The sequence below is a fragment of the Lathyrus oleraceus genome, chromosome 4 (genome assembly GCF_024323335.1).
Source record: "Lathyrus oleraceus cultivar Zhongwan6 chromosome 4, CAAS_Psat_ZW6_1.0, whole genome shotgun sequence".
NCBI lineage: Eukaryota > Viridiplantae > Streptophyta > Magnoliopsida > Fabales > Fabaceae > Lathyrus > Lathyrus oleraceus.
Genome location: NC_066582.1, coordinates 50,006,935 through 50,079,023, shown reverse-complemented (window position 1 = coordinate 50,079,023; position 72,089 = coordinate 50,006,935). Strand labels below are relative to the sequence as shown.

The 72,089-nt window shown below is 35.4% G+C and overlaps 1 protein-coding gene and 1 pseudogene across 1 annotated transcript; both read right to left on the bottom strand.

Annotated features, from left to right (window-relative positions):
• Positions 1 to 33,224: 33,224 nt before the first annotated feature.
• Positions 33,225 to 33,815, bottom strand: LOC127135965 (secreted RxLR effector protein 161-like). Its single transcript, XM_051062582.1, has one exon. It carries the CDS (start codon positions 33,813 to 33,815, stop codon positions 33,225 to 33,227), a length of 591 nt encoding a protein of 196 aa, XP_050918539.1.
• A 4,437-nt stretch (positions 33,816 to 38,252) lies between these two features.
• LOC127077161 (uncharacterized) lies at positions 38,253 to 38,352 on the bottom strand (annotated as a pseudogene).
• Positions 38,353 to 72,089: the final 33,737 nt, after the last annotated feature.

The following is a 72,089-nucleotide window of genomic DNA, read 5'->3' as shown; positions in this document are numbered from 1 at the left end:
TATACCAATTCAACCCAATTTTGCCTTAAATGTATCAAAATATATACAAATTTATGTACACATTTACAAGTCATTACATATACTACAAATGTACACATTAATTACACAAATTTATAAAAAACTTTGAGCTCTATCATGAATTGACACCACTCCTCTTTGATTTCGTCCACTTGATCCTTTGTATAAAATGCACACTTGAATTCCTCAAAGTACTACATAATAATATAACATATTTTGAATTAATTCCAACTATTTAATTAAATGAGATATGTGTAAATATAAAATAACTCATAAGTTAGAAATACATACATCGGTGGGAATCACTAATCGGCCCAAAGCAAGAGTATCCCGCATAAACCTCAACACGAAATACCCGCAATCTATTTGATTACGTTGTTGAGGACACTACATGAAAAAAAAATATGGATTATAAATCCTAAGTTTTATCAAGTGTCATCACTAATATAATAAAAAATGTGGTAATTAAAATATACCGCCACTTTAATCCATGTAATGCGGTTGGCGCCCCTCCTTGAGGTTTGGATATCTCGTTGGGCCCGAAAAGCTTGTAGGATGCTAATAAAATAAAAATGAAGCAATTAGAACAATTCACATAAACTAAGAAAAATTTTGAACATTCTCACTTACGTGTCAATTAGGAACTTCATATCCGGGTATGTTGCCCAATCATTTCCTAACGAGTCAAGATAATACACAATTTCTCGGATAGGATTGATTGCGAGCAACAACCAATGTCCACTGTAATGATTAGGCAAATGTTAGATGGTAACTTGGAAAATAATTATAATAGATGAATTTAGAATGAAATGCTAACCCGGTATTAAACGGTATAAAAAACAACTTCTCCGCATCTTTATTGTCATTGAGGATCCGAAGAACGTACTCCGTCACGGTATCCGGTCTATTTAAGATTAAACCTAAGTTGATGCTCGCGGGTGCTAAGAATCCGAATGACTCGTCCAAATCATTGGGGCGCATCATTTTGTCATACAAAAACCTAATATAAAAACATCATTAACACCTCTTTTGAAACATAAAGTAAACCGGATTAACATAAAGTAAACATCATTAACATAAGTTGTTTAATTAATAAAACAAAGTAGACCGGATTTACCTAATATATGTATTGACAACGTTGACGCCGATTTCTTCATGACCAAAAACTTGCATGAAGTCTTCATTACCAATCATTTGGTCGTGAGCAAAGCCGAAAATCCCTTCCTCCATATGTATAGTCCGAACACCTCCGGTCGGTATATCGGTCATCTCTATAAATGTCCTGAGGCACGACCTATACTTGGTGGTAGTTTTTTCCTAGCTACGGTCTTCTTAGCACCAGAACTTTTTACCCGTGCGGAGGCGTTCCTAACCTCCTTTATTTGTTGTGCGGAGGCATTGCTAACCTCATTTTCTTGAACCTACATGTCATATAAATAGTTAGATCAAATTAAGAATGTAACAACTTCCATGAATATATGTCATATAATTGTATATTACCTCTTTTCTTGATTTGGATTTTGTGGGAGTCTATTTAACATAATCAAGGAAAATATGTAAGTAAAATTTTAAGCATAAATTTTAAACTTTGAATATACACATTAAAGTTAACATAAGTTTTAAGCATACCTCATATCCTACACATATGAGGTTTGTCGGCCATGCAACAAACGAACCTACTGCTTCGTGCACCGTTGTTGCATCCGAATCATTGCTAGGATATGGTAATGCTGCATTCGGGTCAACTGCAATATCAACTGATACCTTCAAACATCCAGCAGGGAGCTCTCTAGTGTGGAGTAATACTCCGCTAACGTTATGCACTTTTCCCTTGCCAACCATCCGATAGTATGGTGACGACAAATACAGCTGACAATGGGAAATGCCCTAAAACCAATAATAACAAGAAATCGTTAATGTGTATATATGTCAAATACATAATTTAAGCAAATAGTTCAATTTAAGACAATTATATGTAATTACCTCTGGAATGTTCGGTTGAAAGGTACAGTTGATACTGTTTTTGTCCGAAGCATCTCTGTATACCGTTGAGGCGCTAGCATCTCTTTCTCTCCTCAATGCATCAAGCTCAGCTTGCATGGCTTCCAATCTTGCATGAAGCTCCCGATTACTAGGAGCCTTTCCTTTTTTAACACTGAGGGAGGTCGGAGTGACTCCAAATCCCTTACCCCTCACCCGACCAGAATACTCAGGGACATCTAATGCCCGACTAAGTACGTTCTTAGTATCATCGGGAGGTAGAGTCTGAGATAGCTCCTCCTGAAAAATCAGATGAATACCGTATACTTGTCAAATATTTGTGTATAAAAATGTTATTCAATTAATGAAAAAATGTTATACTTACACATTTCTGGTATACGTTTAAAACGTCTTCTTGAGGAACTCCAGATTTGCCCACACGGGCTTCCTTCCACAAAACATGTGCAGGAAGAGATGTTTCTGAACTTTCCTCCTTCTGCAGCTACACATTAAGTCATACAATTTGATCAGATAAAACTAATATATGATGAACAAATTTGTTTTCGCAATTTATAAATACTTACCATGGATTGTTCTAAGCGTCCATATCCGACACGTCCTTTTCGGTACGGATATGCGGGACTTGATGCTCTTTCCTGATTTGTAGCACTTATTCTTTGAAAAGTCGGGTCTTGTCTTTTGGATTTGAAAGCTTCCCATTCTTCAGCCGATATCAAACTTTCATATTTTCTAGGAAGCTCCGCATCCACAAAATTACCATCCGCATCCTTAAGGAACTTGGATGATAAAAATGTCCGAAACCCTCTAAGAAGCTTTCCGGCCAATTTCGTACAAAACCCTCTTCTTTCTTCTTCGATGTTAAAACATCGCTAAGAAAAACATACAGATTGATAGTTAGTATCGGTAATTGAAAAAACATAATTGATACCGTATACTTAAGGGCCAAATGATTGTACCTTTATCTCACTCCAAATTTTTTCTTTGGACTCTTTCAACTCTTTATTTCTCCAATCATCACATGTAATGGGAATTTCATTCCTTACTAGTGCACCGATGAAACTAGTTAAGGTATGCCCATTAGGTTCTATAAGTTGTTCCTGGTTGTTCCAAGAGACATCTAGTATGATGCCTCGAGATCTTCCTTGGACCACCCTTCGCATTACTGTGATGCCTCTTCGAATTTCTTCTTCCGCGGATACTTTACTAACTTCCTCATGTTGGTCATCAGCCATGTCTAACCTGTAATAAACCAAGGAAACCATCAAATATCAAATATAACTTATAATCAAAACAATTGAAAACAAAAAAATAAAGAAATCATGCATTATCATATATAACTTATAATCAAAGCAATTGAATACAAAAATATAATGAAATCATGCATTACCACATATAACTTATAATCAAAACAAATGAAAACAAAAAATAAAGAAACCATGGATAATTTACCTAAGTCACTAACATCTCTTTCTTTTCTTTGTTGGAATATTAATCACTTGTTTCTTAGCAATGCGTACGGATGAATTGATCCAAATTCCCTCATTATGATCGTTTCTTATATATGACTCATCCGGTATAAGATCCTCAACTTCATCATTTCTATTCAACTCATTCCGTCTAATGCGTGACTCATTCTCAACATCAATATCACATTGATCGACACCGCTATCATCAGTCACTTTGTTAGAGAAAAGCACTATAGACCATTTTGTACTCTTCGGGTCATTCACATAGAACATTTGTTTAGCTTGAGATGCTAGAATAAAAGGTTCATCTTTGTACCCCACCCTAGTAAGATCAACTTGCAAAAATCCAGACTTATCCATTCGTATGCCACTACTATTCACCCACTTGCAACCAAAGATGGGAATCTGAAACTTCTCGTAATCAAACACCCAAATGTGCTCAATAACTCCAAAATATGACAAATTTGCATATTTGAGGTTTAAGTCCTTCATACTTGATATATGCATTGCTTCAGCTAGCACGGTGACACCACTATTTTGCATAGTACTCTTATCATCTTGTTCTTTGGTATAAAATGTGTATCCATTAATTGAATATGCGCTATGAGAAAACACATGCAAACTTGGACCATATGCCAAACATCTCAACCTTTCTATTACCGAAGAAGGATCTGAAGAGCGCTTCAAATAAATATGATCCTTCAACCATTGTATGAAACTTTGATTGTGCTCTATAACTATCCAATTTTCATTTCTGTTCGGATTTAACCTTCGGAGTACATCCTTGTGCATTTCAACATATGGCTCAACCTCATTATTATTGTGCAGAACATACAAATGAACTTGATCCCGTTCATCCCTTGATATTGTCACAATTTTATTCCCAATTAATTTTTTACCTTCCATTTTGTCGAAAATCTGAGCTCTGGGGAGTCCAATCGATTGAACGTTAGACAAATATTCAGTACAAAACTCAACAGCTTCTTCAACAATGTATCGTTCAACAATACAACCCTCTGGTCGACTTCGGGATTTCACGTACCCTTTTAATATTTTCATATACCGTTCAGCAGGGTACATCCATCTCATATAAGCTGGTCCACACAACTGTGTCTCTTTCACAAGATGAACAACTAAATGAACCATTATGTCAAAAAAAGACGGAGGAAAATACATTTCAAGCTCACACAAGGTAATTACAATCTCTTTTTGTAGTGTTGGTAAGATCTCGGGATCGATCACCTTACTACAAATTGACCTAAAGAAAAAACACAATTTAGTTATGGCACTTCTTACTTTTTCTGGCAAAATAGAACGTATAGCTATCGGTCGAAAATGTTCCATTATAACATGGCAATCATGTGTCTTCAAATTCTTCAACTTGAGGTCTTTCATAGAAACAAGTCTTCTGATATCAGATGAGTATCCTTCTGGAACCTTAACTTCACTCAGAGACTTACACAATTTTTTTTTCTCCTTTCTAGATAAAGTAAAAGCAGCAGGTGGTAGATATGTTCGTCTTCCTTTCTTCACGGGTGCTAATTCAGTTCTCATTCCCATTTTTAACATGTCCTCCCTTGCTTTAAGGCCATCCTTAGACTTGCCTTTTATATTGAGTAATGTACCGATAACACTTTCAAATACGTTTTTTTCAATATGCATAACATCGAGAAAATGTCTCACGTACAAAGACTTCCAATATGGCAATTCAAAAAATATCGACCTTTTCTTCCACCCACCTTTCACAATCTTATGTGCAAAAGGCTTGCCAAACTCAATACGCACTTCTTTCACCTTTTCTAAAACTTGTTCACCTGACAATGCGGGTGGAGCTCTACGATGTTCGGTGTCTCCATTGAATGCTTTTCTCCACCCACGGTAGTGATGTTTAGAATGTAAGAATCTACGATGACCGAGAAACACATTCTTCTGGCAAAGTTCCAATCGAATCGTATCGGTTCCGTCTTCACAAACAGGACACGCACGTTGACCTTTAATGCTATACCCAGATAGATTCCCGTATGCTGGAAAATCATTAATTGTGCCAAACAACATCGCCCTCAAATTGAAACTTTCTTTCCTATATCCATCATAAACCTCCACACCGTTCTCCCACAAAATCTTTAAATCTTCGATCAGAGGTGTCAAGTATACGTCTATGTCATTCCCTGGTTGTTTAGGCCCAGAGATTAACATAGATAACATCATGTACTTACGCTTCATACATAGCCACGGAGGTAGGTTATAAATCATAAGAATCACAGGCCATGTGGTATGTGAGATACTTTGAAGACCATGTGGGTTCATTCCATCAGTAGATAATGCCAATCGAAGGTTTCTTGCTTCTGATCCAAACTCAGGATAATCATTATCAATCTTCGACCACTGTGGTGAATCAGCCGGATGCCGATACATTCCATCAATAATTCTTTCATCTGCATGCCAAGTAAGATGTCTTGCATCGGTTTCACTACGAAACATGCGCCTAAATCTCGGAATTATCGGAAAATACCATAAGACTTTTGCGGGAGATAATCTTTTCTTATATCGAGACAAACCGCATTTAGGGCACTCAGTTAACATTGCATATTCGTTACGAAACAAAATGCAATCGTTAGGACAAGCATGTATCTTATCATAGCTCATCCCAATAGAGCACAACATTTTTTTTGCCTCATAGGTTCGATTAGGAAGAACATTATCATCCGGTAGCATTTCTCTCATAAGGGCCAACAACTCTGTGAAACTTTTATCCGACCATCCATTGCCCGCCTTTAAGTTGTACAACTTTAATACCGCAGAAAGTCTTGAGAATTTAGTGCAACCTTTGTACAACGGTTTCTCAGCATCGCTTACCATCCTCTCAAACATTTCAGGACAATCATGAAGATCTTCTTCCAGTGCTTCTACAATCTCTTCAACTCGATCACAATCGTATGTTTCCGTGTCTTTGTCGTATGAAGCATAGGTCGTACTACTTTTTCCACTCGATTCAACATTCTCGTTAATTTTCTCACCATGAAATATCCAACACTGATAACTTTGATCAATTCCATGCCTCAGCAAATGCGATTTCAATCCATGTGCGTCAACCTTACCAATATAACAACAACGCAAGCAAGGACAATGCATTTGTCTGGGGTTTTCAGCGTGTTGAACAGCATACTTAACGAATTCCAAAACCCCACTCTCGTACTCTTTGGTCATTCGATCGGCACAGATCCATGTTTTATCCATGGTTTTCCTACTTATTAAAGTAAACAATTAATCCATACAATTATAAGCTAAGGTAGTATCTTTGAATATCCTAACAATTATAAGCTTTAATTCATTTTAAACTTCAAAAACCTATACATAACCAATGTTAATATAAACTTCAATAACGTATCCGATACGCCAATATACCAACTTTAATACTTAATACATAATTCAAAAGTAGAGATTTTATCTAAATTGAATAATTATTATTTTTGACTGTTATATTTTGTTTTGTTAACTGCAGTCAATCAAGGTCCATTCAATAATAAGCAACTTACTTATAAAAATATTTTATTGTAAAATAAAATACTAATTGATCTTCTTTACTCTTAACTAAATTTCCATATATTTTCAATCTTTATAAATAAATCATTTAATATTTGACACATGGAGTACTACTTCTACCCAGAACAATCCCTAGTTAGTCCCTGCCCCCACATGAGCAACAACAAACAACCATTATATTTTGGAGTGTATTACCGACAAATCATGATTTACAAGCAAAAACCTAAGACTATAACTATTAATTTGTCCGTTTTAGTTGAATTTTTTGGTGCTATTATTACTCTCTCAAACTCTTCTAATAATGCATGAACATAGGTACAAATCCCCTAAGTTTTGAACGGGTGCAAGAGTTACTAGTATGATGCAACAATTCTGAGCAAACAGTAACATATTCTTACAAATTCATGTGTTTTTGAGTCATTTTTTCCTGTAAAGAGTAATCATACGTGTTGTAGTAGGCATTGGTGAGTATATAAATATATATAGTACAGACAAAGAAAAACATCTTATATGCCACCTGAGTACATGCATTTTATATGCTCAGAAAAAACACACAAACACAAGAAAAACAATAAAAAATAAAAAGAAGTATCTTGAAACATACCAGTTCTGTTCGCTTGGAATTTCTGCCCGGTTTTATATGTGCTTCAACAGTTTCGTCAAACTTTGCCTTGGCGTTGGCCTGAACAATATATAATGATATTAAAACATACAGTAAACAATGGAACATTGCAGGTAAAACAGGAACAGTGTAAAACAATGGAATACAGTACACACAAAATAGGGTTTAGATTGTTGAGATTGTTGAGATTGTTGAGATGAGGAGTGCGGTGGCGGAAACGGTGGCGGAAACGGTGGCGGTGACGGCGGAGGTGAATAGGGTTTTCGAACGTTGCGCTGGAAAAATGTGTTTTGGGTGTCTGAGAGGTGAGTGAAGAAGAGGGAAAACAAAAATACGTACTGAGAACGAAAATACAATCCTGAAATTTTATTTTAATTAGACCTTAGACAGCGCTTTTGTGGAAAGCGCTTTCTAAGGTATGCCTTAGACAGCGCTTTCCAAAAGCGCTTTCTAAACCCCCCCTTAGACAGCGCTTTTGGTTTTAATTTTTTTTTAAAATTTAAAGACTTTAGACAGCGCTTTATCAAAAGCGCTGTCTAAGGTCTATATTTAAAAGCGCTTTCTAAAAGCGCTGTCTAAGACCCCCCCTTAGACAGCGCTTTCATTATTTTCTTGGAACATTTTCAGCGCTTTATTTTAATTTTAACCTTAGACAGCGCTTTCTTTTAAAAGCGCTGTCTAAGATGCGCTGTTAAAAGTCATTTTTGGCGTAGTGTAATAGGCATTTCGAGATCAATGACATGTAGTCCATTGCTCATTTGTGCAGTAGCATAGAATAAATCATTCAAATAAATTGAGCAACAATTGTTCTTTATTATAAATGAAAAACCAAACTTGTCCAAACAAGAAATGGAAATAATATTCCTGCTAATTGCAGGTACATAATAACAGTTCTCTAACTGAATTATAAAATCACTAGGTAAAGTCAATACATAAGATCCTACGGCTAAAGTAGCAACCTTTGCTCCATTGCCAACTTGTAGGTCAACTTCACCTTTTGCCAAATCTCTACTCCTTTTCAGCCCCTGCACATTTGTACAAATGTGAGAACCACATCCAGTATCTCATACCCATGATGCAGAAGTAGATAAATTTATTTAATAACAAAAATACCTGAAGTTGAAGTCTCTACTCCATTCTTCTTATCTTCCAGGTACTTTGGGCAGTTCCTCTTCCAGTGTCCGGTCTTATCGCAATGGAAGCAGGTGCCTTCTTTTGCTATGCCTCCACTAGGCTTTAAAGCAGCAACAGTGGGTCTGGGTTTGACAACTTCCTTGCCTTTCCCTTTATCACCCTGCTTGGTGGGCCTTTTGTTCTGTCTCTTTCCATTTCCGATCATCAGAATGGACTTCCCTTTTGACTTCAGATTCTGCTCGGCAGTTCTTAACATGGCGAGCAGTTCAGGAAGAGATTTGTCCATATCAATCATATTGAAATTTAGGACAAATTGACTGAAACTATCTGGCAACGATTGCAAGATCAAATCAGTCGCAAGTTCCTTTTCGAGGGGAAAACCCAATCTCTCAAGATTTTCCACATACCCAATCATCTTGAGTACATGGGGACCTACAGGGGCTCCCTCAGCTAACTTGCTTTGAAAAAGGGCTTTTGAAACTTCAAACCTCTCATGCCTTGCTTGCTCTTGATAGAGCATCTTCAAGTGTTCGATCATATCGAACGCTGACATGTTCTCATGTTGCTTTTTCAATTCTGAGTTCATGGTAGCCAGCATGATACAAGCAGTTTCATTGGCATCATCGACATGCTTCTTATAAGCATCTCTTTCTGCCTTAGGTGCAGAACTGGGAGGTTCCTCTTCAGGAACAGGTGTCTCCAAGACATACAGCTTTTTATCATGTTTGAGGACAATCCTCAGGTTTCGGTGCCAATCCAGAAAATTTGTCCCAGATAATTTTTCCTTGTCAAGGATTGATCGCAAGATGTTGTTAGAGGTGTTTGCTGTCATGGTTATCTACATAACGATTAAGAAAATATAAGTATCATTGACATATTTAATTAGGCCTTTAATCAAATATGCTCCCACTATTTTACTCAAAACAAATGACCCTCATCATTTGATTCGGAAAATCCCGTTGGAAGATTTTCTAGTGGGTCGAGATCCGTATTTCACTTCGTTCTAAGTCCGCGTAGGCGGATTACACAAAACTAGGTTATTTAGGTAGGAACTCCTTCCAATTGTATCTCATACAACTCTCGAAAATTTCAGTTGGGTGAATAACTCCTTATTCCAATCCATCATATGGATCATTCCCAACTCTTGCTTCTAAACATATACAAGAAAATTATAATTAAGTTTGACTCATCGTTTTAGCAGTTGGATATTACAATTATCCCATCGCACCTTAACTAATACAAAACATGCACCTCGCATAGGCGAAACCTACATTATTCGATACCAGTCTTGATGAGTGCTAAAACTTGGAAAGCAAACATATACTATCCTCATAATTTGTTTAGTTAAGTTTGACCCATTGTTTTAACAGTTGGATATTACAATTATCCCATCGCACCTTACTAATATATAGATCATGCACCTTGCATAGGCGAAACCTACATTATCCGATACTAGTCTTGATGAGTGTTAAAACTTGGAAAGCATAAACTTAATATTTAGTTTGAGGGAATTGTAATTGTTATGATCTCACCGGCTTATTTATCATATAAATCGTCTCTCACATGCATCAACATACATTCACATGCATCAACATACATACAAACAAAATGAAACAGTTATGGCCCCTAGCGCAATTGTTCTCCCAAGCCAATGAGAGAACCTAAGCTAACCTAATAACGATCTAAGCTTCTCCAAGCAAGATCTTCAAGGTTGTCCTCCTTTAATATTGAATTCTTCTCTAAGCTTCTCCAAGCAAGATCTTCAAGATTGTCCTCCTTTGATATTGAAATCTTCTCTTTCTTCATAACATTGTCTTCTTCTCTTTCTTCATAACATTACATTCCAGAAGAAACTCGTTTTACATACGAGGGTTTGAGATGAGAAAAGAAGTTACATTAAGAGATCAAAAGGAGAGGCACGACACGCAGGTCGTATTTTAAAACCCAAAACAAAATAAAGGATAACTAAGGTCATAACTGATCACCACAAGGCAATAATAATAAACACATTATTATTATTATTATTAATTTTAATTCCTTTAATTAATTAAAACAAAATTAAATTTCGGCGACCGATCACACTAGCAGAGTTAGCATCAACACAACCCTTGCGTAGTCACAAAACAGAAACCCCAAAATTTTGACTCTGTGAGTGTGACGACTGTCACAGGCGTGTGACGACCGTCACAGGCCATGTGAGTGTGACGACCGTCACAAAGCACGTTACGACCGTCACAGGCCATGTGAGTGTGACGACCGTCACAGGGCACGTTACGACCGTCACAACCACCTATGTTACGCTCGTCACAAGCTCGTGACGAACGTCACGCGGCCAAAATAACGGAACTTTGAAACAGTCTACAGACCTCTTCCAAAACCCTAAATTCACAACTCCTTGACGGCACAACCCTTGCGCCGTCACCAACCCTAATGCGCCAATTTCAGACCGTCAAACACACCTCGATTGTTGATTCAGTATGATTAATCAACAGGTCATTGCTTCACCATACTAATGTCGGATTCCGAAGCAAATGACCATTGATCGCTCAAAGGAAAACAATCATTTAGTGTTTGAATGAACGAAACAGAAACAATATATCACATATACCGTATTTTGCATTAGGATTACTTATATCATATATAAGCTGATCGGTCTCAATTGCGTAACCTATGGACGATCGATGTATCGCTGCTTCACCATACTAATGTCGGTACCGAAGCATAGTCAACATCAATCATCCAACTCGTACACTCATGATGCCAAATTTAATTACATGTTTAATTAATTGATTCATTCTGTCTTTTAATTATATTAATACAGAAATTAAACAGCTATCCGATTCATGGTTTCGTAAGTGGCTCTGATACCTGACGCATCCGCGAAAAAACAACCGGCGGGCTGAAACAAAAACACAACACAGAGCCGCCACTGCGCGTTATTTATCCCAAAATAGGGAAAGGAAACGCTCAGAGAAACCTGGAAAAAGCATGGTCTCGCGACCAAAGAGAAAGGGTAAGGGAGTCGGTTACGCAAGGGGAAGGTATTAGCACCCCTCACGTCCGTCGTACTCGACGGGATCCACGTTCTAAAAGAAAGAATAGGTTTCTAAAATAAACAGACAAACATCATACACACACGCTAAGACAACACAGGTGGGGTTAAGGGGAAGAGAGCTCGATAGGACGTCGCATCCTATGCCTACGTATCTCGTCTGGAACGAGAATCAGAGCTGCCGTAGTTCGGCTCATGCACGCCAAACAAGCAAACACAAACACAGGCAAACATGGAGCCTGAATGCCAATCACTGGACTTACATCAGCATCCGAACCAAAACGCACACAAAAGGGCAAACGTGGAGCCCGACCGCCAATCACTGGACTTACATCGGCATCCGAACCAAACACACGCAAGAAGATAACAAGCAAACACACGCAAAAAGAAAAAAAGTGCCCGGAGAGACCTCGCACGGTCTCCTGCCTACATACCTCGTCTGGAACGAGGATCAGGGCGATGTAGTTCCCCTGAAAGGGAAAGAAAATCTAGCCAGAAACCAAGGGAAGACACACTACCAGGGAGCTGGACTCGAGCCTAGTGTTGTCATGCATCATTGCCCTACGTTGAGGTTTCTACCTACTTGCACAACTGCAATCTAATCCTATCCAGGAAGAAAGCAAGCATACAAGCATACAAGCAAACAGAGCAAACAAATATTCACAAAGCACACACTATAGCCAATCAAGTGAGGCTCAAACAATGGGTTTGACTGCCGAAGCAAGTCATCTGTACATGGGTAGTATTCGCTCTTAACCTTGCCATTACGGGGCTAAGGTGAAGCAGATGAAAGGTGAGTGAAGATTAGACTTCACAGCTCTTATCCCTGACCAGGGAGAGCTTCAGACAAAGGAGCGTGGGTCCAGAATGGAGGGACCCTTCTACGCTCAAGACTCTGACTCGATCGTGCAACAGCACAAGATCTTGGGTTTGTGTCCCGATGCATCAACACACAACCGTGTGAGCAGAGGGACGACTCAACAGAATAGTGGGGGATAGATTGCATATCCCTTTGATCCACCAATTGCCTCATAGAGGTCTTCACCTGCTTGGCACAAAAGTAAACAACCACAAACATCGCCTCTTAAGGAGGACTTCAGACAGTTGCCTGGCCAGGTAACAGGCCAGGTCTTCCAGACTACATGGAGAATAGAAGTCCTACCTCAAGTGGTTTAAAAACCAAGCAGCAACAAGCAAGTTCTTAAAGAACTGTAAGCGACTAAATGTACCTGAAATCAATCAAGTATCATCAGTACTCAGACAAACCAACAATAAACAACAAATGTTAATCAGTTAATCTGTACATGCAACACAAGTTAATGCACATAAGTGCAAGCCATAAGCTCAAGCTCAAGCATCAAACCTACAACACAAAGCCAATGTTAGTTAACAACATCAAACAACACTCAATTTAATCAACTTGCACTTTTTCCCTTAAGCCTTTTGCATTTCAACCTGAAAATCCACACCAAATGTGAGAAACTAGACCACTAGGCCAAGCCTAGGGTCCAAAGGGATAAAAAAAATCTAAACAGCAAGCAAAACCAATCCAACATCACATTCAAACAAATAGAAAGCAAATGCGATTGGTCTCATGCTCATATCATTCACCAATATCAATTCATGCACAATATACCACAAACTAGGTCAAATACAACACCAAAAGTCCAAACATAATGACTTCAATCAAAGGTATACCAAAACAATTCCAAAAATCCTCAAATAATTCACACCTAAACAGGACATAATCAACAAGTAGCATGTCAATTTTCAGCTCAATTGGACAAAAGAAAGTAGGTCAATGAAAATCAAAAAGTCCAGACACAATTATGTAAGCCAATTCAAGACATCCAAGCAAGCATCCATTTCAATAATTCATAAAACAGTGACAACAATTAAGAAATGAATGGGACCAAAAGCATGATGTCCCACAATGTGTCTACAATCAACATATCAAATTTCATCTTCATCCAGTACCATATGAGAATTTCACAAAAGAAATACAAACATGTGTTACACAATGTTGCAAAATGAGCATACAGAGAAGAAAATTATCAATCAATTTGAAAATGCAACCAAAAATCCCAGCAAAATTCACATGTTATCTTGACATATCAATGATCATTCATGCAAAATTTCAACCCAATCAAACATTTCTAGGCCATGCAAATAAAATCAGAAAGTTGACCTAGCTAGGTGTGACACAAATTGTCACACCTAGATTCAAAAAATCATATCTCCATCACCAAGTATCCAAAAATCACAAATTCTACATGGAAATCACCATCAACAAGTCCAGAATAAACACAAAAATTTTCATTCATTTCTTTGGAAGTATGAGCATTTCATGTTAAAAATGGCAAAACATACAAAATATGCACACAAGTCAAAAATCAATAGGCAAGGTCAAAATTTCTCCATGCACAACTTATGGTATCATGCCTATAAAGTTCTAGACAAAATTTGGGATCTATAAAAAAAAACCTCACTAATTTTGGATTAGAAATGAATTTTATATAATTTTTTAAAGTTTGTTAAATTATTGAATAATTATTGAATGAATTAAAATGATTTATTTAATTACAGTGGCACATTCGTAAATAATAGATCCAAGGCCAAAACGACTGTGTAGCGCATTAATGCGTTGGACGCTCGCTATTGGTTGTCACAGGCGGGAAACATGATTTCAAATTGCCAAGCCAGCGAAACGGATCAAACAGGGAAACAATTCCAGAAAATGTTGAAGTTCTTGGCCGTGTTCTTCGAGCCAAATTCCAGAAAAATGAAAACACGCAAATCTCAACCAAAATTAATAAATCATATATCATTCTCTTCGTCCTTCCACGTACATTCAAGATATGCTAACGAAATCTCCTAATTTCTACTATATCTCACGGATCGAGCGGTTTAAGATATGACATCAAAACAAAAAATCAAGATATCTCATTCATCAATTCACCAATTCAAAAACTAATCATATCACGATGATCTACATTGAATGCACTACAATAAGCATGTAACAATTTAAGAAAAGGTGAGATTTGATTTTGCACCTTAGGTTGAAGACAGTGATGATTCTTGATGTATCTTCGAGCCAAAACCAAAAACAGATGAAGAAGAAGGTTGAGGAAGTTGATTGGAAGAAGATCCTTGGCTTGAGGTTGATTCAAGTGGAAGAAATCTCAAATCACCATTGTTGAGCTCATGAAGAACAACCACGAATTTGATGCTCTTAGCAATGGATTTGATGAAACAGTTGGAGATCCTAGTTCATGGAAGACGAATCAAAAAGAATTTTGCACTTTGATGAAGAATTGATGAAGTATTGTTGAAAAAAGTGATGAAGTTCTTGAGAGAATTTGAGAGGTTTTGGTGAAATTCAGTTACAAATCTTGGTGAATGTGATTGTGGTTAACAAATTCTGTTACAATTAATGATTTATACCAATGCTAATCCAATCTACTAATCTTAATTAGCAAATTTGAAGTGATTAGCATAATTGCCTTTTATGTGAAAGTCCAAAAATGACCTTTGTGAATTAGCAATGTAACAGTGCATTAACAGCTCACACAACTTCTATTTTGCATTTGGAGTGTGTTGCAAAAACTCCCATTCCAAAATTCCAAGTATTTCTCAAGTTGGACCATTTTGCCCTTGGATTTTAATTAGTGCACTTGAAAATTGACCTTTTGCATTGACCATTTTTGATAAATTCCAATTATGCACCATGAAAGTACATGTGAAATGGAGTTTGCTCATAAAAAGATCACTCATTTTGGACACTCCATGTGAAAGTTATGCCCCTTTGATTATAGGTCTTTTTTGAAATTGAATGGACCATAACTCGTCAACCATACATGGGAATTTCAAGTTCTTGGACTTTTTGGAAAGGTGAGAACAAGATCTACAACTTTCATGTTGAACAAAGTTTCATTTGAAGCTTTCTTGGACATGTAAATTTGTGGTCAAAAACTTTCCATTTTTGGAAACTTCCATTACAAGTCACTTTCTATTTTTGGCAATTTTTGTTCTGACTTTATTTTCTTCATTCTTGAGCTTTGACATGTCAAATAACACTTGTTTCAACATGAATGAAGTGTATCCAACTCTCTCCCACCTCCAAATCCATAAAATCAAGCACAGTTGACCACAGTTGACTTTTTCAGCTGATAGATGAATTTGGCAATGCACTGATCCAGCTGAGCCCCAATCTTCTGATGAAATGGCTCAAGGATGAAACCCTAGCCTCCATAAGCTCAATACAAACATGAAATGATCCCCATATCCATCATAGACCCCATCTCCTAGCCATGCCCTGATTATCCCAATGCAACTGATTAGGGTTGACCAGTGGTCAAAACCCTAATCTCAAAGAATGTGCTCCAACACTTGATGATGACAAACCATGATGATGATGATGAATCATTTCAATCAAAATGAAGACCAATCTCCTTGAGAACCACAAAACCCTAATTTGGACCTCCACATCCTCAGATGATTAATGACCAGTCCAATGAAACCCTAGCTTGCACATGACCTCCTTTCTTCTGATCAAGACTTGTGAGGATAACTTGCACAATGTAACCACATGATATGCAATATGCAATGCCTAAAGACCTACAAATGATATGCAATATGTTAAGCTAGTCCCAAGAGAGGAGGGAAAATTTTGAGGTGTTACAATACCACCGAAGGAGAATTGCGGTCCAAAACGTAGCGGAAATTAAAATTTCTCCTTTAGAGATCCTTACGAATGGTCATGATCAGTGATAGAATATTTACCTCTTGTGGCGATTGAAACCTTTGCTCCAGATCTCTTGTGACAATCAAAACCTTTGATGCAGATCCATGGAGCGATCACGAACGTTGAACGATGACAACGTCTCTACTCAATCCACACGAACGGGTTCCTTCAATCTCAGTGCTAGCTGGTGCGAATGAAGGCTTTGAGTGAGAGAGAGAGAGAGAGAGAGAGAAAACGAAAATAATGCAACCGCAATCAGTGCTTCTGCACAAGGGTTCTATTTATAGAACCACTTGTGTGGGCTTCAAGCTAAAAGGCCCACTTAAGTGTATTTTGGCCCATATCTTATACTATGTCCAAAATCACTTAAGCCCATGGTACCTTACCATATTTCGCATTCTACTCAAGTACACCGTACCTTACGATGTTCTATAATTCACTTAAGGGCACCGTACCTTATGGTATTCCTTAGTTACTCTATCTCTCATCAATCCGTCCTTTGTGTGTGACCCTGTAGGTTTTCGTGACGTTGACAATTATATTAAATCACGCATTTAACATAATAAACAGTGAGCGGTATCTAGCAATACATCACTGCTACCCAAGACACGAAAATGGCATGTGATCTGACAAAACCTTCTGTGATAATACTTATGTATATAATTACCCTTTTGCCCTTATGTCTATATTGAACACAAGGCATAGACCGTGTCATCCTTGTCCAGTTCAATATTGGGCCCATAGACATTTATCCTGTTATACAGGATGGGCAAATTCCATCTAGGTCACTCATGTCCCTCAGCATGCTTCGTGGAGTACCCATCAACTGTCTTTATGGTCATCCAGTTACGGACAACGTTGGATCAGCAATAAAGTACTCGACTCTACATCTAGGGTCCATAGTGGTTTCAGGTCGAAGAGTGGTATACATCATTATCACCATGAGAATAACTTATGACACTTTGCATAACTTTCTATATAGTATTCTCATAGCGGGTCAATCTGGTATAAATATTACTCCTAATATTCATACCTATGTTTAAGACTTGATAACTCTTTATCCATGATCCATGAGATGTGATCATCAGTCTACAAACATAATAGTCTTAATGCTTTAATGTTATCCCACTTCACACTAAAGCTCGACTACAGATACTTTAAGAATAGTGTCCTTATGTTTAATGTGTTCTCATGATTAAGTCACACTTAATACATTAAACAGACTATCTATTCCAGGGACTTTATTAATCAACCATAATAAAGAAAAGCCTTTTATTATTCGATACAAGTACTAAAAGTATTGGCCTCTAGGGCTTACACCAACACTTACATGCACCATAATTGTAGTATGGTTATGTCTAGGCAGGTATTACCCTGTAAAATATCCTAAACACAACTTTTTCCAATTATATAAAATTGACTTGGTTCATGTTTCGATGTCATCACGAAGGTGTCTCTCCTATCCTCTATCACCCTTGACAATCTTATTTGATTATTTTGTTGAGGTATTGTGGTGTAAATATTGTGTTGTGGAGCTGAATAACTATCTTTCGTACTTGAACCATCCAAAACAACTTTCTCAACTATGTCTAGCTTATTTAAATTTGGGTGGATGAGTACACCCATCAATTTCAATTGCTGCAACATAAAAATAACAACAACATAAATACATAAAATTTAAATACACAAACAACAACAACAACACACAATACAAAATTTTTAAACCAAACTTATACTTGTCTCAATCACATTAAGGATACACTTCTCTCGCATATCCTTGGTCAACTTCTCTCGCTCCTCCCGATGCTTCCTCTCCCACTCCTCCTGATGCATTTTATCCCATTCCTTCTGCTTCACTTTCACTTGCACCTCTTAAGTTAACTTCTCCTACTCATTTTCTAATGCTTCTTGTATCCTCTCATCCATCATTTGATCAAATATCTCTTCAATTTCTTTCTTATGCATTACTTTTTTAGTCTTTGGCAATGGTCCCGAAAATATCCTCAAATCTACGCCTCTTCTAAGACCACTGACATGCCTACCATGCTAATTTTGTTCAAATCCCTTCTACAAATATGTCATGACGTTCTTGTGGAACAAAGGTAACATCTTTGGATTTTTCAATCAAAAATCCTAAAACACAAATAAAAGTTCATCTTAACAAAATTGAATTAACTAAAATAAGTAATGTTGAAAAAGTATTTACTTACAATCTTTTCAGCAATTTCACGCGTAGTCTCTGGTGCGAACTTGCCATCTGGTCTTTGATGTGTTCACTTTCATTTCTCATGGTGTGATGATGGAGATGGATTCCGATCAAGGATGCTAGAAGGATCTCCCAACTCTAGTTCTCTTTGTTTTATTTTTCTTTAATCATTATCTACTCCGGTTTAGCATATCCTTCACGAGACAATCTATGTGGTTATATATTTCTTGCCTTATTCTCCTTTCCTCTTTGGTTCATAGGCAAGAATTCAGGAGTGCTGTCGGACTTGATAAACTTTTCCTAAGCGTCCTTCCCAATATATTTACACATCTTATATGGAGGCTCTAAGATAGCCTTTGATGTGTAATTAATCACTTGTAATTTGTGTCTTAAAGCCCCTTCAATGCTCATCAGCATATGAAATCCATTTCTTTGCCAACTTATTATTGTCTGGAACAACAAACGTTTCCTACATATACATAATAAAGTTGGTATTAGAATTAAACAAAAAAAATCGTCAGATATACTTGTAAACTAAATCAGGAAATTTAAAATAAATGAGTACAATAATATCGGTCAATATTTTCCTTTTTAATTCACCAGGAACATCGCTCCAGTAATCAATAAAAATTTTGACTTTGCTTCTACCTTGTAATTCCATGTAAGTCTTAACACTATTAACATTTTCACCATAAACCTGATCGGTTCTTAAACAAAAATTAAACAGATACGTAACACCGCTTTGGTGGGATTTTGACAAGTTAGTCATTGAAATTATGTTCAGGCAGACAAATATTGGACTAGATGCCTTGGACAATATGTACAACTGGTTTATGACAAATGAAAAATTCTAAGGACAGATGTTAGACATGATGTCTGGGATATTGTATACAAGAATAAACCAGTTTGTAAGATAGAAAGAAAAAACAATTAAAGCAATAAAGAATACAAAGAATTGTTAACTCAGTTCAGTGAAACCAAACCTACGTCTAGGGGGCATTCTACCCAAGAAAGGTATCCAATATCTTGAAAAAGTACAATTAGTCTTATACGATCATCAACCCCATGGTGTTCAATGCCTTTTCATAATCCTAGTGACTTTTTATTTAGGCCCCCCTGAATACGAGAACCTCTCTCACTTTATTTTAATCACTAATTCCAAGTGATCAACATAATAAAAATAATATTGATGTTAAATTTACAACTCAACTAAACAAACTAAATGCTCACAAATTTTCAAAACTTGCATACCCTCAAACATGAGGTTTGAGTCTTCTTAAATAACAATGCAATTCTAGGCTTTTTCTCCTTTGGATATTTGATTTGATTTCCTCCAGAATTATAACTGATATAGTTGGATTTGATTTACTCCACAAAATCTCCAACAAAAGATGTGTTTTAATTTTAATTCAAATTCAAATTTAAATCTCCATTTAAATTGATTTGAGCTTCAATAGATGTCAAACAAATCTCATAAACCCATTGCTAAAATATAGCTACAAATCTTATTGAATCTCAACCAAAATTTCACTTCAAAAACATAACAACGTTGGCTTGTTGGGCAAGGGCCAGATGTTGCACACATGTTGGAACATCGTGTCCCACATATGTCCCTTTTACACCAAAACAACTTGAACACTCCATTGTATTTTACATAATGCAGTCAATCCAAAAGGAACAACAATCACCCCATTTGGAAAATTTTGGCAAAAAAAACTTTTCAAGTCATAACACACACTGAGTATCATAAGCATCCCATACTCAGAATAAACATCAGCAACAACAGACGTACAATATAGCAACAACAGAAATCAGAGTATTAGCAGCAGTAAAAAACACATCAGAAGGTTGCTACAAACAATCAATGCTCAATAACAGTCAGTCGTGGTTCACAAAGTCAGTCATGCATGAACTCACAATTAATAGTCAAGTCAGAATCAACAGATACTACTAACAAAAACAGATCAACTCACACAAGGTCACACAAGGGCCATATGCCTTGCTATATGCTCCAACATGTTATCACACAACAAGCCTAAATAGTTAGAACCAAACACACCAGTTAGTACTAAGCACACCAGTCAGCAACATATCAGCAGTACTTGTAACACCCTAAACCCCGAAACTTATGGAACCAACTACCCGCTCATGAATCCACACCATCTGACCAGAGCCCACCAAAACTGGACTGAAGTATGTACACCATGATGCATGACTTTCAACTACATGGAATATCACAAAATTATCACCAAACAACAACACAACATCAAATGTGTATTCAGACAACATTCAAACATGTTAAATCATTTTAACATCAATTCATCATCATGTAAATACAAAAATTCACACAATTATCCATACATTCCATAACATGTATTCGGACATAATCAAATAGGCCAATTTATCGTATCAAACACCACAAAACAACAAATAACTTAATGATTAATCAATTAGAGAGAGGCAATCAATTAAAGAGAGCCTAAATGATTAATCAAACGATTAGGACATTACCTTAATGATTTGTAACGACTCTCTATCAAATATTTCCATGTCAGGCAAGGTAATCGATTAAAAATGACTAATCCAATCGATTATAGTGCTATGTCGATCGATTGACTCATCAATTCTGCCCATAAATTATTTCCTTTTCTGATATTTCCTGAAATTTTTATCTTCGCAGAATAAATGTTGAACACAATGTTGAGGCAATGTGTATAACATGTTTCTAACTAATTATCAAATAACATTAATTAAATTAAATTATAAAGTAGTAAAGAACACAAAAGATTGTTAATCCAGATTAGTGCAATGTCACCTACGTTTGGGGGGTTTCTAACCAAAAAATGAAAATCCACTCTAAATAGTATTAATAGAATAGTCTTAGATTAACAAACCTTGTTCAATTTCTCTCTACCACTAAAAAAAATGGATAAATTGTGGATGCTAAAAAATTAATTTTACCGCAGTTTCAACTGCTACAATTTACGAAAATGACATCTTTTTTTTCTAAAAAGGTCGTATATTTTGCTACCTTTATGAAGTTTTCCAATTGTCCTCCATACAAACCATCTTAATATTCATAGCATGTAAATTCAATTGCCACAAGTTACGATTTTTTTCAAAAATTTAAATAGAATATTAAAGCAATTATAACCTCCATAATTTTCATATATTTTCTTAAAAAAAGAACATCAATTCGAGCCCAAGTCTGATATATATTCTGCTCCATATAACGAATCAACCACAGTATAATAGCAAATATATTTCAATATATATCCTGTTAAAAGAATACACCAAAATATACATCTAATTAAAATGGTGTTTCATGACTGTGTAGGCATAACAATAAGAGATTCAAAATTCATAATCTTAATTTAATAACTAAAAAATGAATGACATAAATAAATGGACATAAATAGATTAAGAGTCAAGGGCACTAACACAAACCTATTCTCAAAAGGTCATTGCAATTGGAACTTTCAACAGGTTAACATTGTGTTCCGCCCAAAGGGCTTTCACCAGTTTGACATAATCAAGTTGGTCACAATATTAATTAATAAACCTAAAGCAAGAACAAGTTGGCTTCCTCTCCCTATTTCACTCACAGACATGCACATGAAACTTCATTCTTTCTCTATTCTTAAAAACAATAAGACTATTTTGATGTTGATTTCAATAATAATTCTCTATGGATGAATATTATTAGTTCTCTATTCTAATATACTGTTGGGCTTAAATGTTGATTTCGAATTTGAATGGTTTAGTGTTAGATTTTGATTCAGTTTAATTTTAAAAAAATTATAGGGATGCTGTTTGGATTTTTTTATAGGGTATTACTTGAGTTTTAAAACGGGGGCATTGTTTTAGGGAATATCTTTATAGATGTGTTATTTGGTTTTCAAAAAATAGGGTATGATTTATCATTACATTTTTTATTATAAAGCAAATTATAGTTTTTGATAAAAAAAATAGGGTTTTTATTTAAAACATAATTTGCATTTTGAAAACTTTTTACATAGGTAGTATTTGAAACGAAGTATTTCTTAGTTAATATATGATATATTTTGATTTGTTTAAAAAAAGTGTTTTATGATTTAAGTTATAATACATAAGGAGAAATTTACGTGAGTTTTATTTATCGGTCCGAAAGTTATCAGGGGAAGAATTCCACTTTCTCTGTTCTTGCTCCTCCCTCCTTTGTTTTTTTTGTTGTTGTAGGGACAATTAAAGTTTGAATTAGGGTTTATTTGTTGTTGTTCTTCGATGTGAAAAACAACAACTTTAGAGTTGGTAATTTTTGTAAGACTGTGGAGGTTCAAAAGTGTAAAACTATGTACTATTTATAGATAAAAATTAGGGTTTGAAATTCATTGTGATTCATCTATTTTTGGAAAGTTTTCATGTGATTTGACTTTATTTGTTTCTTCATGGCCAAACCAATGAATCGGGATGAATTCATGACTTTTCTGAAATGTAACATCACCAATAATTGAATAAAAATTGAATTTTTTGTAATTTTGATAAATAATAAAAATAATATAATAATAGTAACTAATAATAATAATAATAACAAGAACAAGATATTGTTTTTATTTTATTTTGTTTTATTTTATTTTTTATTAAAAATGCATTAAAAGTTATTTGAATAAAAATAAGAAAATTAAAGTAAAAAATAAAAAAGTAAAAAATTTAATTTTAAGGTAAAACATAAAAAAGAAAAAAACTCTAAAAGTGAAAAAAAACATAAAAAATAGAGAAAACTCTAAAAGTGGAGAAAGTGAGATTCAAACTTAACACCTCTGTCTTGTAACTCCTTACACCATGATCTTCTATCAATCATTTTATTTCATTTATTCAAAATAAAGTGGCATCAGTAAACTTACAAAGGAGGTGCAAAATTTGGGGTACGACAATTGTCCATATTTAATCACCTTTAACCAGAGATGTTGATGACAGTGAGTTTTCATCTTCTCGTGGTGGAAGATGATTTAATACAAAGAGGAATCCTAATTTTGTCTATAGGGTAAGGAAGTATGCTAAGCAATAGGTTCTCTGAGGATTCGTAAGGACTCGACGACTTTCGTATATGGTATTCCAATGATTCTCTCAAAACCAAACTAGTGGGACTCCGATAGGACTCCAGTGATATCTCGATCACTTCTCGATGAAACTATGGTGGAACTCCAGGGATACCTTGATCACTTCTCAATGAAACTCTGGTGGGAATCCAGTGATACCTCGATCACTTCTCGACGAAACTCCGGTGGGACTCTAGTGATACCTTGATCACTTCTAGATGAAACTCCGGTGAGACTTTAGTGATACCTAGATCACTTCTCGATGAAACTCCGGTGGGACTCCAGTGATACCTCGATCACTTATCGATGAAACTCTGGTTAGACTCCAGTGATACCTCGACCACTCTTAATGAAACTCTAGTGGGACTCTAGTGATACCTCGATCATTCCTGATGAAACTCCGATGGGATTCCAGTGATACCCCGATCACTCCTGATGAAACTCCGGTGGGACCCCAATGATACCTCAATCACTCTTGATGAAACTCAGGTGGGGATTCAATGATACCTCGATCACTCCTGATGAAACTCCGGTAGGACTCTAGTGATACCTTGATCACTCTTGATGAAACTCCGATGGGACTATAGTGATACCTCAATCACTCTTGATGAAAATTCGATGGGATTCCTTGGTCGTTCTGATGGTACATAACTCGGACGAGGGTTAAGACTTATGACAGGCCATGTTCCGGGTGAGGGAAAGGCTGGTGAGTTAGGGATATGAGAGGTGAAAACCTACTCACTAGTTGGTAGTGATCATTCAGGATGACCTGTTATTGGGGAGGTTCTCTTGAAGACTCACCGAGAGTGAGCTTGCTGGGGGAAACCTTTTTATCAGAAGCAGCTACATTACAAACAAGGTCCATTTGGTTCACATCATAACACATATCAGTTGAAAGCATATCATTCATCAAGATAAGGCAACAACATTCATCAAGGCAATGGCAGTAAAATAAGTCATCAATAGCAGCCATACAAATATCTTATAGCAATCAAAACAAGGCTACAACATTCATCAAGGCAATAACAACAAAACAAGGCAAGGCAACCAACTTCTATTTACACCAAATTCAAAACAATGAGAACTGAAACAACTAACATACACATTCTAACTATCATTCAACCAACTAACTTTCATAATTCAATTACGAAACTAACTTCCAATAATCCATAGGCATAACAAAATTCAACAATAAAAACAACAAAAACCAATTCCCAACGAACCTTCATTCTATACCCTAACTGAAATCGAAATAACCTTGCAACTAACTTCAACTCCATCAACTAACTCCAACAACCTAACAAAATTCAGTTACAAAATTCCAACCATTCAACAAACTGAAACCACCTATATGATCAATTCATCACTGACTCCAACTCTCTAACAAACTCTCACTCTATAAATTCATCACTTCATCAAGCTTCAATTTCAGAACTTCATCATCATTCAACTTTTACTCTCACCTCAAATCAACACTGAGACTCAAATTCACTCTCCATTCATCACCTTAATTCAACCTTCACTCTCTCTTGAAACTCAGAGATTCATCTTTACAACTCTCTCTCTCTCTCTCTCTCTCTCACACACACACACACACACACACATACATACGCACACACACACACACACACACACACACACACACACTCACTCAAGTATCCACCACACCTCTCAATAAAACTCAATCACATAAAGCAGGAACTCAATAGCAAGCAAAGAGAGGAGAAGAAGAGAAGAAGAAATCAAAGGCAAGAAAGAAGAAAGAGATAAGTAAAGAATTTACCTGGAGATTTCACCGATGCAGTCATCTTCTCCGGCAAGGTAAAGTTTTAAGTCCCTCGTATTTGTTTTGTTCTTGTTACCAAAATGTAGAGTACGGAGGGAGGAATCAAAGCCCCAACCTCTTCGACTTTGATTTCTCATAGTGAGCATTTAATTTAACCTTGAGCAACCTAGGGTTCTTCGTAGTTTTTCTTCGGTTTGGCCATTATGGTGAGAATTAGCTAGTATTAACCTTTGATTTGGTATGATCATGAAAGGACCAAGGAAATGGTGGTGTTAATTTTTGGTTTGGCATTCCACCACCACCGAAGGTGACCTCCGGTGTGATGGAGGATGGTGGTCTCTCAATCTGAGGCATTTGAATTTTGTTTTAATGGTGGCGCGCGTAATTTCCTTTTTGATTTTCATTTGAACTTCTGAACACATGAGTTATTTCCTTTCCCTTGTTGCATTGGGCCAACATTCCCATGGGCCCATGATTTTTAAGTGTTACACCCTGCAATAGCACCATACCCCCTGACTGTTCTAGGCATTTTCTAATGGGCTCAATTTTGGGCTTGCGCCAACATTTTCTTTTTGCAAACCATGTTCAGATTGAAACCCCCCCTGTTTTACTTGTTGGTTATTTCATTTTTTTCCATTTTTCCACATATTTTGTTAATATTTTTAACACTTGTTTTTTGACATAAAAAATAATAGAAAGGTGATCATGATTGATGTTAGGATCCATTATCTTTTAATTGTTGTTTTTTGATGACTTTACCTTGAGTTTTAATTACTTGAAAATACATTGAAAAACATGTTTAATCTAGTTACTGATTAGGTTAAAAATTCTTTTATGCATGTATGAATTCCATGATTTACCATTATATCACTTAATGTCTTAGATGTTAATTTCTCAATTGATCATGTGGTTAATTTTGCCTTTAATCTTACATTTAGAATTTAATTCATTTGTTGATTGAAAGTCATTTGGTGCATGATTTCACTTTGATCCATTTAATATTTCCCTTTGTGTGCTTGTTTTAATCATATGTAACTTTAGATCTAGTTCTAATGTGTATCATTATATCCATCTCATTTGCATTGTACTGCGTGGTTATGCTTGAGGATTACCATGTCCACTTGATTGTTTTAGGCATTATATTGGTTTGTAACTTGTATGATATATTTTCCCATTTCATGTATTGATTTGTATCATCCCCCCATTATGGGTAAAGTGTCCCCCATCCCCATGAACATGTAATAACTTAGGATTTCTCTTTCCTTTATTTATTTCCATTGAATGCTAACTAACAAGATAAAATAAAATGATAAAAATAACTTTTTTCAAAGAATAAAAGACACTTGATCCAACGTCAAGTGTTTTCCAAATCAAACTCACTTCAAAGCAACGCGAGTGCTTGATCTAACGTCAAGTATCTCATCGTCCAATCTATCCTATTCACACTTCTACTTCTATCTCTATCTCTATCCTATTCTTCTTCTTACACAACTTTCTTAATCAAATAAATTCCTAACACTTGGTCCAATGTCAAGTGCCTTTTTAAAATATCTTCTCAATAAAACTGGAAGGCAAAAATGGGGTGTACGTACTTGTGCACGACACTCAAGTACTTGGGTTGTCGGTCGTACCTAGCTTATAGACTGATGCTTGACTTCCATTCAAAATACTTAACAATAAAACGAGTTCAATCTGGGGCTCTAAGAGAGAAAAAGAGCGGTTAAGTGCCACTGTTCTCTCAACTCCCGAGTATTCTGATTGTTGGTTGTACTTAGCCAAGGGTTAGATACTTGTCTCCCTCTAAGTACCAATGATTGAACTCACCAAACATATTTCATAAACAAAAACTCTTTATATGAAAAAGAGGGGTTAGGATGCAATTGTCCTCTCAACTCCCGAGTACTCAGATTGTTGGTCGTACCTAGCTTATGGTCTGATACTTGTCTCCAAGTCTAAAATCAACCACAACCAATCAAATCCAATTTTATGCCATAGGGAGTCCAAAAATATTTTCACAAAGGACATGTTACTTCCGTTCTACCGTGGTATGAACAATGCTTAAGCCTCTCATGCGCGAGCATACAAGTAATGTTTAACTGCTAAAATATGATCCAAACGCATCCATTATACCGCAAATAAACAAACACTTAAGCCTCTCATGCGCAAGCACACAAGCAAGATTATCTTCTAGAACGCGAACTTTAACATTGTTCACTAAAAACAATCAGCACACACTCCATTTTGTACACGAACTACGAAGCTCTAATTTCCTTATTGCACGATGAGGGTACGTAGGCACAAAGGATTGAATCCTTGGCAAACACACTAATTTAAAATTATTTTTCTCCATTAACTAATAGCAAGTAACCTTCAGATAACAACATCCATATGCATAAAGAACAAGCATAATGGTTCCCGTTGAGTACAACGGATGTAAGGGGTGCTAATATCTTCCCCTTGCATAACCCACTCCTGAATCCACTCTTGGCTGCGAAAATCATTTTTGGGGGGTTTTATCGATATTTTCCCTTTCCTTTGGAATAAGTAAAATCCGCTGGAGACTCTGTATTTTTCGCTGCTTGATAGTGATCTATTAGTGTCATTATTTCAATAACTTCATTTGAATCATTGATAATTTTTTACATTAGGGAACCACCAACAATTACATATAGGAGGACTTTGGTTGCTGGTATCCAATTTCTGAATATGGGGATTTGAGTTAGGTCATCAAAACCGTGATTTAAACATTTTTTGCATCATGAAAATATATCTCACCCAAGCTTCACATAATGTCTTTGTTGATCCTTGGAAGAACACGATAAGGGTAGTCTTTGATTCCTTAAATTTGTTGTATGGGAAAAACATGTTAAGAATTTTTTCCTTAAGTATATTCCAATTGGTCATTACCTGTATGGGTTGATCCAAGTACAATTCCTTGTATTTTCTGGTCAATGATTGAGGGAATAACTACATGAATACTTCTTCCTCTTCTTCTTCAGTTGCTCCAAGAGTTCTAGATAGTTCACTGAATTTGGTAAGATGTCTATATGGATCCTCGTGGTCTAGACCTGCAAAAGGATTAGCGTATAAACTTTGAATTAATATAATTTTCATTTTAGATTACTTGGTATTTCTCTAGGGGCTGACTATTTGAACAAGTATTCTTCATTGTTGTGGCAGGGCATGCAACCAACATCATTGTTGGCCTGAATCTGGTTGTTGTTGTCATTCTTGGATAGATTGTTGTTATATGCCATTTCTTCTAGTTTTGTAGAAACAAAGGTTTCTTCCATTTGTGCTTTTCTTCTAGCTAGTTGCCTTTTTCTTCTAGTGTTGTTTTTGCGAGCAGACCTTTCGATTATAGGATCAAATGATAATTGATTTCAAGGAGTCTTCCTCGCATAAACAAATTCAACAATCTAACGACAAAATCAGTAACAAGATAAAAAATAAAAAATATAAACAATTATAAACATATATGATTAGAGACGCTTAAAATGATCAAAGTTATTGAAATGCTTTCAACGTCTAAATGCAGGCCCATGGAATCAATCGTATTGCTTAACAAACGATTTCTCACCTAGTTAACAAATATGATACCATTAAAATTTGTTAGTATATGTGAAAGTTAAACCTAAATATGTCTCCAAAGGTTAGCATATAATAAATGAAAATCTTTTAACTAGTTAAGAAACATATTTATGAATATTAGTTCAAAACCATTGTAACAGGTTATAAATATTTAATTCATTACAAGCATTAAAAACAAAGATAATCATCAATATTAATGAACAAGAACATGCATAACTCTATGATTAAGATGAATATATGTTTGGATAGCTACATCTAACCCCAATAAAAGAGAATTTTTATACTTTTAATCATAGTAGCTTTACAACGATGATCAAGAAGAAAGAGATGAAAAAGCACCCATGACAATTTTTCAGTCTGACAGGGGTTCCACATTCGATTATTCAATATCACTCTTTGCAAATTTCCCTCTCCACTACTACAAAATATACTTTTCGTAACATTAAATTACAACGGTCTGATTGTTAACCATGTTTGTTCTTGCTAAAAACATTAAAAGGTTGACTTCCCTATTATTAGTCAGGAAGAGCCTTAAATGATTGGTTAGTGTGTCTGTGATTGGTATAGGAGGATTCATGGCCACCATTGTTGTCGGACAAAGGTTTATGTATCTTTTTTCCTTTCTATTTTATTATTCGTGCATGTGTATCCCTCATTGTTTGGTCTCGGAGCCTATTTATATGCAAGCCTTGCTCTCCCCATGGAATATTGAAAGGGCATGATTTAATGGGTTTAGCAGCCATTAGTGATATGTAACCGATTATGTCTATTAGTGATATGTAGCCGATTATTAATTATTTTGTAATGGTTTTCGACCCTTGATTGTTCCTTTAGAGTCCAGTCAATTGAATCTGGTATGAGTATGGAACTCGATGTTCGGGCTCATAATAATTCTGAGTCTCGTAGGTTGTCGATGTGTGAGACTGACCTTTTTCGGATTCTCGTAAAACTCGAGATGTACATAAGTCCCCAAAGCACATGGCATGTAAGGGTGTGAGGCATGTAAGGGCAAATTGTTTTGTATTTATCCCAGATAATGTAAATCTTTCCTTAAATCTTTGGTTTCAATGATGGACCAATTTCGATGTGATTCATATTGAGTCAGGAAAATAACTTCAATTTTAATGAAGAAGCATGAGAGCCCTTGTGTATTCTCGACCTCTGGTCGTTTGCAAAACTTGGTAAGTTCTAGATCTAAAGGAGTCGGTAGAGACCTAGTGTGCCTCGACCAATTATGCATCGTAAAACTTTGTAAGTTCTAGGTATGGAGAAGTCTGAGAGCCCTAGTGGGATCTCGACCAGTGGACATCGCAGAACTCGGTAAGTTCTAGACATGGAGATGTCGGAGAGTCCCAGTGGGATGTCGTCCAGTTAATGTCCCCTTTTAGCTAAGCCAAAGCTTTATCAGAATTTTAATTTCCATGTGTGTTTTCAAATATTAGCAGTAATCGCATCTTGAAAGATTCAGATGATTGGGCAAATTTCGAGTATATCGTGCTTTATCCTTTACATGACCCATATGAGTTGGGGTCCAACGCCCTAGAATCTCTAGTGTGTTCTAAACCGGAGATCATTCTCATCAGATCATTGACTCTTAATTGTTTTTTTGTTGGGCATCCCTTACTGATGCATTTCGTAGTGTTTGGATGCCTTCCGGTTCCTTTTACAATAATATTCAAACCCTCGTGAGATTTGTTTTAGTTGTGATCATGTTAGTCTTTTTAGAATTCCCGTGTAGTTCTAATGGGCTTTATCACTTTGATAACAATTGATTTGTTTCGACTCAAAATCAAATAAAATCGTTGGCCCCAAATGGATTTTGGCTTTTCCTTAATTGATATTTATATCATGTAGGTTCGTAGTCTCAGCGAGTCGGGCTTTATTGATTTGTTGAGTATCTTTATTTTGAACATAGATCGGCTAACCCCGGGTATATCTCGTCGAACATCCGTGTTTGGACAAGAATAAGTTTAACAAAACCGCTTTTAGGCCGGAGATATGTTAATTTTAACTTGGGCTTTCGTTTGAGGTTAGACATTTTATTTACTTGGTCTTCAGTTAAGTCAGAGGTTTCAATTAACTTTGCCTGACCACAACCGATTATGTCAGAGACTTCAAGTTGATTGGACTTCGTCGTTTTCAATCCCTACTTTTACTTGAAGGTAAGCCTCTGTCTGATCTTTGTTCCGACAATTATCCTACATAATTTTAAAAGTTTAGAAAAGATGTGATGCCTCCCGCCCTCGCAGGGGAAAAGACCGACATCCACTTGCGTAATGTAAGTTCTAAATTAGTTATAAACGGCATAGAGATTATCTCACCTTATCAAAAAATGCAGATAATTAATACACTTGTGTTTTTCAGCATCTTAGTTTTATCGGCGGTCCTACTTGAAAATTTCAATCTTTCTATTAGCTTATATTTTAGCAGTTGTGATATGTCATGACACCTTTCGCCCATCATCGCCTTCTTGTGGGTGACTTATCATTTTTTTTAGCCTTTTTGCATAATGGCTCGGTTAGTTGTTTACAGTCCTGCACTTTTGCTCCACTTGATGTCTTTGTTAGTTAAAAAAAGTTATTTCCATTCATCACTATCTCAACACTAGAGTCTATCGGAAATAATGAATACTAGATGTGCGTAGAAATACCAAATTACTACATCTTATTTAAGAATAATGTATACATCATAGAAAATCATGTAGAAAGCTCGCGGTCCAAAGTCTTCATATCAAGCATTTCGTATGGATTTTTATATTAAATATCCTGAACATATGTACATTTCATATCAAAAACATAAGGGTTGGTACTTGTAAAACCTTTGCCAAACATTACATTTCTTGTGTAAATAGATTATATGTATCAACAGAAGTAATGTTGACGTGTAATACTTACAGGTATATCATTGAAGTAAGCCAGCAGAAAGAGTTTATATAGCTTAACAGCAAGGATTTTCAGACCATTTAATATGTCAATATGTAGTCATTGCTCAGGACAACCCCCGGAGTTGGTTCTCAAACCTATCAAGCCAGTTAGCACCCCTGGGATGAGCCGAAGCCGTCGCCACTAGTTTCCAAGCCATGATTCCATTTTCATCTGTTGTAGCATACTACTGATCATCCATGCTTGATCGTTCGTTTGCAATATACTTCGAATGGTTCCTGTTGAATGTCGAACCAAACAAAGACGTATAAAATCAATTCAAGTGAACTAGAATGTTTCCTGCTGAATGTCGAACTAAACAAAGACGTTTAAAATCAATTCAAGTTAACTGCCAAACATTTTAAACAAAGATGTCTTTTTTCAAACATCAAAACGGATTTGATAACTTGTGATCTACAGAAACAAGATGCAAAAATAACTTATCTTTCGAGGACAATGTCAGAGCTGTTATCCATATCTATTTACGTCAATCCAGGCATGATCCTCGTGGAGGACAGGTTAGCGAGTAAGCTGAGTCTTTTGTTAGAACAAAAGCATGGTGATAAACACAGTTTTATGTGCAGCAATGTAATGGTAGGGTGATAATGGAATGGTACACATACTTATTGATAGAGAACTCGGAATAGAAGAAAGAGAGTAGAATAGAGATAGTTCTCATTGATTATTTCAAATTACAAACTGATATTTATATGTATTATACAATTGCTTACAAAGCAAGTTATCCGCACAAGGTAACTAACTAATCCACAAGTTTGTAACAAACTTTCTAAAAGCTGTTAGAATGCAATTATGAATTATATTTCCACAGTTCCCCTTGATTCATAACTGTTGAACACTTATAACATCAAGTTTCCTTCTTAAAAACTCAAATCTATCAAGCTTTAAAGCTTTTGTAAAACCAACTGCTAGTTGTACTTCAGTTGGACAATATTGTACCTCAATCACTCCATTGCTCACTTTCTCTCGATTGAAATGAAATCTTGTATCAATATATTTACTTCTGTCATGTGAGATTGAATTTTTTGCAAGGCTGATTGCTGACTAGTTGTCAATTCTGAGTATTAGAGGCTTCATCACTTCACACCTCAGTTCCTTCATCATTGAATCCAACCACATTGCTTGACAGGTTGCAAATGTTCCTGCAATATATTCAGCCTCACAGGATGAAAGAGCAGTCACTAGTTGCTTCTTTGTACACAATGATATAGCTGCTTCATTGAACTTGAATACATAGCCAGATGTGTTTCTCTTGTCTGTGATGTCTCCACACCAATCACTATCTAAGTATCCAATGAGTTCACTTCTGTCACCTTTACTTCTATTTGGGAATAGCAACCCATACTCCTTTCTGCCTTTTACATACCCAAGTATCCTTTTAGCAACTATCAAGTGAGTTTTCCTTGGATCATGCATGAATTTTCTAATCACACTGACTGAGTAGCAAATGTATGGCCTACTGTTGCACAAATACCTCAATGAACCAACCATTTGTCTGAACACTGTTGGATCAACTCTTTCTTCCTCACTGCACTCATCAATTTTTGAGTTTGTCTCTGATGAATTTGAAATTGAATTGCAGCTATTCATTTCAAATTTCTCAAGCAGTTCACCTATATACTTCTGCTGATGCATCATTATTCATGTCTGCATAATTTTTCAATCTCCGATGTTTCGCTTCCAGTGATGAGCAATTCATCCACATATAAGCATATTATCATGGTTTCTTATTTACTTGAGCTTTGCACATATACACCAAACTCTGTTGAACACTTCTTGAAACCTATTTAAGTGAGAAACTGATCAATCCTCTTGTTCCAGGCTCGAGGGGCCTGCTTCAAACCATACAGAGCCTTATGGAGCCTATACACCATATTCTATTTGCCTTGTACTTCAAAACCAAGAGGCTATGACACAAACACAACCTCTTCAAGTGGAGAATTTAGAAAGGATGACTTTACATTTAAATGATAAAGTGACCACCTTCTCTTGCAAGCTAGAGTCACTACTAGTCTTACAGTTTCAAGCCTTGCAACTGGAGAAAACACCTCATTGTAGTCAATGCAATGTTTTTGTAAGAACCCTTTAGCCACCAACCTGGTCTTATGCTTTGAAATTTTCCCATAAGTATTTAATTTCAATTTGAAAACCCACTTCACATCTATCTTCTTTTTCTGACTCATAGGTCTCACAGTTGCTTCCAATTCTTCATGCTCATCTGCATCATTATTGTTTACTTCTTCATTATCTGACTCATCTGCATCATCATTGTTCACTGATTCATCACTTGAATCAGGATAAATGTAGCTTTGTTGACTCTTTTCACTGTATATTGGTTCCTCTTCCCATTTCCATTTCTCAGCCTCATTCACAATCACATCTCTACTGATATGTACCTTTTGAGTTATAGGACTATAAAGCTTATAGGCACCTGTAGGATGGTAGCCTATAAGTATCATAATCTCACTCGTATCTTCCAGCTTGCTTCTTATAACATCTGGTACATGTTTATAGCACAAGGAGCCAAAAACCTTGAAATGCTTCACACTAGGTTTTCTTCCAAACCAAGCTTCTTCTAGTACCTTTAAGTTCAGCTTCTTTGTAGGACAATTGTTCAGAATGCAAGCAACGGTAGTGACTGTTTCACCCTAAAACTTGTGTGGTAGGTTTTTCTGCTTGATCATACTTCTTGCCATATTCAGTAGAGTTTTGTTCCTTCTCTCAGCTAGTCCATTACGCTGTGGTGTATAAGAAGTTGTTACTTCATGCACAATACCTTGATTGACATAGAAAGTTTCAAATTCCTTTGAGGTGTATTCTCCTCCACCACCAGTTCTCAAGATCTTAATAGATTTGTCACTTTCTTTTTCTATTAAGATTTTGAATTTCCTGAATACCTTTAAGGCCTCACTCTTAAACTTGATTGTATACAGCCACATCATCCTTGTAAATTCATCAACAAATATGGTGAAGTACCTGCTTCCTCCCAACGAAGGTACTTCAAAAGGACCACATATATCCGAGTGAACTACCTGCAGTGCTACACTAGCTCTTTTAGGAGTTTCAAAAACAAATGAGGACCTACTTTGTTTACTTTTCACACACACTTCACAAATGGCTTTTCCGATATTTAGTTTTGGCAAGCCATACACCAGTTCTTTAGTATTCAATTCACTAAGACTTCTAAATTTTAGGTGACCATACCTCTTGTTCCATAAGTCTTCAACACCTTCACTCACTGCTACAGACAAGCACATCATCTTCTCACTTAAGATGTTGCATTTGTATGTTCTATTCTTTGGCATGTTTGATTTGAGCACCAAATTCTTCTTTTCATCAAACAACTTCAAAGAGTCACCACCCATAGTCACTAAGAATCCCTCCTCCACCAGTTGACCAATGCTCATGAGATTACACTTCATCTTAGGGACATACATCACATCTTCAAAAATGATTCTTTTTCCATCATTTCTTCTGATCACTATATTTCCACTACCTTCAGCTACAAGGTTTCTACTGTCATCTAGTTTGATGTTTTCTTTCTTTCTCGTATCAAAGCTTGTCAACCACTCTCTATGTGATGTCATGTTGTTAGAGCACCCAGAGTCAAGAAACCACTTTTCATTTTTACTTTTTTTCATCACTAGTAGTAGCCATCATCAACATTATGGTGGCATTGATAACATGAAATTATATCATATTTTAGGACTTAATTCAATTAAATTTTATCATTATTTATTCCAGTTCACTTCATTTTATTAGATATTATGCGGTATTTTCTTCCTATTTGTCTCAGGTGGCTTATTTTGAAGCGCAAGTAAAAATGGAAGAAAAGGAGGTGCAAAAAGAGAGAAAATGAACCAAATGTCAAAGCCCAGCCCAAAGTACAAGAACACAGGTGCTGTGCCTGTGACGGGCGTCACAGAGGCTGTGACGAGCGTCACGCCTTGCACACTCCTGTGACGAACGTCACACATGGTGTGACGAACGTCACACCAGTCTCCTACATTTTTGGCGCAAGCAACGCTTCAGAGACGTTGAGGGAGAGTTGAAGCCGATGTCCACGCCTAAATACTTTGCACGTTGAAGACCTTTGGAAGCGGAAACAGTTACTCAAGGCACCAATATAAATAGCCACTTGCCAAACCTAAAAGGGTTCGACGCTTTTCCACAATTTTCTTTGCCGTTTTCGCTTTTGCATATTTTCTTTTCCAGCAGCTTAGGCATTGTTTCTTTATTATTTATTTTTTTCCGAGTTCTACACTATTTCCCTTGCAATTTCTATTTTCCTTTTTAGCATTTAGTCAATTCTTTTCGCACAATAGTTTCTACACCGGAAACTATTGTGTACCTTTTTACCGGATCTAACCTTACGTTAGAATCTAGTTTTTATTTCCTTCGTTTTAATTTGTTGTTTAATTGAAGAATCCAAGAACAAATCCTACCGGCTTGTGGTGGAGTGTTCAAGACTACTGTTTAACTTATTCAGGTTCTTTAATTATTATTTAATGCTTTGTTTTATTATTTATTTATATTATCTTCCTGGGATGAGTCTGTTTATGCATGATAAGTATTTTAGTTTGTTTAGCATGTCTGGCTAATTCGCTTAGATATCGGTATGTAAAGTAAGCGGAATAAGGGATCAGGACTAAGTCGGTTTAACTAAATTTAAAATTAAAATCACTCTTTTTACGGTCTCAATTTACAGGTTTAATAACAAAGGTTTTTACGAAAGTAAAAGACATAAAGAAGTTAAAATCAATAGAGCGAGAGTTTGAGGTTTTAACTGGACAGTGTAAACTAGACATTAATTCTAGATCAGGGCGAGAGCAAGTTTTAGAGTTAATTAAATTCCGATCTTTTCCAAAAAGTATTTTTAAAGATTGAATGTGAGGACGAGAGTTAAGCATTCGAATTTAATTATATAACCTAAGTCAACAGAGCGAGAGTTTGAGATAAGGGTGTTTAAACGGTCAGTGTTTTCTTGAAAAGAGTTTCTATGGATTGTATTGCTTTCAAAAAATGGTTTTTGACTTAATTATAAGTGACAGCTACATTAACATAAAATCATGGTTTATTCAACAGAGCGAGAGTTTGAGATAAAACTTTTAATCAATAAAGTCAACTGAAAAGATTTATTTTAAAACCAAGAGACCGATTAAGGATTGATTCCCTAATTACGACGAACTACATACCGATATCCGCTTTATTAATATTTAATCTAGATCTTAGTTTAGTTTTTAGCTTTTTCCCAAACAATCAAGCATTATCCACCTTAGCTTTACGAAGTAACCTTAGATAACGGTACATCGATTCATAAGTCCCTGTGGGATCGATATCTTTTAAAACTACGCGATAGAACTGTGCACTTGCAGTTTGTACCCCATTCTCGACTCACGAAGTCGAGCGATCAAGTTTTTGGCGCCGTTGCCGGGGACTTTTATTTAATCGATATCGTAACTCTTCCGTTACGCTGTAGAGACTAAGGTTTCTTTTTTCTTCTATTCTTTCTTTCGTTGATTTGTATGCCACACACTCGCTCACAAGGCGAACCGCTCTATTTACGAATCAACGATATCGAACTATATCTCCGAGTCCTACGACGAATCCGGGAATATCGTGCTGCAAACAATCTCCCTCCTGTAGAATTTCCTGATTTCAAAAAAAAATTTCCTTCGATAACCGAGATGGCAGAACCAGCTCGTGCTCTTAGAGATTACGCCGCTCCATCACAAGATGAGCCGCATTCAAGTATTGCTCCACCCGCAATTGAAGCAAACAACTTTGAACTTAAACCTTCGTTGTTGCAGGCAGTGCAACAGAACCAATTCTCTGGAAATCCTACCGAGGATCCAAACCTTCATTTATCCGTATTTGTCCAATACGCTGATACTGTTAAGGCTAATGGTGTCACTTCAGAGGCAATTCGACTTCTTCTTTTTCCTTTCTCATTAAGAGATAGCGCTAGAAGATGGCTTCAGTCTCTCCCTTCCAACTCTGTCACCACATGGAACGAGTTGAAGAAAGTTTTTCTTGCCCGATACTTTCCGCCAAGCAAAACAGCTATGTTAAGAGCCCAGATAAACGGATTTAAACAGAAAGACAACGAGTCTCTTTTCGAAGCATGGGAAAGATACAAAGACATGATGAGACTTTGCCCACACCATGGTTTGGAAGACTGGTTAGTAATTCACACATTTTATAATGGTCTCTTGTACAACACAAGGTTAACAATAGACGCCGCTGCAGGTGGTGCATTAATGAACAAACCTTATGCTGATGCTTACCAGCTTATCGAAAGCATGGCCCAAAACCACTATCAGTGGGGAACCGAACAAACAATGGTGGAAAAACCTCAAACGAAAACTGGCATGTACGAGATAAGTAACCTTGATCACGTCAATGCAAAAGTGGACGCTTTGGTCCAGAAAATTGAAAGTTTAAACGTATCACCTCCAGCCGCCGTGGCTGCTGTAACTCAGAATTGCGAGGTCTGTGGAATCCAAGGTCACACTCCTACGGATTGTCAACTCTTGACAGGAATCCAAGCAGAGCAAGTGAACTATGCTCAAGGAAGCCCCTACTCGCATACCTATAACTCAAATTGGAAGAACCATCCGAACTTTTCATATAAAAGTAATAATGCTTTGTACGCACCTGGACAATCTCCAAATCAAGCCCCAGCTATACCTCCGGGATATCAGAAACCGAACCCATCCATGCCTAACAATAACGCCCCTAGGAAATCCAACTTGGAAATCATGATGGAAAACTTTATAGCTTCCCAACAACAAACCAATAAAGATTTCTTAAACCAGAATGTACACACTGGCGAACAACTTAAACAACTAGCGAGCAAAGTAGATGCCCTGGCTACCCATAACAAAATGCTGGAAACACAAATATCACAAGTAGCTCAACAACAAGCGCCTACTGCTGCCCCAACTGGTACATTCCCTGGACAGCCCCAACCTAACCCGAGAAGCCACGCTCATGCAATCATATTAAGAAGTGGAACGGAAGTGGAAGGACCGTCTGATCCAAGGACAGAAAACCAAAACCCTAAAAGATCAACTGAGGAAAGCGAACCTAAGGAAAAGGAAGAGAGTAATAAGGAAACCATAGAAAAGAAGGAACCTTATGTACCTCCACCACCTTATAAACCACCTATCCCTTACCCTCAAAGGCTGGTTAAAACCAAAGATGCGGGCCAATTTAGAAAATTTGTTGATCTCCTTAAACAATTAAACGTTACAATCCCGTTCACAGAAGCTATTACGCAGATGCCCTCATATGCCAAATTCTTAAAAGAAATTCTTTCTAATAAGAGGAAACTTGAAGATAGCGAAACCGTTACACTCCCTGCCGAATGTAGCGCTATAATCCAAAACATGCCTCCTAAACTCAAGGATCCGGGTAGTTTCTCTATACCCTGTCACATAGGAAAATTTGTCATCGACAAAGCCTTATGCGATTTAGGAGCCGGAATTAGCGTTATGCCTTTATCCATATGTAAGAAAATGGAAATGGGAGAATTAAGACCAACCAAAATGTTTGTGCAACTAGCAGATCGCTCCATAAAATATCCTGTAGGAATTCTTGAAAACGTTCCCGTACGCATAGGTCAATTCTACATTCCAACTGATTTTACAATTATGGACATTAGAGAAGATGATATTACACCCATTATACTAGGAAGACCGTTCTTAGCAACTGCCGGTGCAATCATAGACGTAAAACGAGGACGACTCACCTTCGAAGTAGGTGAAGAGAAAATTGAGTTCATTCTTTCCCAATTCTTGAAAGCACCTGCAATAGAAGATACATGTTACTTCATGGATATCATCGATGAATGCATAAAAGAAGCAGAGTTAGTAGAAGACAAATCATCTGACTACCTTGTAGAAGACAGATCTAACCAATGTTTAGCAATAACACCGGACCCTATGCAATGTCTTAACAAACCAACCCTTGACCTGAAAACACTTCCCAAAAATCTGAGATACGAATTCCTAGACTTTGAACTTGAACGACCTGTGATAGTTAATGCAGACCTAGGAAGACTCGAAACAGAAAAACTCCTACATATCTTAAGAAAGTATCCAACCGCACTAGGTTACCACATCACCGATCTTAAAGGAATAAGTCCTTCTATTTGTATGCACCGCATCATGCTAGAAGAAGACTGTAAAACCTCTAGAGAACACCAGAGGAGACTAAATCCGATCCTGAGTGAGGTAGTAAAGAAGGAAATAACCAAGTTATTAGAAGCAGGCATTATATATCCTATATCTGATAGCAAATGGGTTAGTCCTGTACACGTAGTACCAAAGAAAGGAGGCATAACCGTTATTGAAAACGAAAAAGGGGAAACTATAACGAAACGAATCGAATCGGGATGGAGAATGTGCATCGACTATAGGAAACTAAACAAAGCAACCCGAAAAGATCATTTCCCTCTACCATTCATTGACCAGATGTTAGAACGATTAGCAAAACATTCACATTTCTGTTATCTAGACGGTTATTCAGGCTTCTTTCAAATACCAATCCACCCTGATGACCAAGAAAAGACAACGTTCACGTGCCCTTTTGGTACCTTCGCTTATAGACGAATGCCGTTTGGCCTGTGTAACGCTCCTGCAACCTTTCAAAGATGCATGATGGCAATTTTCGCCGATTTTCTCGAAAACATCATGGAAGTATTTATGGATGACTTTTCCGTATACGGACAAAGTTTTGAAGAATGCCTTGAAAACCTAGAAAGAGTTCTTGAGCGATGTGTAAAAGTAAACTTAGTACTTAACTAGGAGAAGTGCCACTTTATGGTACAAGAAGGAATTGTTTTAGGACACATCATCTCGAACAGAGGAATTGAAGTAGACAAAGCCAAAATAGAGGTAATCGAAAATCTTCAACCCCTAAGAACCGTGAGAGAAGTACGAAGCTTCTTAGGACACGCCGGTTTTTACCGACGATTCATCAAAGACTTCTCTAAGATAACTAAACCTTTAACTGGACTATTGATGAAAGATGCTGAATTCATATTCGACGATAACTGTTTAAAAGCATTTCAAACGCTTAAGCAAGCATTGATCTCCGCACCCATAATGCAGACACCCGACTGGACTGAACCATTCGAAATAATGTGTGATGCCAGCGATTATGCTGTAGATGCTGTTTTAGGACAACGAAAGGATAAAAAGCTTCACGTTATATATTACGCAAGTAGGACCCTAGATGAAGCGCAGATGAATTACGCCACTACCGAGAAAGAACTCCTAGCAGTGGTATTTGCGCTAGATAAATTTCGTTCCTACTTGGTCGGAGCCAAAATAATAGTTTACACTGATCACGCCGCTATCAAGTACCTCTTAACAAAAAAAGATGCTAAACCTAGACTCCTAAGATGGATCTTGTTGCTACAAGAGTTCGATTTAGAAATAAAAGACAAGAAAGGAACTGAAAACGTAGTAGCAGACCACCTCTCTAGACTTGAGAAACTTGAACCGGAAAGAACATCAATTAATGATGATTTCTCGTACGATAAACTTATAGCTACTTTGGAAGAGAATAACTCTGACAAGCCAGTAGAAACCACCTTAGCTATATCTGTCACACCATGGTACGCTGATCTCGTCAATTATTTAGCCGCCGGAATAGTTCCACCTACTTTATCTTACCAGCAGAAGAAACGATTCTTCTACGACATAAAACACTATTACTGGGATGATCCCTTACTTTTCAAAAGAGGCCCCGATGGTATCTTCCGTCGATGTATACCCGAAGAAGAGGTAGAAAATATAATCCAACACTGCCACTCCGCTCCTTATGGTGGACACACAAGTACATCCAAGACCTGCTCTAAAATCCTACAAGCCGGCTTTTATTGGCCAACTATATGGAAGGACGTACATGCGGCTATTAAGGAATGTGACAGATGCCAACGCACAGGAAACATATCTAGACGTGACGAGATGCCACAAAAGGGTATTTTGGAAGTAGAGATTTTCGACGTGTGGGGAATAGACTTCATGGGACCTTTTTCATCCTCTTTCGGTAACAAATACATACTCGTGGCAGTAGACTACGTTTCAAAATGGATCGAAGCTATAGCTTCTCCAACAAATGACACCCGAGTAGTAACTAGACTCTTTAAGAATATAATATTTTCGAGGTTTGGAATCCCAAGAATAGTAGTCAGTGATGGGGGATCGCACTTTATATCCAAGGTACTCGAAAAACTATTGTTTAAATATGGAGTGAGACATAGGATAGCGACACCTTACCACCCTCAGACCAGTGGACAAGTGGAAGTATCTAACAGAGAAATCAAGCAGATACTAGAAAAAACAGTCGCCACTTCAAGGAAAGATTGGTCATTAAAATTACCAGAAGCTTTGTGGGCATACCGAACTGCTTATAAAACCCCCATAGGGACGACCCCATTTAAGCTCATTTATGGAAAATCCTGCCACCTCCCGGTAGAGTTAGAGCATAAGGCCTATTGGGCTATTAGAAATCTGAATTTAAACTATAAGGCCGCCGGCGAAAAGAGAATCCTTGACATAAACGAATTAGAGGAACTCAGAAGGGACGCCTATGAAAATGCCAGAATCTACAAAGAAAGAACAAAACAATGGCATGACAAGCGTATATCAAGGAAAATCTTCAAGCAAGACGACGCAGTCCTTTTATTTAACTCTAGACTAAAGTTATTCCCGGGAAAACTACGATCCAGATGGTCAGGTCCTTTTCATATCACTAACATCTTCCCCAGTGGAGCGATAGAAATTAAAGGCAAATCCACAGAACCGTTCACCGTAAACGGGCAACGTCTAAAACACTAATACTATGCGGAAACCAACGAAGATTCGCAAATCCTACACTTAGACGAAATGCCCCCAGGATCAATAGATTATACTTAACAGTTTCTTTGTCGAGCTTGCGACATTTAAACAAAGCGCTTAGTGGGAGACAACCCACAATTATTTTATTATTTTCTTATTCTATTATTATCATTTTTCTATTTCTTCCTTAATTATTCTTTTAATTTCTGTTTAGTATTCATTCCTGATTTATTTTAATTCAAAAAAATAAAATAATAATAATAATAATAACAATTTTTTTCTTCTTTCGGCATTTGGCCAAATCCTAACTAAAACTCATGTTTTATTTTCTCTAGCTAACACTAACCAGATGGGACATATTGATCGTATGGGTATCAAATTCAGAGGAATGGCTCAGAAACAAAAGTTTGACGAACTAGCCACTAGAGAGATGCTACCTAGTTTATATGCTGATGATTGGGCTATGACTGCCCTTGGACTAAGAGAAAGTGTCCTGTATTTGCTGAATCAGATAGGATGGGAGACATCCCCTATCCTAAGACATTTTGCCACCTACCGGAGACTCACACTAGAATTCCTTAGCTCATTAATCTACCTACCCAGCCGTGGAAAAGGAATTGGCAGAGGTTTTATCCAGTTCAGAATGTTCAACATGGAGTACCAATTTAATATTAGAGACTTTACAAACCTATTGGGTTTTCCTACCTCCTTTGACACATTCACAGTAAGCCAGGAAGAACTTTTTGAGTATAGAGAACTTGAACACTTTTGGGGTAGTTTGACTGGAAATGATGAACCCGAGGACCATGAGTTTCTCCCTGGAAACATTCACAACCCGACCTTCCGTTACTTCCATGGGATCCTCACCCACACCTTATTTGGAGAGAAGCCAAACAGCACTTCAGTTTCACGTGATGAACTCTTCATCCTATTCTGTGCTTCTCAGAACCGTCCAGTAAACGGTGCCACCTTTATGCTAGCAAATTTAGACCACCTTATCCAAGATGAGCGAGCACCCATTAGAATAGGCGGTCTGATAACCATGATTGGTAACGCTATCGGGTTACGTCAGTCGATTCTCGACCTAAACCCTTTTTGTGGCATTACTACTATGAGTATACCCTTCCTCTTCAACACCTTGTTTATAGCAAACCTAGGATCTGATGAGTTTGAGCTTATTATTAATAACCAGGTTCTTTGCCTATTTACCTTACCCGATCCTAGGACTAGTATTCATGACCGCAACAACTGGCTCTACAATCTGAACGAAACCCCCACTCCTGCTAGATCCACTGAATCCATCCAGGACTATGAGATTTGTGATGACTATGAAATTTACGATGACCAGATCCCTTATGCTGAATCTGACCCTCAGACACCATCTGGCTATTATGATATTGACCCTCCTCCTCAGCCTGTTCAGACCGAAGAATCAGCAATATCCGACCTCCGGCATCATATGCCCGGAACTGATTATAACACCGCCATTGAAGCTTTGATGTCAGAACAAGACGCCCTCAGAGAAGAATTTACTGACATGAGACACGGAGTTCTAGGATACATGAGCAGTATGACAGATCAGTTTCACGAGTTGCTACACCGTGTTAACTCTTTTGCTCCTCCGGCCAGAGATCGTGCAGATGGATAGAATTTAGTTATTTTTCTTAGCTATCTAGTTTTAAGTTAGATTATTCATTAATGTTATTTGAATTCATGTTCGCATTTGTTTCCTTTTTACATTTCTTTTGTTTCCTTTTTTTTTCTTTCCAATATTACATTATGATCATTTTATTGAAGCTATTTATTTAATTTTATTATGCAATAGCTATTATACTCTCTACTGTTGCTGCCCATAACCTATTGAACTATTCATGCAATATTATGTAGAATAGCATGCAAGATAAATTAATTAGCAAGATAAAATAATCTAAAAGCAAAACAAAATAATAAAAAAAAATAATAAGTCCATTACCAAAGTAATTTTGTAGAACGCTACTGAAGCCTTGCCACAAAGAATGTGTGACGAGCGTCACACAATCTATGACGAACGGCACGCCATAAGCCTGTTACGACCGTCACACCCCTGTGACGAGCGTAACACCTTTCTGACTAGGTGAACGTTACATAGCCGTTGGAGACGAACGTTACACCCTTCAAATTTTTTTTATCTTCCCCATTCATTCACATTTACCCACATTTACTTTTCAACCATTTTTTTTTCCAACTTCCAAATTCTTTTCCTATAAATACCCATCAAAACCTCCCTTCATTCACCACAAACAATTCTCTCCTATCAAATACATTTCTTTTCTCTCCAAATTACTCCTTCAAATTCATTCATCACTATGGCGGGAAACCAGAATTTCGGAAATATCATCTTCCGATCCGAAGACGAAAATTATCAAAGGGAGCAATTCGAGCGTTTCCAACAGCGAGGCGTCGTCTCCACCAGGTACCCTGATTTTACTTGTTTACACCAATTAGGATTACTCCAAGGTATCGAATGGATGCTCCGTCAAGCCGACTTAACCTTTCTATGCACCCATAACCAACCAACATACCCCTCCCTAACCTTAGAATTCTTAAGTTCATACGCATACACCACTTCCGCCGGTGAAGATGAATTTTTAACCGGCACTGCAACCTTCCGAATGTTCAACACCGAGTACTCCTTAAGCCAAAACCAATTGAGTACCATGCTACAATTTCCCACAGAAGGTCAAGTCTACCCCAGAATCCCTCCCGAAATAAACTGGAGCACAGTTGCCATTTCCACCCTTTTTAAGAAAATATCCGATCTAGATGCCTACAACTGGGAAGAACTCCTTCTTTCCCACATACATAACCCAACCATCCGATATTTTCTCCGAATCCTACAAAACACAGTTTTTGGACGACCAAACAACAGTAAGGTCAACGCAAAAGAACTATTCTTCCTCGAATGCGTCTTCGAACCGACTGCTAAGGTAAACGCTGCCTCTTTTCTACTTCATCATATCCGCACCTTATGTGCTAGAGGCCGCCAACCCTTTGTAATTGGTGGATTAATCACCACCATTGCGCTTGGCTTAAACTTAGGGGACCGACTCCAAACCTTAGACTCCCTACCTCCCCTATTTATAGACATCAACTACTGTCGATCCAGCCGCATGATTAAGAATAGAGTAGGAGGAGGATATTATCTTATGGTGAACAACCAGGCCATCCCAAGCGTTGTCCTACCCAACATGGCCCTGACCGATGTCACAAACCGCAACCGCCTCCTCTATGATCTAAATGCTCCCGAAGCCACCGAGCCTTCACAAGCAAACCCGCCCACAGACGAGTTTGAAGAAATGGAGCAAGGTGATCAGCCTCCTGCACAACAATCCGCCCCGCTCAACCCTTCCGATAATGCAACTGGCCCATCCTCCCAACGTCGTCGACGAAGAAGGCCTGCAACCAACGACGACATCATGGATGCTATTGATGGTATGCAGGCACAGAATGTCGAGATGATGCAGATGATGCGTCAAATGCAACAACAACAGGATGCTAGGAATGCCATAACCGACCAGCGGTTTACTGAGTTGTTCAGCAGGTTCGACAACTTAGACTTACGTCAGAGATCACCTGGCCCAAGAACCAGAGGCGGAAGGCAGCCTTAGTTGTACTTTCTTTTTCCTTTCCATATTGTATTTCATTTCTTTAAAACATTGGGGACAATGTTTAGTTTAGGTATGGGGGGGAAACCATGTTCTTTCTATTTCCACTTTTCAAGTATGTACCTTTCCCTTCATTGTTATTTTAATTATTACAAAAAAAAAAAAAAAAAATCTATTATTTTAAGTTAAGTCCCGAGTGTGAACAAATTTCTATTATCTATTCCCTCAATTTTCTTGAGCCATAACAAAAAAATTTAACACACCCAATAAGTATAAAGGTTGCCTATTTTATAAAACTTGAGTGAAATCAAAAACAAAATCATTACCATAACAACGCTCTGAGAACCTCAACATGTTAGATCAGGATAAGTACCTATTACACCAATTCCTTGAACTTTTAGTTTTATAGTAACCCCGAGTAGTTTATACGAGAAGTCAGCACCATCTTAATAGCAAACTACGTGGAGAGCCGATGAATATAAATGAATGATTCCCAAAGCAACATAAAAAAAATAAAAAATAAAAAATAAAAAATAAAAAATAAAAAATAATATAAATATATCAGGAAATGCACTAATTAAGTTAGGTGATCCTTACCAGATCATTTAATCCAAAGGTTGCAGATCATACAAAAGCATAAGATGAAAGATCCATTATGAGTTGGTTCAGTAGGTATCTGGTACTGAACTTGGTAGGGCGGACTACGGTCCGATCCCCCGCAATTTGCAATGGACTGAATAACGAAGTTATCCGACTTATGTACCAGAACTTCAAGCTAAAAGGGGATCAGAATCACTAACCGGTTACTCCACTATGTGCGCGAAAAGATAAAGGGCTTAATGTGATTTCGCTTGAATGAAAACGGGTGAAATAAGAGTAAAGGAACCAGGATAGCTATCGTAGTGTACTTGAACTGATTTGCATAAGGCAGGGTTATCTAGGTTGTGACGGTGGTTGTTGATGTCAAGATTAAACTCAAGTTGCTTCTAAACTAAATCCACTTGCAACCTATTACGAATTGATGTGTGTTTTGAAATTTTATCTGGCTAAAACCTTTAACGAGTTCTATACTGAATTTTTGCTTGAGGACAAGCAAAGATCTAAGTATGGGGGAGTTTGATAACATGAAATTATATCATATTTTAGGACTTAATTCAATTAAATTTTATCATTATTTATTCCAGTTCACTTCATTTTATTAGATATTATGCGGTATTTTCTTCCTATTTGTCTCAGGTGGCTTATTTTGAAGCGCAAGTAAAAATGGAAGAAAAGGAGGTGCAAAAAGAGAGAAAATGAACCAAATGTCAAAGCCCAGCCCAAAGTACAAGAACACAGGTGTTGTGCCTGTGACGGGCGTCACAGAGGCTGTGACGAGCGTCACGCCTTGCACACTCCTGTGACGAACGTCACACATGGTGTGACGAACGTCACACCAGTCCCCTACATTTTTGGCGCAAGCAACGCTTCAGAGACGTTGAGGGAGAGTTGAAGCCGATGTCCACGCCTAAATACTTTGCACGTTGAAGACCTTTGGAAGCGGAAACAGTTACTCAAGGCACCAATATAAATAGCCACTTGCCAAACCTAAAAGGGTTCGACGCTTTTCCACAATTTTCTTTGCCGTTTTCGCTTTTGCATATTTTCTTTTCCAGCAGCTTAGGCATTATTTCTTTATTATTATTTTTTTTACGAGTTCTACACTATTTCCCTTGCAATTTCTATTTTCCTTTTTAGCATTTAGTCAATTCTTTTCGCACAATAGTTTCTACACCGGAAACTATTGTGTACCTTTTTACCGGATCTAACCTTACGTTAGAATCTAGTTTTTATTTCCTTCGTTTTAATTTGTTGTTTAATTGAAGAATCCAAGAACAAATCCTACCGGCTTGTGGTGGAGTGTTCAAGACTACTGTTTAACTTATTCAGGTTCTTTAATTATTATTTAATGCTTTGTTTTATTATTTATTTATATTATCTGCCTGGGATGAGTCTGTTTATGCATGATAAGTATTTTAGTTTGTTTAGCATGTCTGGCTAATTCGCTTAGATATCGGTATGTAAAGTAAGCGGAATAAGGGATCAGGACTAAGTCGGTTTAACTAAATTTAAAATTAAAATCACTCTTTTTACGGTCTCAATTTACAGGTTTAATAACAAAGGTTTTTACGAAAGTAAAAGACATAAAGAAGTTAAAATCAATAGAGCGAGAGTTTGAGGTTTTAACTGGACAGTGTAAACTAGACATTAATTCTAGATCAGGGCGAGAGCAAGTTTTAGAGTTAATTAAATTCCGATCTTTTCCAAAAAGTATTTTTAAAGATTGAATGTGAGGACGAGAGTTAAGCATTCGAATTTAATTATATAACCTAAGTCAACAGAGCGAGAGTTTGAGATAAGGGTGTTTAAACGGTCAGTGTTTTCTTGAAAAGAGTTTCTATGGATTGTATTGCTTTCAAAAAATGGTTTTTGACTTAATTATAAGTGACAGCTACATTAACATAAAATCATGGTTTATTCAACAGAGCGAGAGTTTGAGATAAAACTTTTAATCAATAAAGTCAACTGAAAAGATTTATTTTAAAACCAAGAGACCGATTAAGGATTGATTCCCTAATTACGACGAACTACATACCGATATCCGCTTTATTAATATTTAATCTAGATCTTAGTTTAGTTTTTAGCTTTTTCCCAAACAATCAAGCATTATCCACCTTAGCTTTACGAAGTAACCTTAGATAACGGTACATCGATTCATAAGTCCCTGTGGGATCGATATCTTTTAAAACTACGCGATAGAACTGTGCACTTGCAGTTTGTACCCCATTCTCGACTCACGAAGTCGAGCGATCAGGCATCTTCTTCATGAGCCATATTTTCTTCTTTATCAGTCTTTTTATCTTTCTTGAAATAACATTCATCAACAAAATGCCCATACTTCTCATAGTTAAAGCATTGCACTTTACTTTTGTCAAACTCCCTCTTCTTGTTTTGGCCTCTGTCAAAACCTCCTCTCATTGAAGATTCAACTTTGTTTACACATTTGTTCTGGACCAATCTGCTTTGCTCTTTCCCTTCTTTAAGAAATCCTTCTAATTTCCTTTTTTCTTGAAAGTTTGAACTTAGAGTGCTTGTTGAACTGATCTTTCAGAGATTCTATCAAGCACTAGGAGCTCATGTGCTTCCAATGAATTTTGTAACTCTTCGATTTTCATAGTTCTCACATCCTTTGCTTCTTGGATAGCTACAACTAAGAAATAGAACTTTATGCTTAAAGATCTCAGCACCTTTTCTGCTACCATCTGATTTGTAATGTTCTCCCCATAAGTTTTAACTTGACTGACAATGGTTGTTAGTGTTGAGAAGTAATCACTTACTTTCTGATCTTCTTCCATCTGCATCATCTCATATTTTCTTCTATAGGATTGTATCTTCATTTGCTTCACCTTATCTACACCATTATGATAGTTTTCTAAGATATCCCATGCTTCTTTGGATCTTGTTGCTTTGAAAATATTCTCAAAATGCTGATTGTCAACATTCTGCTGAATGTAGAACAAGGCTTTGCAATCTTTCTTCTTGGCTTCATTGTATGCATTCCTCTGCGCATCAGTTGGATTCACCACTAAATCCTCATAGCCATTCTACACAATTTCACTCACTTCTTGTGCTCCAAATAGAGATTTCATCAGCGCACTCCATCGATCCCAGTTCTTGCCATCAAGAACTAGAATATTTGATCCAAAACCATTGTTATTCATCTTGCCTATCAAGAATCTATCACTCAGTGTTTCCCTTAGTTGTTCCCCTCACTTTTCACTCGTGTTTCCCTTAGATCGAACTAGGCTCTAGATGCCAATTGTTAGAACAAAAGCATTGTGATAAACACAGTTTTATATGCAACAATGTAATGGCAAGGTGGTAATGGAATGGTACACACACACTTATTGATAGAGAACTTGGAATAGAAGAAAAAGAGTATAATAAAGATAGTTCTCATTGATTATTTCAGATTACAAACTGTTATTTATATGTATTATACAATTTCTTACAAAGCAAGTTATCCACACAACGTAACTAACTAATCAACAAGTTTGTAACAAACTTTCTAAAAGCTGTTAGAATGCAGTTATGAATTATATTTCAACATCTTTAAACATTGGGCAGCAAAAATAGTTTAAATCAAATCTTCCTGGGCAAGGTGACACAACGAATATCCCTTGGAGCTTCTTCTGCCTATAGACTTACGGAATGAATGAGATGTTAAGCTGACAATATCAGTCGTTCATAACCCATTTCTCATCTTCGTCATATGTCTTTAGGTCCAACACATTCACAGTTTAATCCTACCTGTTTACCCGGATCACCATGATACTATTCCATAGCTTATCGGATCCTTACCTCGGTTGTTGATCTTTGCATTATTGCTCGGTAATAACATGTTTCAAGCAGGTGCGACAATTCTAACAAATCCATGACCTCATACTTGCTTTAATGCTAGTCCTACTGGTGAAAATCACCTTGCAAAAAGTAGGACAACTTCTTTAGCGACAACGAACACTGATTTGGTTCGAACGCTTCTTAGATTTGAACCATTGAGTTGAGATAACTAGGCAATGATCCTTTTTGTAACCGTTAGATTATGGTCACAATGACCTGTTTGAATGTGGTAGATCGGACGGATCAATCGAGTTGTTTTGTAATCCTCATACAAAGCAGGTGTTAGGATGTCGTAAACGCCATCAAATCGATAAAGAGTATTCGAACCGTCAACCATGGAAGTGAGAAATTGGGAAATTAGGGTAACCTCCTTTCCATATCTTCCTCACTAAAAAAGTATCCCTTGTATCCTGAATTCTGCCGGCACTTGTTCCTCGTCAACGCCTTTTACAAAGAAAACTCATATAGTTATCATGAACAGTGCCAGTATTTTTCAGAAAGAGGAGATTGATGGAATATTAGAATTGAATCTTGAGGTCTAAGTTAGTTTTACTGAAGTCTCACGTTAGGCGTCAAATGCTCTTGCTAAATACATTAAAATATTGACTTCCCTATTATTAGTTAGGGAGAACCTTAAATGATTGATTAGTGATTTTTTGATTGAAATAGAAAAGGATTCATGACCACCGTTGTTGGCAGATCAAGGTTTCTGTATCTTTTCTCTTTTCTCATTTCTATGGTGATATTGTTTACCCATATATAAGTGAATTAACTCTCGCTTCTTGACAGTATCACCGTAACACTCATAATAAAACCCTAGCACACATTTTCTCTCTTCTTCTTCGTCATTAGCTTTCCAGTTCTACAGTATATCCTCAATATTCTTCTTCATACATAAATGTATTCTTCTTCATCATTATTCTCTCGTTTTCATGTACGTTGTGTGTTTCACATAATTTTCACATGGTTTTCTTCTTGTTCCTATGTTTATGGGTTTTTTGTTGTTGTATGTTATTTCGAAACAATGATTCTCTTCTTGTTCAGATTTCATATCCTTCCCTCCGATTTCATATCCTTCTCTCAACACGAATAATGGGAACAAACTTATCCACGAGATTGAGGTTTCAAATAAGGTTATCGATATGGTGGAGTTATGGTTGAATAAAGCCAAGGAAGTTGAAGTTGTTAGGGATCATATTAGTATTTTGAACCGTCTGGTGGAACAGGCTATAAGAAGATTCTTTTCAATAATCTTAATCCTGAAAAGATAAACAAGGTAGAGGCTATTGTGAAGTACCTAATGAATTTGGTTGCAATTGATTCTGAATCAGATGAAGACCTTGAGAATGAAGACCATGAGAACTGCATGAATTCAACTATGCATGAATCTTGAAGACTTTGTTATGTTTCACATGATTTATTTTTGGTTGTTGTTGTCATGTTAATGTTGTTGTTATTTATGTTGATAAATTTTTGTTGGATTACAATGTAATGCTAATTCATTTTAACATGCTGTTTTTTTTCGCAGTTTTTATAGGATTATAATTTATTTGTGTTGCTTTAAAGAAAAAATACAAGAGAAGATGAAGCTGAAGTGAAAGATGCAAACTTGTGATATAAACCTACAATGACATCCATTCAAATTTATCACATAAGTTTGCAGATTTCTCATCGGTTTCGTCCTCCTTTCATTTTACAAGTTTGTATTGATTTTTTAGGAACGGTTAGTTATAAAGTTCTCTCAGAATATGTTAATTAATTGATGTTTTTGTTGATAAATGTTGTTATTGAGTTTGTTATATCATATGTGATTTTTTGTTTCACTAATCCCTTATTGAACTTGCGTTCATTTAAATAGAATTTTGAGATAATAATCAGAAACATTATATTATTCTTAAAAAACAACTTAGATGATCCAATATTTTTCAAATTGCATGCATCTTGTAATTCATGATTTCCTCTTTAGCCCGTAGAATTTGATTCAATGCCATAAATTCTTCAAAACAATGATGATAAATGGATGTCAGTTTGAGTCTTTCACACAAAATTTGATGTTTGCAAACTTAAATAGAAAAAATGAGGAAATAAAATTTTGTATGAAAGACATAGATAACTTCCATTTATCATCATTACTTTGAAGAATTTTGGATTGAATCAAATTATATGGGTTAATGAGGAAACCATGAATTAGAAGATGCGTGAAATTCAAATACCATTGGACCGTTTGAGTTGTTTTTCAAGAATAATTAAATTTTTTTGATTGATATATCAAAAAACTGTTTGAATGGTTGTATATGGTTAATGAATGGCAGAGAAAAACAAACAATCTCATATTTTATAATAAACTCTTACACATATCATACAATCACACGCTACCTAACAACAAATTCTAAACCATTACTATAGGTGTTTCACAATCGATATTATTTGTATTATATGAGTTCAATAATTTCAATAATTTTAATCAAGGTATTCGAAATGTTTGTTTGTGTGATAACTAGGCTAAAATAACAACAAATAAAAATATGACTTAACTAATGAAATTGAGATTGCTTGGGATAAATTTTATTAGCATATCCTTATGCATTTTCCTGACATATTATGTATATTTTTAACCATCAATTAATAGTATCACCTATATTTGTGCGTCTGTTTATGTCTAAACAATAATGTGAGATCAATCGGATTGCTTAACAGACGGTTTCTCACCTAGTTAACAAATACGATAGCATTAAAATTTATTAGTTTATGTGAATGTTAAAGCTATATTCATCTCCAAAGATTAGCATCTAACAAATGAAAATCTTTGAACTAGTTAAGAAACGTAATTTTTAATACTATTTCAAAACCATTGTAATAGTTTATAAGTATCTAATTTATAACAAGTATCAATAACAAAGATAATCATTAGTATTAACGAACACGGACATGCATTACTCAATCATTAAGATGAATACATGTTTGGATAACTACATCTAACCCCAACAAAAGAGAATTTATATACTATTACTCATAGTAGCTTTACAACGATGATCAAGAAGAAAGATATGAAAAATCATCCATGACGATTTCTCGATCTGACAGAAGCTCCACATTCGATTCTTCAATATCACTCTTTGCAAATTTACCTCTCCGCTACTGCAAAAGACATCTTTCGTAACACTAAATTAACACTAAATTACAACGGTCTGGATGTTAACCGTGGTAATACCTTATTTTTGTCTATGTTTTTTTTATATTTATGAAAAAACATTGCATTACGATCAAACTATTTAACCATAATTATACACTCATGGAGTGACATATATATATATATATATATATATATATATATATATATATATATATATATATATATATATATATATATTAAAATACTTATCACCACTTTTATTTATGTCAACCGTTGTGAAAGGAATTATATTTTATCACGGTTTTTTAATACGATCATGGTGAAATTGTTTACGCATATATAAGCGAATTAACTCTCACTTCTTGACAGCATCGCCGTAACAATCACATCAAAACTCTAGAACATATCTTCTCTCTTCTTCGTCGTTGTTAGTTTTCATATTCTACAGTATATCCTCAATATTGTTCTTCATACGTAAAGGTATTCTTCATTGTCCTTATCCTCTCATTTTCGTGTATGTTATTGTAATGTTTCACGTGAATTTTACATGTTTTTCTTCTTGTTCCTGTGTTTATGAGTTTTTTTTTTGTTTTATGTTGTTTTGTATGTTATTTTCGAAACAAAGTTTGTCTTCTTGTTCAGCTTTCAAATCCTCCTATCAACATGAATAATGGGAACCAACTTATCCACGAGATAAAGTTTTCAAAGGAGGTTATTGATATAGTAGAGTTATGGTTGAACAATGTCAAGGAAGTTGAAGTTGTTAGAGATCACATTAGTTTTTTTGAGTCGTCTGATGGAACTGACTATAAGAAGATTATTTTCAAGAATCTTAATCCTGAAAAGATAAAGAAGGTATATGCTATTGTGAAGTATCTAACAAATTTGGATGCAACCAATTCTGAATCAGATGAAGACCTTGAGAACTATGATGACCTTGAGAATGAATACCATGAGAACTGCATGAATTCAACTAGGCATGAAAACTGAAGACTTTGTTATGTTTCACATGATTTTTTTTTTGTTATGTTAATGTTGTTGTTATGTATGTTGATATACTTTTGTTGGATTACAATGTAATGCTAGTTTATTTTAACATGTTGTTTTTTCATAGGTTTTTTAGGATTATAATTGATTTGTGTTGCTTTGAAGAAAAAATACAAGAGAAGATGAAGCTGAAGTGAAAGATACAAACTTATGCGATAGACCTACAATTACATTCATTCAAATTTATCACACAAGTTTGCAGCTTTCTCCCTAACCTCATCCTCCTTTCATTTTACAAGTTCGTCTTAATTTTCAAGGAACGCTTAGTTATCAAGTTCTCCCAATATATGTTAATTATTTGATATTTTTGTTGATAAATGTAGTTAGCGAGTTTGTTATATCATATATAATTGCTTGTTTCACTAATGACTCGTTGAACTTGCATTCATTTAAATAAATTTTTAAGATAATTATCAGAAACATTAAATTATTCTTGAAAAATAACTTAGACGATCCAATATTTTTCGAATTGCATGCATCTTGTAATTAATGATTTCTTCTTTAACCCATAGAATTTGATTCAATGCCACAAATTCTTCAAAATGATGATGATAAATGGATGTCAATTTGAGTCTTTCATACAAAATTTGATGTTTGTAAACTTAACTAGAAAAAAAAAAGAAAAAATCAATTTTTGTGTGAAAGACATAGATGACATCCACTCATCGTCATTACTTTGAAGAATTTGGGATAGAATAAAATTATACATGTTAATGAGGAAATCATAAATTAGAAGACGCATAGAATTCTAAAAATATTTGACCGTTAAAGTTATTTTTCAAGAATAATTTAATTTTTCTTATTGGTATCTCAAAAATCTATTGGAATGATTGTATATGGTTAATGAAGGGAAGGGAAAAACAAGCAATCTCATATTTTATAATAAACTCCTACATATACCACCACAGTTGGAACAAACAACTGTAGTGAAAAGTTAACTAAAGAATGAATTTCTAGGACTCAAACCCAGGACCTTTAAATTATTTCACAATAGTTGGTTTTTTTTAACCATTGTTATAAGTAGCGCGCTACCTAACATACAACCACATTCATTCGATTGATGTGGAAACCAGCATACATACAATCATAAGCTACCTAACAACAGATGTGAAACCGTTATTAGATGTGTTTTGCAACCGTTATCATTTGAATTATATGAGTTCAATAATTTCTATAATTGTAATCAAGGTATTCAAAATGTTTGTTTGTGTGATAACTAGGTTAAAATAAAAACAAATGAAAATAAAATTTAACTAATGAAATTGAGATTGCTTGGGATATGTTTTATTATCCTATTCTTATGCATTTTTCTGACCAACTATGTATAATCTTAACCATCAATTAATATTATCACACATCTCTGTGCGTCTATTATTTATGTCTAAACAATAATGTGAGATCAATCGTATTGCTTAACAGACGATTTCTCACCTTGTTAAAAAATATGATAGCATTAAAATTTGTTAGTATATGTGAAAGTTAAACCTAAATCTGTCTTCAAAGGTTAACATCTAACAAATGAAAATCTTTGAACTAGTTAAGAAACGTTTTTCTGAATATTAGTGCAAAACCATTCTAATAGGTTATAAGCATCTAATTCATAACAAGCATTAAGAATAAATATAATCATCAATATTAACGAACAAGAATATGCATTACTCCATGATTAAGACGAATAGATGTTTGGATAACTACATCTAACCCCAACAAAAGAGAATTTATTTATTAATACTCATAGTAGCTTTACAACGATGATCAAGAAGAAAGAGATAAAAAAGCATCCATGACGTTTTCTCGGTCTGACAGAGGCTCCACATTCGATTCTTCAATATCACTCTTTGCAAATTTCTCTCTCCACTACTACAAAATAGACCTTTTGTAACACTAAATTACATCGGTCTCACTGTTAACAGTGGTAATATCTAATTTTTGTACACGCTTCATTTTTTTTTGTATTTATGAAAAAATATTGCATTACGGTCAAACTATTTAATCGTAATTATACACTCATGGAATGATAAAGTTCGAATCCCAATTCCAACAATTTTTTATTGTTTCGTTACAATGAGTGTTGTCCTTAATATATATATATATATATATATATATATATATATATATATATATATATATATATATATATATATATATATATATATATATATTAAAATGAAAATTCATATCAACATTGTTATTTATGTCAACCGTTGTGAAAAAAATTACATTTCATCACGATTTTTAAATACAATAGTCGTGAAACTGTTTACCCATATATGAGCGAATTAAATTTACTTCTTGAGAGTATCGCCATAATAGTCTGAACAAAGCCCTATCACACATTTTTCTCTTTTTCGTCATTAGCTTTATTATTCTACAATATATCCTAAATATTATAAAGGTATTCTTCTTCGTCCTTATTTTCTTGTGTTCGCGTATGTTATTGTAATGTTTCATATGATTTCCAATTAGTTTTCTTCTTGTTCTTGTGATTACGGTGTTTCAATCCAAAAGAACAAGGAAATTACGGCGGTTCTGTATGTTTTATTATGGCGGTTTCATCTGCCACAAGTAACTAAAATGACGGTTTATTTAAATCCGTAAATTTCGATGCCGCAAAAGAATGAAATGGGGTTTTCCCTTTGAAGGCCGTGTTAACCGCCATAATTTGTTGATGTTTAACCATATCTAGTGGCGGTTTTAATCGCCACTATATACATATTTTTCTTAAAAGATTTTGGAAATTGTGGTAGTTTCATCAACCACAATTTTTATTCTTTTACAAAATAAAACACATATTTAATAGATATTACGCGTCTTGATATTCCATTAATAATAAAATATACTAAACTATAAATTAATTCTACTATTTTTATTAAAATACATTATTGACAGATAAAAAACGTAAACCTTAAATATGAATATAATGGTTAATAGTATTCACATAATAGGTTAGCTTTAAAAAGGAAAAATGGTAGTGAAAATGACAAAATATAGAAATGAAATCAATGTACAAAGTAATGATTGGATCAATACATGCATTTTGTACCCTAGAGTTGAAATAATATTTTGTCAGTGTCATGTTGTATTCTCCAGTTCAAACCATCAATCATCTGAAATACCTAACACTTAAACCAATCATTTACAAATATTAATCAGATATCAGTCAATTTAGATCAACAAAATACAGACTTACTAAGCATTCGACAAAATAACATTATCACCAAACATATCATACGATTTTATGAGCCTTAGTAACCAAATCAAGGTTTGAATAAAATATTCTTGATGAACTTTTTGCAAGTAAAAATAGTTAATTAGGTTTTCACCAAACCAAAGCATTTTATCTAGTGAAAAATGAATAAATTAGAGGTAATTACAACATCAATAATCTGTAAAAATGTCATATGAACATTAAAAGAGAAAATAAGCAATTTTCTAGGAAAAGCAAGATGACAGCAACATCATATGAACAAACGGTAGAAATATAATAGCCTAAAGCAATTGGAAAACGAGAACATGCACTAGACTCCGCATAAAGTTTGCATGCCATGCTTTTTCAATAGAGAATATAATCTTACCACATGTATCAAAATAATTGCATCAATAATACGAAGGGAAATCAAAACATAAATAAATATTCCTTCAAACATGAACAAACACATACATATAACAACTTCCAACAACATTTTGTGGGGGAATTCCAAGTCTCTTGTACTTAACCTGGGATTTCAAAAACAGAGAGATATAACGTTATAAAATTAGGGTTACCAATGCAGCGGAGGCTGCGTTCAAGATATAAGTTGAATGGAATTAGGGTAAAATCATATAACAATATATTTTGAAAGAAGGGGAAATGAGAAACCGAAAAAAACGTAATGAAATTTTCATTTTTATATTCAGAGAGGAAATCGTATTTTGGACAAAATAGTAAGTGGGAAATCTTATTTTCGTAAAAGGTGGCGGCTCAAACCTCCATAATATTAATCATACTATGGTATAAAATGGCGGTTTATAAAACCGCCATACGTTACCATTTTTTTGTAGTGTTTTTTTTTTGTTTTATGTTATTTCGAAACAAGGTTTTTCTTTTTATTTTGATTTGAGATCCTTCTCTCAACATGAATAGTGGAAACAAATTTATCCACGAGATTGAGATTTAAAAGGAGGTTATTGATATGGTAGAGTTATGGTTGAAAAGAGCCGAGGAAACTGAAGTTGTTAGGGATCACATTAGTGTTGTTGAACCGTTGGGTGGAACAGACAATAAGAAGATTCTTTTCAAGAATATTAATCCTAAAAATATAAAGAAGATATATGCTATTGTGAAGTACCTAATGAATTTGGATGCAACTGATTCTGAATCAGATGAAGACCTTTAGAACTATAATGAGCTTGAGAATGAAGATTATGAGAACTGTATGAATTCAACTAGGCATGAATATTGAATTATTTGTTTGGTATCACATGATTTGTATTTTGTTGTTATTGTTATGTTAATGTTGTTGTTATGTATGTTGATAAATTTTTGTTGGATTACAATGTAATGCTAGTTTATTTTAACATGTTTTTTTTAATGAATTTTGTAGGATTACAATTGATTTGTGTTGCTTTAAAGAAAAGAAAATACAAGAGAGTATGAGGCTGAAGTGAAATATGTAAACTTATATGATAGACCTACAATGACATCCATTCAAATTTATCACACAAGTTTGTAGCTTTCTCCTCAGTTTCATCTTCCTTTCACTTTACAAGTTTGTCTTAATTTTCTAAGAACGATTAGTTATCAAGTTCTCCTAATATATGTTAATTAATTGATGTTTTTTGTATAAATGTTGTTAGTGAGTTTTTTATATCATATGTGATTACTTATTTCACTAACCCTTCATTGAACTTGCATTCATTTAAATAGATTTTTGAGATAATAATAAGAAACATTAAATTATTCTTAAAAAACAACTTAGACGATCCAATGTTTTTCGAATTACAAACATCTTGTAATTCATGTTTCCTCTTTAGCCCATAGAATTTGATTCAATGCAGTAAATTCTTTAACACAATGATGATAAATGGATGTCAGTTGTAGTCTTTCACACAAAATTTGATGTTTCCAAACTTAACTAGAAAAAAAGAGGAAATCAAATTTTATGTGAAAGACACAGATGACACTCATTCATCATCATTAATTTGAAGAATTTGGGATTGAATCAGATTATATGAGTTAACAAGGAAATCATGAACTATAAGATGCATGGAATTCGAAAAACATTGAACCATTTGAGTTGTTTTTCAAGAATAATTTAACATTTATGATTGGTTCTCAAAAGTCTATTTGAATGGTTGTATATGGTTAATGAAGGGCATGGAAAAACAAGTAATCTCATATATTATAATAAACTCTTACACATACCATCACAGTTGGAACAAAAAATAGTCGTGAAAAGTTAACTAAAGAATGAGTTGCTAGGATTCAAACCCAGGACCTTTAAATTATTTCACATCAGTTAGTGTCTTTATTTGTTGTTATAAGTAGCACACTACCTAACATACCACCACAGTAATTCGACCGTTATGGAAACCAGCATACATACAATCACACGTTACCTAACAACAAATGTGAAACCGTTATTATATGTGTTTCGTAACCGTTATTCTTTGTATTATATGAGTTCAATAATTTCTATAATTTTAATCAAGGTATTCAAAATGTATGTTTGTGTGATAACTAGGCTAGAATAACATCAAATGAAAATAAGATTTAACTAATGAAATTGAGATTGCTTGAGATAGATTTTATTATCCTATCCTTATACATTTTACTGACCAATTATGTATATTCTTAACAATCAATTAATATTATCACGTATCTTTGTGCGCCTGTTATTTATGTCTAAACAATAATGTGAGATTAATTGTATTGCTTAACAGACAATTTTTCACCTAGTTAACAAATATGATAGCATTAAAATTTGTTAGTATATGTGAATGTTAAACCTAAATCCGTCTCCAAAAGTTAGCATCTAACAAATGAAAATCTTTGAACTAGTTAAGCAACATTTTTTTGAATATTAGTTCAAAACCATTGTAACCGGTTATAAATATCTAATTCATAACAAGCATTAAGAACAAAGATGGTCATCAATATTAACGAACAAGAACATGCATTACTCCATGATTAAGATGAATAAATGTTTGGATAATTACATCTTTTTATAGTGGAACAAGACACGTTTAATCTTGTTAGTGCTTACGCACCTAGTATTGAGTTAGTAGAACACCTTAAGATAAACTTTTGGGAGGATTTAAAAGACTTACTTCATGATATATCCCAAGGAGATAAGTTTTTTTCAGGAGGAGATCTAAATGGATATGTAAGGAGCGCAGTAAGAGGTTTTGAGGGGGTGCATGAAGGGATGGTTTGGGGGAAGTAAATGTGGAAGGCATATCCATCTTGGAGTTTTCGTCAGCTTTTAATATTATTATATACTAATACCTGGTTTAGAAAAAGAGGTTAGCATCTTATCACATATAAAAGTGTGGTGACATATTCTCAGATAGATTTCTTTTTTATTAATAAGGCAGATATGAATATTATCTTAGACTTTAAAGTTATTCTAGGAGAGAGTTTGATTATCCAACATAATTATTGGTTGTGGATGCAATAATCAAAAGTAGAGAAAAGAGAAGAAGCTGCATGAGAGCATTATAAATCAAGTGGTGGCATTTGAAGTGTGAGAAAAAGGAAAATTTTCAACACAAGATCTTGGAGGGAGGGTTTGGACAACCACAAGGAAGTGAAAATTATATGTTGAATAAGATGACCTATTACTATGAAAAGGCCCTTTCACCATAGTTGGAAAAGGATACCATCACGATTAATCAACCGTGGTAAGGTAGGGGTGGAAGTAAGTATGTTGCTTTCCACCACAGACGTGTGACCGTAATGATAAACTAGGTAGTGCGCTACATATCAGCACAATCATCTTAATTAACCGTGGTGAAATATATAAAGATCATGGGTTCAATTCCCATCCATAGCATGATATATAATAATTGGCGTACCACTTTTTACCAATGTTGACTATTTCAACCGTGGTGAAATACTTTGTTTTTTTTTAAATAGTTTTTTATCATTCCATATATGTCCTTCTTTTTAGTACCTATATTTTATACGATATTTCTTATCACAATAGAACTAATAAATACATATATCTTTGTAACTAAAATATGATTTCAATATACTACCAAATGTTAAACAATCCTAAATATTATTTACATCAAACTCAAAAATATTTCAAATATATATTACAAGCCCAATGTAATCACTCTGGCCTATAAAGTGCATTGAAGCAAGATGCCCAATGTGTACGAACGTCTTTAAAGTCTTCTTGTAAAAATGGTGTAGTGTCGTTAAACATCTATATAAAAAATTGAAGGAAATTAAAGATCACATGATTTGAAATAATAGCAAACTCAAAAATTAATATGTTATTTTAAATATATATACATGATCCCAAAAATCAACAATATCGACCGGGACAATGTTTAATATGCATTTCATGTAAAAAAAAACACACTCATAATATATAACCACGTATTTAAACATTACATGAATATGTAACCACATATTTAACTATAGATAAACAAATGTCACAAGTAACCCACTTACTTAGGGCATAAAAAATATGGGCCTTTTATTTCTAACACCGTTCAACGTATGGTATTGCTCCACAACTCAGTATATTAAAAAGGATTTAAACATATTACACGCTAAGCTAACTACAAAGTCAAAGAAAATATTACTAAAATTCTCATAAATAATAAACTTACATAGTAAGAAGATGTTTCATCTTTTATTCAAGTGGTTTGCCTAAGAACACAACGTAATTAGCATATTCGTCTGAAAAGAGATGATGGTCAATTTTTAATGACCATTGAATGAACATGAGCATAATTAGTATTTGGTAAAACATTGAAACTAACTATAATATAGAAACCACAATTCCAAAATTACTCGCGAATCAATAAATGGTGCTAAGTAATAGTCTATATTCCCCTCACTTAACCGTGATGATATGAATGATTCAATCACTTTTGCAGAATTACTTCTAAGTCGAATACTAAATGAATCCTAGAATCTATAACTATATGATTTATTTAATTTTATACAAACACAATAAATGTAACTAAATGGTTAAACACAATTAAAAAAAAATAAGCCAGTATTAAAATTAAAATTACTATTGATGCATAAATTCAAAATTGACATTTAGTATAATAGAAATTGTACTTATGTGCACCACAACTGTAGTATCCATACGTCCTGCCACTCATTCCCAAAAATTAAATCCCTTATATCTTTAGAATCGACATAGAAAACTTTTATCTCTCGATCATGCTCTAATTGAAGAGGAATCAATTTCTTAACATCCATAACGTATTATACCAATTTTCTAATTAAATTGTTAGAAGGAACCATTATCCCATTTTAGGTATGGGTATGGATGGTTGAACAACTTCCTTTTGTGATTTCACCACCTAAAAGAACTCTTTCATACAATTCATCATCTTCATTTGTACACGGTTGGATGGTTACAACTAATTTCTGCATCATAAAAATAACAGCAACATAAGTCATGATTCAACATTATGTATCCTATAACAACATAAAATAGATTCAACACTACATATCCTACATTTTAGATATACTATTAAAATCCTATTTATCCAGATAAAACACTATTTATATATATCGTAATAAGCTCTTCCATCACTTTCCTGCAAATTCCCCACTCTTGTGCTAATGCATCTTCCAACTTCTTATTGTACACCTCATCTAAATCTTTCAACTCTTTCTTTTGAAATTCGCGTTCACTTACTAACTTCTTATCAATAATAGTGTCCATTTCTTTCTTTTTCAATTCTTTGCTCTTTCTCAATGTATCAAAGAATAATCTCAGGCCGATGCATTCTCCAACACCACGTACACGTCCACCATGCTTCTTTGTTCTGATTGCTTATACTAATATATCATGTCGTGGTTGTGGAACAGAGGAACCTTGACTGGCCATATCAATCATTGAATCCTACACGACATGAATAATATATTGTTACCAAAGCTATTTAAATTACAAATAAAAAATAATACGCATAACAAATCCAACATTTAATATTCTAATTGAAAAAAAAAACTACTTAAAATTTTCTCAACGACTACTCGTGAGGCATATGATTTAAACTCTCTAGTTGATCTTTTTTTAGCCCTCTTCCACTTCTCATGTGGTGATGGTGGAGATGGGTTGCATTCATAACTCATGAAGTCATCATCTCCCATTTGTTGTTTCTTTCATTGATCATTATTCCTCAAGTTTTCAGTAACCCCCACAAGACAATCTACGGGGGTATTTATTTTTCTGTGTCTTTTTTAGCTTTCTTGATTCACTTTTAACCTGTTATAAACATAGTGAAAATATTAATTTTCATGGTTGTATCTATAAAGCATAAGCATAAAACTATCTTAAAATAATATTACCACTAACCAAGAAATCAGCAGAACTACGAGTCTTCACAAATTTTTCCCAAACCTTCTAGTCAATAAAATTATATTTCACATTTGGATGCTCGAGATTAGACTTATGTTTTGACATTGTGAGTTGTGACTTAAACCCCCTCTAACACTCACCAACATAAGTCATCCATTTTTTCTTCAACTTATCATCATCGATAAACTAAAAGTCGAATACAATTACATCAATAAGTATGTATTAGTATTTAAAAAAAAAATACTACTGAATCATGTAAATTAAAATTAATACCTTAACGTCTGTTCATATGCTTTATTTCTAATTTATTAATACTTGGGTCCAATCATCTATCAAAATATTCACTTTGTCACGTCCAAGGAATGCAACAACTCCTAAAAAGTGAAGAATTTGGACCATAAAATGTCCAAGTTATGTCATTAAACTAGATCGACAATTTGTTACCTGGGTTACAGACTTTTTTTAATTTAGCCATCATTGTATCACCTTTTTGTTTTATTTTCTTTTTTCCCTTTATAGTTTGAGATTCATTTGTAGGAGTTTCATTTGTATAATTGAAGACATGTTTGAAGACATGTCAATAACCTATTATCTTCAACTAGAATCACTTTGATCAAATCCAACTCTTTCATCTAACCCTATACTACTATTCTCATACACTATTTTCTTACCTAAGTAAATGTTCATTTGTTTGTTCCTTAACAACAACGACAATAACATAAACATTCAAACATAAACAACAACAACAACAAAAACGTATAATTCTCCTTGATTAATATTGTAAGAATATTCACCTTGAAGACATGTCAAGAACCTATTATCTTCTACTATAACCTTTTTGATCAAATTCAACTCTTTCATCTAACCCTATAATACTATTTCCACATATAACCATGAATACAAATATGTCTCATACACATTCAACAACAAAAACAACCACATAAAGAACAACAATAATGTCATACCCCAAAAAGTTTCCTCTTTTTTTCAATTTTGTCTGTCTTATTACCCATTGCATCTGCATATCCATATGCCCTAATCATTGATATCATAATACACTTATTTTACCATGGCATTTTTGAAGTAAACATTATTGATTCAAAGGCCTTTTGATGTTCATGATTAACACGGAGTTAGGGTTTCCCTAAGGATCAAATCTGGGGCATCCTATGATACATGGACCAACATTTCTCTTGAACCCAAAGCCATGAAACCCTAATTCTTGATTCTTGGCACTTATGGGTCATTAGGGTTTGCATCTTGACATTGAATTTGATTAAGGATTGTTGATTCACTTGGTCAACCATGAAAGGTTGACTATGACTAGTTAAATCTATTTATGAGCTTGTTCATTACTATAGTCCATTGTTTGTTTGGTTTGAATCCAAGGCCAGAAATTATGGTCGATTCAAGATTCATATTCAAAATTCATGATTCGTGTTCAAAATTCAATGTCAAGTTTTATTCAAAGCATTCAAGTGCAAGATTCAATATTTCAAACTTGGATTTTGGACAGAAGGCATTATTGCTTGAGGAACAAGTCACATTCATCCAAAGAGCCATTTTTATTTCAGCATATTGTTGAGTGTAGTTTGAGTGTTGGGTTTTTGTTATCGTCTCCACAGGGATTGTGAGATATCGCCGCCGTTCGACAGTTGTTTTAATTCTTAACTCGTAGTAACAAGGGGGTTTTGGTTTTAGTCACGGTAGCTTGCATAAAAGGGTAAGAAAATGCGGTAAAAGTTTTGGTTTTTCTATTTGAGAAAGATTGTCAAAGTTAGGGTTCGACGATCACTTTGCATGTATATGTTCGATCAACAAACTCATAAACTCCTTTAGATGATAAATTATTTCACAAAGTCCTCCCAATGTGTTTATCTCTAACACACATTGTGGATTTTCCCATTTGATCCATTGTTTATCACTAACACAATCTATCAAAATGACAACTTTTTGGTTCAACTTTATCATGAACAAAATCATTCATTATTATCTCTAGCTAACAAACAAGATTGGATGAAAACCTAGATAAAGAGTTGGTAAACATCTCTCGATCATAAACCAACACAAAGAGTTATCAATAAAACAAAGTTTTCACCATATATTCATCATTAAAGAGTTTACAAATGAAGATCATCCCATTTACACACAAAGATAATGATCCTCTACATCTAACCTTGACAAAATGAAGGACTTAGCTACTCATTTTCATGGTAGCTTGGTCAATAAGTTTCGGAAGAAGGGTGATCAACATCCGAGTCGAAGAATCGAGATTAGATGGGAATCCACCTTCTTTTTGTAAAATATTGCTAAGAGAAGATCAAAGATGAAAAATGGGTTTCTAGGTTACAAAATATCTCTAGAACAATGCTGGAAAAATCTAAAAAATGCTAAGTATGAAAGCACAAAAGTGTAAAAAAGTGTTCTCTCCAAAAAGTAGCCCCTGCTACTTATAGTATTGCGGTCTGAGCTGTCATGCTCGCTAGGCGAGCAGAATGGTTCGCCTAGCGAGCCCCAAAATAGGCATCTGCGCCCAGAGAAAATATCTTGGCCAGATTTCACCTGTTCGCTAAGCGAAGAAACCTTCGCTAGGTGAAGCCCACACTTCCACCTTCGCTCCAGCGAGTTTAGGTGGTTTTGCTACTGGAATTGTTCGCTGGGAGCTCGCTAGTGGCTCGCCTAGCGAGCGAGTGCTGGCTGTGCTTTTGCCCAAGTCTGGGAGTGTTCGCTACCTCCTTCGTTGGGTGCTCGCCTAGCGAGTTTGCTGACTTTGCTACTGTAAAATCCTGGGGACGTTCGCTGGAAGCTCGCTGGGTGCTCGCCTAGCGAGCACTTCGCCACAGCACTCGCCTAGCGAGTATGCTGATGAATGCTTCCTTTTCTTGGTCCCTTTGCCAACTTTCTTGTGCCTTCATTTTCTATTATTTCATGCCTAATTCCTGCACAATAACGCACAAATTAAAGGTACCAAGATCGTTTATCATTATATTGCAATTCATCTAAAGCAAAGGCGGTTTCGAACACTTTAGCAACAAAAAGGAGTGAAAGATGCCCACATTTGATAGCTCAAAGAAGCACTTTTGGGTATCTAACAACTCTCCCCAACTAGATTCTTGCTTACCCTCAAGCAAAGTATGCCTCTTGAAGGACAAGAGGATTTGCTTAAAAGAAAAAGGTTTCTCCGAAATTGGATAAAATGGCTCAAACACAAGAAAATCAACCAGGCACAAGTTCCCAATGGTTAGAATAACATAATGCACAAGAACTAAAACTTTATAGCAATGTAAAATATGTATCTATCCACAACAATATTATCTTGAATGAATCACCCTATCTCTCCTCTTCGAATAAGGATTGAAGAAATTACGCGTTTGCAATCGCGGGGACAATCTCTCTCTCCAACAAACAATGAAGAAATCAATTCAATTCATACAATGTCTAACAATTATAAATGGAAATGCAAAAGCACGAAGATCACTAAGGACTTTTCGATTGTAGCTTGGTTAGGTTTACAAACAAGGGTCATTTCTAAGGCCATTGAAAACGAACTTGCCGATGCAAAAGAGACATTCACTGTAAATGTTATTTACACATCTCAACTTCGTTCCCTTTGTTTCTCATTTGAAACCTTCACAACTCTTATTTCACAACTCAATTTTTGTTTTTCACTATTTTTCTTCCAAGCAAGCATTCATTTTCATTTTCTCTATTTTTTTCTTTTCTTTTCACATCGTATTCACAAAACAGATGTTTCTCTTTTCTAATTTTTTATTTTTTTCAATGCTTGCTCGGTTTTTCAAGAGTTGTGGCACTTACCGATTCTCTTTTTCGTTCTCCCCAACTTATTTCTTACTCACCCTAAGTGAATGCTCTTGACTTTTTACGGCAAAAGAACAATTATCAAAATTTTCTGGGTTTCAAGAAAAAAGATTTTTGACATCTCGCTTTATTTCAAGCTGAGATTCAACTGTTTAAGCTCAAAGGAGTTAACGAATACTCTCTCAACTCACGGGTAAGTTGTATTTGGAACTGGTTGTGCTCATAAGAAAACAAGCGCCTTGATCATTTCTAATTGCTTCCACAAATTCACAATAATAAAAGACCAAGCATGAATCAAATGAATCAACAAAGTTTATTAGAATCCAGCATTTAAGTGTACAATGGAGGTTTCCTCACAATTTGTGGTTTTAAGTCCTAGATGAAACATTCATTCAATTATGTTGCAAAAAGAACAATATTCAATTACAAAAAAGAGTAAAGTTCTTAATGCATTCTAAAATTCTAACCGGAGGTAACCATGTACCTTAGCATTATTCACTTGTTTATTTTTATCATTGCCATCCAAGCTCGGATGCACCTTCATTGGATACTTCTTTGAGGAGCAACCAATCTAGAAGGTTTGACACTCAACAACCAAAAATTTATTAAACAAAAAGAAATTTAGACCAAACACACAAATTAAAAACATAACCAATAACTATTACTTAAAAATTTCAAAATGTGCGTGGGGGACAAAACTGTTGGTGTATGCCCTAGAGGCCAATACTTTTGGTACTTGTATCGAATTATTTAAAGGCATTTTCTTTATTATGGTTGATTAATAAAGTCCCTGGAATAGATAGTCCGTTTAATGTATTAAGTGTGACTTAATCATGAGAACACATTAAACATAAGGACACTATTCTTAAAGTATCCGTAGTCGAGCTTTAGTGTGAAGTGGGATAACATTAAAGCATTAAGACTATTATGTTTGTAGACTGATGATCACATCTCATGGATCATGGATAAAGATTTATCAAGTCTTAAACATAGGTATGAATATTAGGAGTAATATTTATACCGGATTGACCCGCTATGAGAATACTATATAGAAAGTTATGCAAAGTGTCATAAGTTATTCTCATGGTGATAATGGTGTATACCACTCTTCGACCTGAAACCACTATGGATCCTAGATGTAGAGTCGAGTGCTTTGTTGCTGATCCAACGTTGTCTGTAACTGGATAACCATAAAGACAGTTGATGGGTACTCCACGAAGCATGCTGAGGGACATGAGTGTCCTAGATGGAATTTGCCAATCCTGCGTAACAAGATAAATGTCTATGGGCCCAATATTGAACTGGACAAGGATGACACGGTCTATACCTTGTGTTCAATATAGACATAAGGGCAAAGGGGTAATTATACACATAATTATTATCACAGGAGGTTTTGTCAGATCACATGACATTTTCGTGACTTGGGTAGCAGTGATGTGTTGCTAGATACCGCTCACTGTTTATTATATTAAATGCGTGATTTAATATAATTGCCAACGCCGCGAAAACCTATAGGGTCACACACAAAGGACGGATTGATGAGAGATAGAGTAACTAAGGAACACCGTAAGGTACGGTGCACTTAAGTGGGAGACAAAATATGGTAAGATACCAATTACTTAAGTGATTTTGGGCATATTATAAGATATGGGCCAAAATACACTTAAGTGGTCTTTTTAGCTTGAAGCCCACACAAGTGGTTCTATAAATAGAACCCCTTGGGTAGAAGCATTGTCACTCCAATCCACTCAGACAGAAATTCAAGTAGAGACTTGGAATTTTGTTTCCCTCTTTCTCTCACTCAAAGCCTTCATTCATAACAGCTAGCACTGCGATTGAAGGAATCCGTTCGTGTGGACTGAGTAGAGACGTTGTCATCGTTCAACGTTCGTGATCGCCCTGTGGTTCTGTATCAAAGGTTTTGATCATTATCAGAGATCTGCACCAAAGGTTTGAATCGCCACAAGAGGTAACGATTCTATCACTGATCATGCCCATTCGTAAGGATCACTAAATGGAGAAATTTTTAAATTCCACTGCGCCTTGGAGGGCAATTCTCCAACAGTGGTATCAGAGCCACTTACGAAACCATGAATCTGATAACTGTTTTTGTTCTGTAATAATATGATTAAAGACAGAATGAATCAAAGGTTAAATTGAGATCTATCAAGTTACATATATGTGATATATGTAATCCTGATGCAAAATACATTATATATGATATAGTGTTCTCGTTTCGTTCATTCAAATCCTCGATGATTGTTTTCCTTTGAGCGATCAATGGTCGTTTGCTTCTTGATCCGACATTAGTATGGTGAAGCAATGACGTGTTGATCAATCATACTGAATTAACAATCGAGATGTGTTTGACGGTCTGAAATTGGTGCATCAGGGTTAGTGACGGCACAAGGGTTGTGTTGTCAGAGAGTTATGCGATTGGGGTTTGACTGCACAAGAGTTGTGCGTTCTAAACACTTTTCCGAACAGTGTTAACCGGTTAACGCGTATGGTTAACCGGTTAACGAGAAACTGAATACAGCCTTCTAAACATTTTTTGGAACAGTGTTAACCGGTTAACGCATATGGTTAACCAGTTAACGGAATGCGAAATAAATTTTTTGAGATTTTCAAATAGTGTTAATCGGTTAACGCATTTGGTTAACCGGTTAACGCAAGGCGGAAAACGGTTTTCCAAGAAATTTTTCAACAGTGTTAACCGGTTAACGCATATGGTTAACCGGTTAACGCAAGGCAGAAAAGAATTTTCTAAAAGTTTTCAAACAGTGTTAACCGGTTAACGCAAGAAAAAATTCACCAGTTCGGCTAGAAAAAGTGCTTTGAAGTATCAAGTGTTGATACGAAAAACGACGTCAATTTTAAATGAATTGTTCATTAAAATTTTAAATGAACACCCGTTCCCGCTGTCCGGGCAGCGGACCCCCAGCTAACTCTGCGTAGTGTGATCGGTCGTCGAAATTTAATTTGATTTTAATTAATTAAAGGAATTAATAATAATAATAATAAAGTGTTTATTATTGTCTTGTGGTGATCGGTTATGGCCTTAGTTTTCCTTTGTTTTGTTTTGGGTTTTTAAAACACGACCTGCGTGTCGTGCCTCTCTCTTAATCTCCCAAATGTAACTTCTTTTCTCATCTCACTCCCTCGTATGTAAAACGAGTTTCTTTTATGTAAAGTAATGATATGAAGAAAGCAAAGAAGTCAGTGCCAAAGGAGGACAACCTTGAAGATCTTGCTTGGAGAAGCTTAGATAGTTGTAGGTTAGCTTAGGTTCTCTCATTGGCTTGGGAGAACAATTGCGCTAGGGGCCATAACTGTTTCATTATGTATGTATGTATGTTGATGCATGTGAGAGACGGTTTATATGATAAACAAGCCGGTGAGATCAGAAAAATTGCAATTCCCTCAAATTAAATATTAAG

Excerpts from the sequence above, each read along its gene's own strand:
- LOC127135965 (XM_051062582.1), bottom strand. The coding sequence starts at position 33,815 with ATGCATCAGCAGAAGTATATAGGTGAACTGCTTGAGAAATTTGAAATG.